At 34.5% G+C, this 72,089-nt stretch overlaps 1 protein-coding gene and 2 long non-coding RNA genes across 4 annotated transcripts; 1 reads left to right on the top strand and 2 right to left on the bottom strand.

The window, feature by feature from the left end:
- Positions 1-36,573: 36,573 nt before the first annotated feature.
- LOC107903987 (glutathione S-transferase TCHQD) lies at positions 36,574-39,352 on the top strand. Its single transcript, XM_016830229.2, has 3 exons — positions 36,574-36,816; positions 37,810-38,114; positions 38,533-39,352. Exons 2-3 carry the CDS (start codon positions 37,906-37,908, stop codon positions 39,119-39,121), a joined length of 798 nt encoding a protein of 265 aa, XP_016685718.1. The 5' UTR covers positions 36,574-36,816; positions 37,810-37,905; the 3' UTR covers positions 39,122-39,352.
- Positions 39,353-55,561: 16,209 nt separating this feature from the next.
- Positions 55,562-56,623, bottom strand: LOC107903986 (uncharacterized). Of its 2 annotated transcripts, XR_005911234.1 has the most exons (3): positions 56,544-56,623; positions 55,998-56,052; positions 55,562-55,885 (listed from the first exon to the last, which is right to left on the bottom strand). It is a non-coding gene; the product is annotated as an uncharacterized lncRNA (long non-coding RNA). The 2 variants fall into 2 exon arrangements; XR_005911233.1 differs by having other exon boundaries at positions 55,562-56,052.
- Positions 56,624-56,691: 68 nt separating this feature from the next.
- Positions 56,692-57,448, bottom strand: LOC121215383 (uncharacterized). The gene is made up of 3 exons (XR_005911235.1): positions 57,341-57,448; positions 57,039-57,271; positions 56,692-56,757 (listed from the first exon to the last, which is right to left on the bottom strand). It is a non-coding gene; the product is annotated as an uncharacterized lncRNA (long non-coding RNA).
- Positions 57,449-72,089: the final 14,641 nt, after the last annotated feature.

Below are 72,089 nucleotides of genomic sequence, written 5' to 3'. Positions count from 1 at the left end.
TTTAGTAACAGTGACTCAAATAGACAACTCTGAAGGAACATATAAGTAAATAGTGAAAACATATATGAACAATTAACTAGCATGGGTTACATTAAAAATGGATCACGTGGCCAAGACCAATTTGGGCCGAGTGGGCCATATGGGCGTATGAGCCCATTTTTCTGAAAAGTTCAATAAGGTTGCACGAGTCACCCAAGTCGACTGTGGACCTACGTAGGGTCGGTAAGCTTTACTTAGACCCCGATATGTGTGATCTATCTGTTTGATTTCTATACCGAGTATGATTTATGATATTTGAATGTATGTATTATTCATTGCATAATGGCATGACATATTTTTTATGTTGCATTACATCGAGGTGGGTTGATTATATTTGGAGGAAGTGTCTGAAAGGCTATTAAGCCTGTTATCTGGCAGCTCAACTGCAACCTTTAGATTATGTGTCGCATTTCGGTACAGCATGGTGTGTAGAGATGGGTGGGTTGATTTAATCCCCACATGGTTTGTAGGGTTGGACGGAGATGGTGTGTAGAGGCTGGTGGGTAGGATTTTGATTTACTGTATCTGTATTCTGTATCTAATACGAGCCAAGGCCCTAATGTATTTCTGAGACTGTATTTGAATGGGCTAAGGCCCAAACTGATTCTGTGATGGGCACGAGCCCTAGACTGTATCTAACTGAGACTATTTTCCATTAATGCCTATAGTTTATTACTTATTTGGGACTTTATACTATTTTTATGGATTTTTTTAATACTGCAACTCCACAAAATACGATTTTTTTTCTAAAAACTAACTTTTTTTCGTAAATAGGAACTATTTTCCCTAAATTAATTGGTTACAAAAGCTTCCACTAAGAGACAAATTTTAAACCAAATCAACTAGTTTTTTTCGAATTAAATAAAACCTTACTATAACGGTTTTTAAACTCGCCAATCTTGTCTTCAAATCCCTTTCCATGTGACATCACCAGATTTGGCCATAACGTCTAAGCTGGGTTTGGGGTGTTACATTTACTGGTATCAGAGCCAAGTTGCAAAACTTGACTTTGGATTTGGGTTTTAAAACTTGGTTTTAAAGAGATGATTTTTAAATGGTTTGAAATATTTTTGACTGAGTATATGGTACACCGAGTCTCCTGCACCGATTCTGTAAGTGTTCTAAAAACTCTGATAAGTTTTTAAAAATATGAGTAGCATATTCTGAAACTACTATAGGTAGTACACTGTACTGAGAACACTGTAGATAATGTATACTGAAAACAGTAGCGAAACTAAAAATTGTAGTAAAACTACGATTCATGATAACAAAGTCTAAACTTCGGATACTATTTTGCATAAAATATCTACTAATAGATATCAAAACTGTAACTGATTCGTAAAACTATTAACACAAATAAGCTACGAATTCTACGATGAGTGCATGAGGTATTCGCGGACGGGGTACTAAAGGTCGAGGTAGAGGCCGTAGAGGGGCTCGAATTGAGTCATCATCGTTAGGTAGCATGTTGAATCTGGATACGAGAGAGACGCCAGTTTCACCTGCTATAGAGACTGGCTCTCATGATCATATGGTCGGGGACGACGCCTTGTCCCAAGCTATGCTGAGGATATTAGAGAGGGTCGTTGGGCCCAACACTAGATCTGGAGGCCGAGGGTCTGTTACGAAATGACTTCAGTCCAAGGGGGCTGAGCTATTCAGAGATGTCAATAGAGTCGCCCCTAGCATGTCTGAGTATTGGATGGAGGCCACGAAAAGAATCATGGACGATCTGGACTTTACCCCTAAACAAAAATTGAAAGGGGTTGTTTCCTTGCTTCATGATGAAGCATACCAATCGTGGCTGACCGTTAAGAAGGGCAATCAGCTCGAACGACTAACTTGGGATTTCTATAAGTCTGCTTTTCAAAGTAAATATGTGGGGGCAAGCTACATTGACGCTAGAAAACATGAGTTTCTGAATCTCAGTCAAGGGGATCATTCTGTGGCCGAGTATGAGGCCGAGTTTCTGAGATTGAGCCGCTACGTGCGAGGCATGGTGGGGACTAAATATGAGCGTTGTGTCCGCTTCGAGGACTGAGGATGAGCATGGCGAGTACCTTAGGATTGTTCTTCAGATTTTGAAGGAAAATCAACTCTATTCTAAGTTCAGCAAGTACGAGTTCTGGTTACGTGAAGTAACATTTTTGGGTTATGAACTGTCTGCTGAGGGGATTCGAGTTTATCCCCAAAAAATTAAGGTTGTATTGGACTAGAAGTAGCCCAAGAATGTGTTTGAGATTCGCAGCTTTTTGGGGCTGGCAGGTTATTACCGACGGTTTGTGGAAGGATTTTCACTTATCGCAGCACCCTTGACTAAGCTATTACGTAAAGGTGTACCATTTGACTGGACTAATGCACAACAAGTGAGCTTTGAGAAGCTTAAGACTGTACTGATTGAGGCTCCTGTTTTAGTACAACCTAAACCTAAACAGGAGTTCACGATTCATAGTGATGCATCACATGTCAGTTTAGGATGTGTGTTGATACAGGATGGTAAGGTGGTTGCATATGCGTCTCGTCAGCTTAAGACACACGAGGTGAACTATCTGATGCACAATTTGGAGTTGGCTGCCGTAGTCTTTGCATTGAAAATCTGGAGGCATTATCTTTATAGTGAGAAGTGTATTATCTACACTAATCATAAGAGCCTCAAGTATCTCCTCACTCGGAAGGAGTTAAACCTTAGGCAGCGTAGATGGGTTAAGATGCTTAAGGATTATGATTGTTCCATTGAGTATCATCCTGGCAAGGCCAATGTGGTGGTCGATGCGTTGAGCCGTAGAACTATGACCGATCTGAGAGCGACGTTCATTCGACTTAGCCTATTCGCCGATGGATGTTTGTTGGCAGAACTTCAGGACAAACCGACATGGATTGAACAGATTCGAGGTAAATAGTTAAGGGATAAGTCTATCAGGTTACGTTTTCGTCAGGTTGATAATGGTGGCACTATTGATTTTAGGATAAACAGTGATGGGGTACTTTGTTTTCGCGTTCGAATTTGTGTACCGAATGATGAGGATTTAAGGCAGTCGATTCTGAGAAGGTGCATAGTAGTCTCTATATTATGCATCCCGACGGAAACAAGATGTACCGAGATTTTCAGGAATTGTACTCGTGGCCAGGGTTAAAACATGAGGTTTCCAACTTCGTTGCTCGTTGTTTGACTTATCAGCAGGTTAAGGCTAAGCATCAGTTACCTTCTGGTTTGCTACAGCCGGTTAAGATACCGTTATGGAAATAAGAGCGAGTAAAAATGGCACTGTAGGGTCGTAAATGTCGCACTCCTTTATGTTGGACTGAGTCGGGCGAGCGACGTGTTCTAGGTCCTGAGTTGGTCTTTGAGACAGAGGATAAGGTTAGATTGATTAGGGATCGTTTGAAAGCGGGTTCTGATCAGCAGAAATTTTATACGGATTTGAAGAGGCGTGAGATCGAGTATTCTGTGGGGGACATAGTTTTTCTCAGGGTCTTACCATGGAAAAAGGTTTTGAGGTTCGGTCGCAAGGGCAAGCTGTTTCTGAAATGTGTAGGACCTGTCGCCTATCAGTTGGAGTTATCTCCAGAGTTGGACCGCATTCATGATATTTTTCACTTCTTGATGTTGAGGCACTACCGCTCTAATCCCACACATGCTGTTTCTGTTGAGGAGATTGAGGTTAGACCAGACTTGACCTTCGAGGAGGAGCCAGTTCTGATTCTGGAGCGTGATGTAAAGGCCATCGAAAAAAGTCTATTCCCGTAGTGAAGGTTCAATGGCGTAATCATAGCACTGAGGAGGCCACATGGGAGCCTGAGGATGCGATGTATCAACAATATCCTCATCTGTTCTGATCAAGTAAAATTTTGAGGACAAAATTTTCTTTAGGGGGTAGAGTTGTAACGCACCAAAATTTTTATTTTTGTTATTGTGAAAATATGACACAAATATCTATCATCTTTAGTGGTTATGTGTTCTGGGAGTGTTTGGGAGGTCCCAAGTTCGATCCTTCGCTTGGGAAAATTTTGGAATTTTGGATTAGGCCTTACTCTGATTTAGTAGGCTTTTATTTGATTGTTGGGTAAATTACATCAGAATGGGTCCGCTGGTCTGGTGGTTAAATGGTGTGTTATTATGGTGGAGATCTTGTCTTCGAATCCCTATGTATGCAAGGGTATTATTTTTTTACTCAGATTTCGGGATAGAGATGTGTAATAGGAAGATTCTGAGTAGTGGATGTGTAGTAGGAATTAGGGGAGAAGATTAAGGGATTTTGGGGGTTATCAGGATTTCTTTTTATTTTTTTCCCATAACTGAATTTTGACTCTCTTTTCCAAAAAAAATTATGCCTTTTATTCTTCTCCCTCTCCTCTTGCCGAAATTTTTTGAGTTTTTTCATCTTTCTCTTCTTTTTCTTTTTCTTGATTTTTCCCTAATCCATATATTTTCCTTCGTTTTTGCACGCGGTTAGTGCTCGCTTAGTTTCGGTAAGTGTTTCTCTTCATTTCTGTCATGAATCTCTTAACAATTGAAGTGGTAATGTTTTTTCTCCGTGATTCGGGCATAGGGAGAGGCTCAAACTGGTGAATTCAGTGTTCTCGTATATACAATAGTTAAACGAAGGGTTATCGTTGGTGGTAAGTTGGGTTTCTATTCGTTCTTGGCTTTCAATTCATTGGAAACACATTAAATTGATGTTGATTATCTTGATTATAGGCTTTGGAGTACTCGAGACTGTTTTAGCATTAAACAAAACCAGGTGTGTACCCGAAATGCAGAAAATGGTATTCAACACAAAGCTAAAATTGCTTGCTGTTTGGACAGCAGCAATAGGATAAATTTTAAAAATCACCATAAATTGTGGAAATAAAATTATAGGATGAACATAATATGGAATTAAACCTTATTGAGTCTAGTTTCTCATAGAAGAAACAGTGTAAGTAATGGAGTTGTAAATCGTGAGATATAATAAGTTTTGTGAGACAAGGTCAGAATGAATTCGGGTTCCCCTGTTCTGACTTTGGAAAATCATCAAAAATTTGAGAAAAATAATTAGGGGTTAAAATTTACATGTTTAAATTATTAATGAGTCTATTTTTAATAGAAACAAATGGAAACATCATCCAAATTTTTCACTAAGAGATAATTAATTTTTAGGAAAGAATGGATGAAGCTGTCAGACAGCAGAATATGGGTAAGTTTGACAATTTTACTATACTTATTGGCTGAACTAAAAATTCTGAAAATTTTATGTAGAAAGATATATGAGTCTAGTTTCAAAAACATCAAGCGGATCTTAATTCAGGATTCTGTAGCTCAAGATATAAATAATTTAGTAACAGTGATTCAAGTATATAGCTTTGAAGGAACATATAAGTAAATAGTGAAAACATATATGAATAATTAACTAGCACGGGTTACATTAAAAATGGATCACGTGACCAAGGCCAATTTGGGTCGAGTGGGGCACATGGGTGTGTGAGCCCATTGTTTTGAAAAGTTTTGTAAGGTTGCACTGGTCGCCCAAGTCGACTGTGGACCTACTGTAGGGTCGGTAAGCTTTACTTAGATCCATATATGTGTGATCTGTCTGTCTGATTTCTATACCAAGCATGACTTATGATATCTGAATGTTTATACTATTAATTTCATAATGGCATGACATATTTTGTATATTGCATTACATCGGGGTGGGTTGATTATATTTGGAGGAAGTGTCTTGAAGGCTATTAAGTCTGTTATCTAGCAGCTCAGCTGCAACCTTCTAATTATGTGCCGCATTTCGATACAGCATGGTGTGTAGGGATGGGTGGGTTCATTTAATTCCCACATGGTGTGTAGGGTTGGACGGAGATGGTGTGTAGAGGCTGGTGGGTAGGATTCTGATTTACTGTATCTGCATTCTGTATCTGATATGGGCAAAGGCCCTAATGTATTTCTGAGACTATATTTGAATGGGCTAAGGCCCAAATTGATTCTGTGATGGGCATGGGCCCCAAACTATATCTAACTGAATTCTATTGATTATCTGTATGCATGTTTTCTGTGGGGATTACACACTGAGTTTGCGAAAACTCACATTTTCTCTATTTAATCTGTACAGGTCATCCTGAGACTTGATGGGTTGGTGCAGCGAAGGACTCGACGGTGGCCACACGTAAATTTTAGACTGTTTTCTATTAATGCCTAGAATTTATTACTTATTTGGGACTTTATACTATTTTTTATGGATTTTTTTAAAACTACAACTACAAAAAAACACGGGTTTTTTCTAAAAACTAAGGTTTTTCATAAATAGAAATGATTTTCCCTAAATTAATTGGTTACAAAAGCTTCCGCTAAAAGTCAAGTTTTAAAGCAAATCAACTAGTTTTTTTAATTAAATAAAAGCTAACTTACTGTAACGGTTTTTAAACTCGACAATCTTGTCTTCAAATCCCTTTCCATGTAACATCGCTAGAATCAACCATAACGTCTAGGCCGGGTTTGGGGTGTTACATAACCGCTCATTCTTTTTCCTTCTTAGCCATTAGCCTAAATCCTGAAGAATCTCCCAATTATCCTTCCCTTCTCGCAAAAACCCTAGCCAATTATCGCCACGAGCCTTTTGCCAGAGCAACCATATCACTGTTGCTTTCATATCATTGTCGCACCCTATTGCTATTGCAAACCGTGCACCACCGCAAACCCATCGTTGTCGTAAGCCTATTATCGTCGTAAAATCCCTTGCTTCATTCGTTGTTGAAATTTTGCCTATTTTTCGGGAAAAATCACCTTGTCTCACAAAACAACTAGATCTTCCAAGACCTCTGTCGAAAATCCAATTGTGATCCAAGATGAGAAAGAAAAATAATGGTTTGATTCCATCTTCAAAAATCAACCCATGATGCTAAAAAAAGGTTTCAACTTGGAGAGCAATAATAAGATGGTTGTGTCTTGGCCAATACAAAAGATAATTGATGCCCTTAATTGAAACTAACTTTGTGACGCACGATCATTGCCCGAAGAGAATTTAGTTCAAGAGTTCTATACCAATTTAATTATGCCAGATGCTACTAAAGTTCTTGTCTGCAAAAATAAGGTACCCCTAAATTCTAAGTCCATTAATGATTTGTTTAACCTACCTGATATTGAAGAAGATGAGTACTTTGCCATGATAACAAATATAAATTGGGATTTTCTTCAACAAGTGCATAATGTTGTGGCAAATCTGGAATTCCAATGGAGTATAAGAAATTATGGTAATTATTCTTGCCAAAGGGAATATCTAAAACTAGTGGCTAAGGTATGGTTCTACGTTGTTCGATATAATTTCATGCCTATCTCACATAGTTCCACCATCTCGATGGAGTGAATAATTTTGTTATATGCAATCATGATAGAAAGATCTATCAATGTTGGGAAGATTATTCTTAAGGAGATCTGCGGCTGTGCTAGAAAGAAGACAAGAAGTGCTTACTTTCCATCATTGATAACTTCACTTTGCTTAAGGGCCAAGTTAAAACAAAACCATACCTGAAGGGCCTGTATGTTCAAGGTTGCATCACATCCCATGATCTTGAAAGGTTAGTGGAGAATGTCCATGAACTGAACCCAACTGAACTGAGTGAACTAACTGAACCAGATTTTGATGAGTCATCGAACAAGCTAACTCAGTTACTGAGATAGAATAAGCAGAAACAGAGGAAGAACCGAACAATCCAGAACCTATAAAGGAACCGAAAGTATCTGAACCAATAAAGGAGTCGAATGCTGATAAGCTAGTTGAACCAAGCGTTGATCCTATGTTCACCATTCCTATGCCCAATTCTTCAAATACTATGAAGAAATCAGAATTCTCAATTCTGATGGATATGATTAAATTTATGCATAACTAACAAAAGGCTTATTAGAAATATGCGAAGATTAAAGATGATTCTGTAAGAAATAATTTCAAAAATATCTCTAACAGTTTTGTTCTTGAGTTCCCAGATTATATCTTCGAGTCATAGAAGGAAGAGGATGAGGATGAAAGTGAGGATGAAGTGTCAAAGGAGGAAGATGAGGAGGATAAGTCAAATAAATAAAAGGGGAGAATTTCTTGTCTTTAGTATTTATTTTTATTTCCTAGTTAGAATTTTGCTTTTGCATAATAAATGTCAAGCATGAATAAAATTAGTTGTATGCCTCTTCGTTAGGAAAAGCAAAGTGATGTGGTCATGGGAATGAACATTTCTAAGATTGGATTTTTGAGAAGGACTTGGTACTTAAGAAATCTTTATGACTCACCTCTCTTTTGTTACAACCCTACCTGGTGTTCAGTTTTCATTCATTACTTTGTTTTTGCAATGAGGACATTGATTCTTTTTAAAAGGGGTAAGAAAATATTTTGCATGAATTTTTAAAATTTTCAAGTATGTGTCAATCTTTTTACTTAAATATGCTGAAATAAATAAATGTTCAGAGAGAATTTTTGTTTATAAGTTTGTTAAATGCAAGCATGATTTTTGATTTTATCTAAGTTATTCTTGTGTTATCTTGAATAATGGAATGCTTATATGTTTTTTAGTCTCATGTAGTATTTGCCATCAAAATTTGATTTCTTTAGAAATAGACATGTATGAAGGTTTAAGTCTTTAGAATTGGCTTAGTAACTTTCTTGAGGTGAAATCCTAAGAGGTATAAGAATCTAAACATGATATAGGCACATTTTCTTTGGATAGTTTGGGCCTTTCCAACCTTATTAAATTAACCCTTGAAACTTTACTTTTAAGCTTAATGGCCTATTTATTGCAAATTACCTACATTATAAGCCACATTACAATCTTTTTAATTTTATCCTATTTTGTGCACCTATCTTAACTAAATTTTTCTAGGTGATCAAAGTTTAAGGAAAAATACAAAAGATGTACATGCTCTTCACATGATTCAAGAAAAATGAAAGAAAGAACAAAGGTAAGTTGGTTCAAAAGAATAAAAAAGCAAAGAAAAGTTTGCTCAAAGTTTGAAAAATAAAGGTTGAGCATGAGTTCGAAATAAGTTTGGGTGTGTTCCAAAGAACCATTTATATGAAGGTTGTGACACAAAATGATCTAAGACAAATTTAGGGTTAAGATGATTGAACATAAAAATTCACTTCTCTTTATCCCTACCTTTAGCCTAGCCCCATTACAACCTAATAAAAGACCTATTGATTTGATGATTATACCAACTACAGTAGTGGAGAGGAATTGCTAAGATCAACATATGAAGACTATTAATTAAACCTTATGATTGTTATGTTTAGTTGATAAGGAAAACATATTGATGGGTGAATATTATATATGATTTTTAAATGCATGTATACTATAACTCATGTTAACATTATGTTGTACTTAGTATAAAGTTTGGAAATAATATTTGCATTCGACCTACTTATCAATAAAAAGCATTTTTTAGCATGATTTTGTTTATGCATGACTATGTGCTAAGATTGATGCTACTTTATCATTTTGCAAAATTGCCTAAGCAAAAGTTGTGTTGCGCATGAACATTACTCGGGATGAGCAATGGTTTTAAGTTTGAGGGTGTGTAAACTCAAAATTATATAGGATTTTTCTGTATATTTTTACCACCTTTAACTCAGTAAATATGTTAATCTTGAGTAATTGTTATTGAATTAAGTGAATTTTACGTAAATATTAATATTTGACATGAATTTATAAAGTATGTGAAATTATACTTTATTAAATGATTTTTGTGCGAATTTATATTACTTCATTTTAATTATTAATATGTGAATTTTCACTATGCAGTAGGACCATGAAAGATGAGATTAATATAAATATTACATGGACATGTACATACCCACTCTATTTGGATGACAAGACCATGTAAAACTGGGTCATAAGGATGTTAATTTTACCAAGTAAAAGTATGGTACATGATAAACAAGTTTGATTATTTATTGTACTATGAAACTGTCTAACAAGGAGGAATTAAATGTAACACCCCAAACCCAGCCTAGGCAATATAATCATATCTGGTGTGTCACATTGAAGTGTCTCTCGATAAATTGACTTGTTAAAAAAACTCGTTTCTTATTTTAGGAAAACCTCTTATTAATATCTAACGGAGCACTTAATCATATGTTTGTCTTATTAACTGCTTTTTGTTATATTAAGTTGTTTAAAAACGCGAAAGCATTTTGAAAACTCTAACGTTTAAAGCTTGTGTCTTTGAAAAACAATAATTATTTGAAAAACTGTTTTTAATTAACTAGCAGTGTAAAATACGAAAGTAAAAACCCAATTAAAATTTAAAACCAAATTAAAGGCCTTATTACAAAAACAAAACCCAACTTTTTAATTAAAATAAAACTAAAAGTTAAAGTGAACAGTAGTGATTATGTGGCCACCTCCGAGACCCTCGCAGCACCAAACTGCCTATGGTTGAGGATTACCTGCACAGTTAGAAGAGAGGGTGAGTTTACGAAAACTCAGTGTGTAATCCTCTACCAAACAGTCAGCATGCAACATGCAGAATCAATCTGGGCCTGAGCCCTATACAGTAGCAGTGTATAGGCATAAGCCCTATACAGTAACAGTGTGGGCCTTAGCCTAAAATAGTAACCAATACAAATGCAGTAATACAACCCATCCCAATCCAGCCAACACACCACTCCGTACCCCCAACACTCCATGTGGGGATTAATCGACCCACCCAGCCAACACACCAATATTGCAGCAAAGCTGCCAGTAATAGTAACGCAGCAAAGCTACCAGTAACAGTAACATAGTAGAGCTGCCAGTATCAGTATCACAGCAAAGCTGCCATAACAGTATTTGTGGCAAAGCCACCAGTACAGTACACTTCCCCTATATCAGAATTCCAACCCTATGCAGTATGTCATACTCAGTAACAGTCATATAAATATCATAAAGCAAAACGGCCATACCTAGCACAATGCCTTAACAGTCATTTCATCTCCTAGGGGCATAACAGTCATTTTACCCCATAGGGGTATTTCAGTCATTTTCCTCTTTTGGGGTATTTTGATAATTTTACCCTTCGAGGGTATTTCGGTCATTTTACCCTTCGAGGGTATTTCGGTAATTTTATGGCCCAAGCCCATGGAAATGCCCATGGAGGCCTCTACCATCCAACGCCCAGTCTCGTGGACTCAATTTTCTTGCACGAGCGATCGCACGCTCATGTGGCCTCAGTTGTCGTGTTTTCAGCTTTTCGGCTTTTGCCAATTTGCAGTAGAGAGGGTGTGATTACACACCTGATTGTCAAGGCGCACCTAAATCCATGAACACCTAAAATCTGCATTCAAACACATTTCGCATTAGACATTAAACAGGAAAGGCTAATCTCCTTCTAAACATTCTTGATCAAAACCAATCTATTACTTGCCTCAACTAACAAAAGAATGGCTTAGCCACTCGCAAACGATGCCGACCGATTCAATCTTGCTGACAGATATCTGCAATACTACCACACATTAATCAGTATTGCTTATTCATGTGGTTGAAATCCACAAATAATCAAATACAGAACCAAGAACATTCGGCCTTCATATAAGAATACTAGCCTACCTACCTTGATCTAGGGATGAGAGGATGATTTCAACGACTTTACAATGCTTACACCGCACCACTCCTCAAGGAAAAACCTTAATACCACAACAGGCAGCACATCGAGAGAAAATCATTAATAATCGAAAATCAAAGTATTACAGGGGAGGCTATTCGATTTTAGGAAAAGAGAGAGAAGAGAATAGTAGCACTTACCGGTAGTCGATAATACTTGTAACACAAAAAAAGTACAAAAAGAAAAGTGCAGAGAAGATTTGGCACAAAAAGAGAAGAAAGGGAAAGGGATCTGGTAGATAAGATACCAAAGAACTATTCAGCCACTCCAACAAAAGAATAATAAAGAAAGTAGTAGAAGGCGGATGAACAAACCCGAGAGGTCCCAAGATCCTTTGCGAAAAATGGCACAGAGAAAACAAAATGGGAGAAAGAAAAGCCAAACAAAGCCAAAACTGACCGAAATTTCAACAGCGAATGAGAGAATTCTCTTCAATACAGAAACTTTAGCAGCCAAAAGACCAATTCGGCACTATTAACCCCCTAGCTGAATTTCTTAGAGTGCCAGAGTCCAAATTCGGTACAACTCTTCCACTTATCAACTCCTCGATTTTCTCCTCAAATCTATCCCCTTATCACTCCACCGATTTCTCCACAACTCCCTCTATGACCAATTCAAACTTCCTTCGACAGTATTTCACTCCAACTTTGCCACTCACACAGCTCAAGCAGCAATATAAATACCCCTTTGTGCAACCCAGGACTTGAACCTCAGACCTCACAATACACAACACACCACCTTGCCGCTAGACCACAAGCTCTTTGTGACATAAAACCAACACTGATATTTATAAAGCCTAAAAGCCAGCGTCCAGATTCACTTAAGAGCAAAAATTAAAAATTCTGCTAAAGCCAAGACTTGAACCTAGGCTCCTCAAACACTCCCAAACACACCCAAATCACTTAGCCATTAAAGCAAACAAGCAATTTGTGTCAAAACATACAAAAATTAAATACTAGAATTTTGGGGCATTACATTAAAGCCCAATTTTGGTACAAGTAAATGGCTACCCAAAAAAATCTTTGGGATATTTTGTTGAAGGTCTCTACAGTTCGAAAGTTGTCAAAAATTAGCACACAAGTTCACCCTTTGAAACCGTCTACCTGATGGCTATTAATAGCAAAGTTCTGAATTCAAAATGAAACAACCAAGTCATGAGAGAAGAAGAAGGAATTTCAAATTCTATTTTTAGTAAATTTCACCCTTACCTTCACCTATAAATACCACACACCTTTCACCTTTCAAAGCATCCCATAATTCATTCATCTACTTGCATTCTCTCATTTCCTCTCTGTTCCATTTTCCCTACGCCTAGCCTTCCCATTTTCCTTTCCATTCTTTAGCAAACAAAAGCTTTGTCAAGACACTACCTGGGCTAGCCATATTAAGAAACCTTAGCAAAAGAGCAATGAGCAGAATGAAGGAACACATTAGTCAGAAAGATCTAAAAGGTTGCTAAACTGAATTAGAGTTTACTCTTTCCTTCTTGTTATTTAGTTTAATTATTTTTTCCATGCGTTTATTGTTCTTGACATCAATAATTTTAGCGTAATTCTATTTTCTAGGATGATTATGTTAACTCAATAATATTTACTTGATTAATGTTTAACATGTTTGTCCCTCAGTCGATCATATTTTCAATTAAAATCAAAATGTATTTCATCCATACGTGATTGGATGCATTCAGATTAGCTGAGCAATCCTAACCATACAACGGCTAGTAGACACATATTTGAAAAGTGTAATGCTCAATTTAGATCATTAAACCCGATTAAATTAGAGGTTCATAATATCTTTAGTTAGCTCTATTATCTTGCATAGTGTTTAGGTTTATGTGATTAAACTATTTCAAAAGTAAATGTCCTTGTCACCTCGCATAAATGCTAAGAAACCCTTAGTTTAATGTGATCAGTAAAATGCATATTTCACTAAGTAAAAGATCTGAGAGGACTTAATTTGGTTTCTAAACTCATGAAAGATCGAGTTGGCATGGAACGTTTTCCGAACACTGTTAAACATGATGAAAATGAATTGAGTTGATTAATATAATTATCCTAGCCTATTTTATATTGATTGTTTATGTTGCTAAAGCCATTCATTCATACATTTAGATTATTTGCATTTAGATTTAATTACTTAGGGATCATCTTGCATATACATAATTTAATTTAATCATCCACCACTCAAAATATTGTGTTTTTACCACCAAATTGTTAACTTATAATTTTACAAATAATCGATTAACATACACAGTTCCTGTGGAGACGATAACTCATTTTTCTTACTTATTACTTGAACAACTATGTACACTTGCACAAAATACCGTTACAAACACCAAGGGTTGGTGTCACGAAACTGCCCAGTTTTCTAAACTACTAGAATATTCGAAGTGTCATGTCACAACACCGGGATTTGATTTCACTAAACCACCTTAAATTCCTCAATATTCATCTTTTTGGCATGCCTGACCCCCTAGTCTTCTCTGACTTGTAATAACATCTTGTATAGCTTCCCTTTTTAGCCTCTGAATGTCTAATCGTAGTCTACAAACAGTACAAGAAAAATGACCACAGTAGCTTATAGTACAACTGTACAAATTATACAACTCGACTTCGGATATTCTCAAATGAACTTTAAGAATGACTCATTCATTCATCTAGATCCCAACTCCAGCTATTATTCAAGTCCTCTGATTTGTCCTACACTTCAATTAGTTCTCTACATTCTTGTTTTTGCTTTTCGTGTGTTTTCTCGATGTTGCCCCCAAAATAGTGCTTCAACTTCTACCTGTTAACAATGAATGTTTTCTCAATGTTACACCTTTTTTAGTTATCACTTCTACTGCTCCATGAGGGTACACATATAAATTATAACTCGTGACTATTTTTTTAAAATTTTTAAGGATTTTCCAAAGTCAGAACAGGGGATTCCAGAAACCACTTTGACCTTGCCTAACTAAAATTCAAATATCTCAGAATATAAAATTTCTTTACCCACACCGTTATTTTTCTATGAAAATAGACTCGATAATATTTAATTATATATATCATTCACTCTCTAATTCATTTTATAGTATCCTTGGTGATTTTTCAAAGTCACGTCACTGCTGCTATCCCAAAACTGTTTCATTGCAAATTTTTACTCTTTCATAATTTCTAGGTATAAACTATCACCTAGGCATTGATAATACCAAACATATTCTTACTTAGCCATTTTAATAGCTAAACATTATCACATATTTACACATCATCCTTTAGCAATATCATAAGGACATACATTCAAAATGACTAAGTCCCTATACATGCCATAGCTCAAACATTGATCATCATAAAATACCGAGTTGTTGTTGTTGATAGTGTGAGCGCTCTGCGACGTCTTTAAGATCCCCGAATTAGCTTTGCAATTCTATAAAAGAAGGAAAATAAAAGAAGTAAGCATAAAGCTTAGTAAGTTTACAAGCAAATAAATAACAACATTTAACACAAGTAAATATATCAAGTGTCATGATCTCTAATTTCCTCTTTACTTAATCTCTTACTCATTCACTTACTTGTTTACTTAGATAACTCATGATTATAACTTACTCTTCTCTTGTTGAAATGTTGGTTCTCAATTGATAACATAATATGTTCTTAACTCTTATAACTCACCTGAATTTGCTATTTATGCTTTTACCTGAACTTTCATGGAACATAATTTGTTTACTAGCCCGTTGAGCCACATTGGAATAATAAGGATACTTGGGTCTCTTTTCTGATAATAACATGCTAAAGCCATGTCCCAGACATGGTCTTACATGGGATGTTTTCTGTACTGCCAATGCCATATACCAGATATGGTCTTACATGGGAGTTTTCATATCGGTGCCCATTCCATATCCCAGATATGGTCTTACGGGGGACCTCTCATCTCGGTTTCAATGCCATGTCCCACACATAGTCTTACATGGGACCTCTTATCTCGGTGCCAACGCCATGTCCCAAACATGGTCTTACATGGGACCTCTTTTCTCGGTGCCAACACCATGTCCTAGACATGGTCTTACATGGGACCTCTTTACCCAAATGTCATGACATTTGTATTACTATACATTCCTTATGTTTCAACGGGATTTTTTAACATTGATTCTTTGTCATCTCATACTTGAGTCAACATTAAATAAATTCATGAAATAAATATATAATTGCTGGAAAATAACAACATTAATAATTATTATTAAAATATTGCATTTATTTACCGTAAACTTACCTCGATACAAAATATGGCCAAATCTATCAACTTAGTCTTCAACCTTTTTCTTTCCTCGGTCTAACTCCGAATTTCATTCTTCTTGATCTATAATAGCAAATTTATCTTATTTAATACTCACATTCATCAAAACAATCCTTGACTTGAACTTTGGAAAAATTGCGATTTTGCCCCTAAACTTTTGCATAATTATAGTTTTTCCCCAAAGCTCAGAAATTAAACTTCATCCTTTATTCTTATGTTTTATGACATGCTGAACATTTTTCCCTTCCATGGCAACATCAAATTCCCACTCTAACACTTACTTATGAACATTAGGTATTTTTGTCGATTATGTCAATATACTCGTTTTCACTTAAAATCAACTAGCAAAAGTTGTTTAACATAATTCCTAGCTTCATACTCTACCACAAAACATCAAAATAAACATATTTCACCTATGGATATTTTTCCAAATATGAACCCTAGGTTAAATTATTGCTAAAATAAGCTAAATTAAGCTACCGAGATTCTAAAAACGTAAAGAACATTAAAAACGGGGCTTGAAATCACTTACTATGGAGCTTGGAAGCTTGAAAACCCTAACTATGGCTTCCCCCTTACTAATTTCGGCCAAATGAAGAAGATGACCACAATTTGCCATCTTTTTCCCTTTTAATTCATTTTAATTACCAAATTACCAAAATGCCCCTAACTTAAAATTTTCCTATTTCACTCATATCATGTCCATTTTTGTCCATAACTTAACCAATGGTCTAATTATCATATAAAGACCTCCAATTTAAAATTTCATAACAATTGGACACCTCTAACATGTAGAACTCAACTTTTGCACTTTTTACAATTTAGTCCTTTTGACTAAATTGAGTGCCCAAACGTCGAAATTTTTGAACGAAATTTTCACAAAATCATTCTGTGAAATTGTAGGCCATAAAAATATAGTAAAAATAAATTTTTCCTCATCAGATTTGTGGTCCCAAAACCACTGTTTCGACTAGGCCCAAAATCGGGATGTTACACTCCTGATCTGATTTGATTATGTTTTTCTTATAGATAAAAGATGTCGTTCAAATCCAAACAAGTTATTCCAAATAAATTTGAAAGTAAATTTTTGGCCTCGAAGCATGAGCCTGCTCAAAGTATACCCGGCTTTGAGGGGAAAAGAAGTGAGGCTCGTGGTGCCTTCTTTCGTATGATGATTGAATGGTTCAATGACTTTATGCAAGCCAATCATGTGGCTCAGCAACCTCCACCCCCACATGTACGTCACCTAATACCCCCTTACCTCTCAAGGTTTGAATCAGGTAAAAGTTCATAGGCCTCCTATCGATAAAATTCATAAATGTGAAGCCGAGGAATTCCATAGTACAATAGACGACAACCCTACCATTGTTGAATACTGGTTAGAAAACACACAAAGGGTATTGGATGAATTTTTGTGCTCTTTTGAAAACTGTTTAAGGTGCGTTGTTTCGTTACTAAAACAAGAGGCATATCAGTGGTGGTTAACATTGAAGGTAGTAGTACCGAGAAACCGATTGAACTAGGAATTCTTCCAGGTTGAGTTATGAAAGAAATACAACAGTCAGCGTATTTAGACAAGAAAAAGAAAGAATTTCTTGAGTTAAACCAGATTCATAGGATAGTGGTTGAATATGAGAGGGAATTCATTCGGCTTAGTAAATACACTCGTGAAATAGTTCCAACAAAGTTTGACATGTATGAGTGGTTTGAAAGAATTTTTCATGTTATCCGAAAGAGGTAAAAAAATAGAAGATATCTACAAAGAAAAGAAAAAGGTTGATTCAGAATTTTGGGATATCGATAAACGAAAATTAACTAAATCTTTTACCTCTCCCCATCGAAAAAAATGAAGGATACTAGCAATCGTTTTACAATCTCGTCTGGGTTTTCAGGAAGAGATCGAATGAATAAAAATAATCTGAGACCTCAAGCAACTTCTGTAGTCATTTTCGATAGTGTATGAAATGATAACAAGCCTGAATGTAAACATTGCAATAGAAATCACTTTAGAGAGTGCCAATTGAAAGATGGATCTTGTTTCAGGTGTGGTTCTTTGATCATTTCCTCAGAGATTTCCTAGAAAGACCTGGTCAAGATAGAGCTCAAAATGTGAGATCGAAGGTTACTCCTTCAAGAAGAAGATGGCCAAGAAACTATAGTAATTTTGGAGCCAGTAGAGGTGGCACAAAAGACACAACATTACGATCTGAAGCTCGGACCCCTACTAGGGCTTAGGCTATTCATACACGTGAGGAAGCTTCAGCTCTCGATGTTATTGCTGCTACATTTTCTCTTTTTGATATTATTGTTTATGCATTGATTGACCTGGGGTCAACTCATTCGTACATATACACTGCATTAGTAACAGATAAGAAAATACTAATAGAGTCAACTGTTATGTAGTCAAAGTAACTAATCCACTAGGTCAATTTGCTTTAGTTGATAAGATTTGTAACAATTGTCCACTAAGAATTCAAGATTATGAATTTTTGGCTGATTTAATGCTATTTCCCTTTAATGATTTCGATGTTATTCTCGACATGAATTGGTTGACTTTTTATAATGTTGTCATTAACTATTGAAAACAAATTGTACTGAATTGTCAAAAAGGTGTTTTGGTTAATGTTTAAACCGATAGAATTGATTGTGCTGCAAACATTATTGCTACTTTGGTCGCTCAGAAATTTGTCAGAAAAGTATATGAAGCATTTTTGGCTTATATCCTTGGTATCAGAGTTTGAGAATAAAAAATTGCGTCAGTTTTGACTATTCGTGAATTTGTTGATGTTTTCCTAGAAAAATTTCCAAGGTTACCACCAATCAGGGAGGTTGAATTTTCTATTGAATTGGCACCAAGAACTTCTCTGATATTGATTACTTCCTATAGAATGGCACCAATAGAATTAAAAGCACTACTATTGGAATTGGTAGAATGGGGATTTATTCGACCCAGCATATCACCTTAGGGTGCCTCAGTTTTATTTGTGAAAAATAAAGATGTAGCTCTAATATTGTGTTTCGACTACTGGCAATTGAATAAAGTCACAATAAAGAATGAATATTCGTTACCCGTATTGATGATTTGTTCGATCAATTGAAAAGGGTGATAGTGTTTTTGAAATAGTATTTTTGAAAATTAACCTTTGTTCGGGATATTATCAGCTTAGAGTTAAAGAGTTTGACATACCGAAAATTACTTTCTGGACTAGGTACGGACACTATGAATTTTTGGTTATGTCATTTTGGTTAACCAATGCTCTAGCTGCTTTTATGGATCTAATGAACATAATATTTTAGTCGTATTTAGATAAATTCGTTGTTGCTTTTATTGATGATATATTTATTTATTTGAGGAATGAGACTGAGCATGCCCAGCATTTGAACATTGTGATGCAAATATTACGCGAGAAATAGTTGTATGCAAAATTCATTAAATTTGAGTTTTGGCTTCGAGAAGTTGGGTTTTTGGGACATGTAGTATGTACAGATGGTATACAAGTTGATCCTAGCAAGATTTCCACAATTTTGAGTTGGAAACATCTGAAAAATTTTACTAAGGTTAGAAGTTTCTTAGGCCTGGCTAGTTATTATAGATGTTTTGTTAAAGGCTTCTCAATGATCGCATTATCGATAAGGAAACTACTACAAAAAGATGTCAAGTTTGTTTGGACCAAGAAGTGTCAACAGAGCTTCGAGCAGTTGAAAGTGATGTTAATAGAAGCTCTCATATTAACTTAACTAGAATCTAGAAAAGAATATGTGGTTTACAATGATGCTTCACTCTGCGATATAGGTTGTGTCTTGATGCAGGAAGGCAAAGTTGTGGCTTACGCTTCTCAACAGTTGAAACCGAACGAGAAAAATTATTTGACATGTGACTTAGAATTAGTAGCTATTGTATTCGCTCTAAAATTTTGGCAACATTATCTGTACGGGGAAAAGTGTCATATCTTCACTAACCACAAAATTTTAAATTATTTTATGTCCCAAAAAGAGCTAAATTGGAGACAGTGTAGATGGCTTGAATTGCTCAAATATTATGATTTAATCATTGACTATCACCTGGGGAAAGCTAATATAGTTGCGAGTGCCTTGAGTTGAAAATCCTTATTTTCTTTAAAAGCCATTAATACTCGTTCGACATTTGAGAGTGATGGTTCGATTTTGCTCGAATCAAAAGCTAAACCGATGTTTTTGCAACAAATTCGTGAAACATAGAAAAATGATGTCGAGATGAATGCTAAATGGGAATAGGTTGGAAAAGTACAGGTGGCCTACCATCAAATTTAGTAGTTAGTTCGGGTCAATTCCGAACTTACGGAGCTATTTTTCTAGGAAATTTATGATTTTATATTATGTTTTAATTATTTCAGTCTTATGATTAAATATTAATAAAATAAGTGTTATTTTAACACATATAAGTGTTGTGACCCAATAGGCCGACATGACCCTTAAGTAGTACTAGTATGTTTAATTAAGTGTGTATGATGAAGGTATAAAGGCCCAATTGACATGGAAGCAAGGGATGAGCGATGCATAAGCTTCCCAATACGTCAAAGCACAAAACGAACGAAATAAGGTAGATTTTACAAGTCGTGTCACAACATTGACTTGGTGTGGCACAACACAGGTCGACGTGTAGCCCAAGAATATTGAGGCTATTTTCGTCTATGAAATCAACTTTATACGAAGACATAGGATGTCCGAAAGACCTAATTCGGGCTGCCAACACTTTTATAAATAAGGTATTAGGGGTTTGATGTAACTAAGTCGTCCTAGACGCCTTCAAAAACCCTAGTAGTTTAGGAGTAGGATTAGATTATTTTTCTTTCAGCTTTTCATAACTTTTTTATTTTCCTCTTGGAATCATTTTTTATCCAAGAGTTTATTTATTTAATTAAGGTATCTCAATTTACTTGTTCTTGCATTTGATTTATTTCTTTTATCCAATCAGGGGATTTGCTACTTTGTTCTCCATTTGATATTCAATCTAGGATTATTCAAATATATTTTCTCTTTCGAATCAATCATGTTCTTCACATGATTATTCAATTGGTGTCAAGATTGTATCACATCTGATTTCCTTTGAAACCCAAAAATTAAGAACCTTTAGGGGTTAAATTAAAAGAGACCATAAGCTGGCAGCCTCTACTGGAAAATTTGAAAAGGTAGTAACTGGAATTGGACAGGGTTAGGAATAAATTTTTGTTCGATTAAGTTAGAACCAGCCAGTCTTTTAGTGGGTGACATAATGGTTTTAAATGGATGGCTCCTGAACGATTGATAATCATGAGATGAGCGATTTAAATAGTAGAAAGCTGACTTTTGGGAGAGGAGTCATCTCAAATTTGCTTCATTTTTTCCCCTATTTCATCTTCTCCGTTAACCCAAAGGAGAGATAATTGTGGAAGCTCTACATGGAGCGATGATCAAAGGGTTGAGTTGGAAAAATAGAGGATCCAGTGAACTGGTAAGGTATTAAGACCTTCGGTGTTTGTAAGTTTAAGAAATAAAGTTTCCAGAATCATTTTAAAGATTCTGCATGTTTCTGGAAAACTAAGTTTAAAATAGGATTTTTGAGTTTAAATCATGACTTTGGGTTGTCATCCTTAGCTGCCAAGAGAATGGAAGCTTTGACACTTGGAAAACCTAAGCAAATAATTCAAAGAAGCATAGGTGACTTTCTGCACTCCACCCAAAAATACTAAGTATGTTGATAGTTCACATAAGTTTATCAATCTGCCATTCTAGTTCAATATGCATGAATTAGCTATGATTCCATGGTATTGAATCCATGAAATGCATGTAAGGGAAACTTTGTCAGGTTTAGGCAAAATTAGAAATGAAAAATGGGATGATTCTGTTAGATACCGCCATACAGTGTTAATGTGTTCAAGCATCAAGGTATAGGATGAAGAATGTAGGAAAGAAAGGGATACAATAGGAAAAGTGAATAAAATGTCATGGCTAGGCCATGGGACTGATCGAGGCTATACGTCAAGATGATTAAGGTCATAGCTGAAAGATGTCATGGCATTGTGATATAAATGAGTACGACCATGGTTGAAAGACACTATGGCCTCATGGTAAATAAGACTAAGATCATAGCTGAAAGATGCTATGGCATCCTAGTAGTCTGTCGAGATGGTAAACACGGTTAAACTATGTAAGATCGTAGCTAAAAGATGTTGTGGAACCATAGATAGTCCGATGGGACACTAAACACGGGATAGTTTGACGGGACACTAAACATAGGATGGTCCGCTGAGAAGGTAAACATGTGGTTATATCGTGTAAGACCATAATTAAAAGACGTAATAGCATCATAGATAGTCCACCTAGATGAAAAACACGAGGATCCTAAAATAAAGGACCATAATTAGACTATATCAACTAATAGAGTCCACCAAGACATTAAACATGGGAGGGAAATACTGTGTAAGACCATGGATCGACTATGGCAGCATAGAGATTTTCTTGGGACGATAAATGGGTTAAAAATCGAAACAAAAATCATGGGACAACCCGCTTTAAGGAAAATGGAAGTATGGGCATGTATTAGATAGCCATTGACTTGAAGGAATCCTCCAATAAAAGGGGAAATATAAAAAGGGAAAGGACTGCTAGTATAGCAGTTGTAAAAGCCAGTAAAGCATTTGGGTGGTAATCCAGCAAAGATAGTCACGGAAGTTCACGCACTAGTGGTGCCTAGTGAAAAGATAAACAAAAGTTGGTATAATCGAGGATCGTAGATACAAATCCACCAATAACTACCACTATAGGATGGTACACTTAAGGGTATGCTAATTCTATTAAGCGGATTACAAAGAAGTAATCTAACCACGCTTAAGGGCATGGGACTTTGTTAGCCATACCAAAGGATGGGAGGTGAGCAAGTCACTCGGAATTAATATAAAGAAAGAGTTTGCCATGAACTAAACTGATTGAGGATACTCGCTTAAGGGCGATCATGTACTGTTTGTTTAAAATTCCTTAGAGTCCAGAGTTAGGACAGTAAACATTGTATTAATTTTAGACTCTGTTGTAAGTTTATATTAAATAGGTAATATAGTTTGACTCTAAAATAGTAGGATATTGGTACGAACAATAACTTGGTATGGGTGTTACAATATGAATGACATGAGTTATCACACATGGCTTCCCTTAAAACCCAAAATTTTGAAACCTTTAGTGGTTAAATTGGAAGAGATCGTAAGTTGCCAGTCTCTACTGAAAGATCAACAAAATACGGTAACTGAAATTTGACAGGGTTAAAAACCAAGTCTGGCTCGATTCAATTAGAACCAGCTAATCCCTTAGTGGGAGTCACAATTATTAATGATGGGTGGATTTTACACGTTGAAGATCATTCGAAAAGGGAAATAAATAGCTAAGAGATGACTTCTAGGAGAGTATTCATCTCAGTTTCATTTTCTTCTCTTTGTTCATCTTTTTCGTTGCTCCAAAGATAGGATTATTACAGGAAGCTCACCATGGAGTAGTGATCATGAGCTTGAGTGGGGGGCAAAAAAAAGAATCCAGTAAGCTGGTAAGAATCTAAGTTCTTCAGTGTCAGTAAGATTTAGAAAACATGTCAAGGGTTTTCAGAACCATTTTGGGTTTCTGCATGTTTCTTGAAAAACTAAGCTAAACTGGGAATATTGAGTTTAACCCATGAATTGGTTTTCATGCTTATTTGCAAGGAGAATGGAAGCTTCAGTATTTAGAAGGGCTAAAAGGATGAGGCAAAGAAGCATCAGGTGAGTTTTTACACTTCACCCTGTAATGCTAAGTATGTTGAAAGTCCGCATAGGTCTATGAGTATCCGCCATTTTAGTTCAATAGGCAAGTCCATGATATTTCATTTATAAAATGCATGTATTGCATATGAAATTATGAAAGGGGATCTTCACCGAGATTACACGAAGTTAGGATGGGGAAATGGGTGATTCTATTAGATACCGCCATACGGTGTTGCTAAATGCACCCTTGACTTGCGAAGCTCTGGGCCTTGAAGAGGGAACACTGTGGTGTTTGAGCATCAAGGTTATGAACAGTGAAATGGAGGAATGGAAGGAATGCAATGAGAAGAGTAAATAAGAAAGGCCATGGCTAGGCCATGGGTCCAATCGGAGGTTATACGCCAAAAATGAGTAAGACCATAGCTGAAAGATGTTATGGAATCATGATGAAAATGAGTAAGACCATACTGAAAGATATTATGGCATCATGATGAAAATATGTAATACCATAGTTGAAAGACATTATGGCATCATATGAAAGTGGCCAGAATGGTAATTAGGACTAAAACCATCGCTGAAAGACGCTATGGCATCCTTTGATAGTTTGTCAGGACAGTAAACACGAGTTTATATTGTGTAAGACCATATCTTAAACATGGCACAATAAACACATAATATTTCAATGGGACATTAAACACAGGATAGTCTGACATGACATTAAACACGAGATAATCAATCAAGACACTAAACACGATATAATACGCCGAGATAGTAAACACGGGTGGTCAATTAGAATTACAATAGTGGAAACTTGTGCAAACAAGAAAAATAGGTTAGAAGGAAAATGGAAGTATGGGCATGCATTAGTTAGCCATCATATAGAAGGAGTCTGCCAATAAAAATGAATTATAAAGTGGGTAAAGACTGCTAGAATTTTAGTTGTTAAAGCCAATAGAGCATATGGACTGTATCCCAGCATGAATAGTCATGGAAGTTGACGCACTAGCAGTGTCTGAAGTATGCGCGAATGAGAAATGGTTTAACCAAGGATTGTAGATAAGGATTCACCATTAAGGAATGCCGAGAGTGCTCAAAGAAACCCTATAGGGTAGCGACTTGTCATGTATACATTGATTAGTCTATAAGGAAAAGAGGGCTGAGCTAGAACCCACTAAAAAAGAAGGATATGTTGAATGACAGAAATGTCTATCAATACTATTCCTATTTAAGGGGAAAACAATTGAGGAAGTATCATCCAAATGGCTAATTAGGTGGGGATGCTAAATGAAAGAGAAACCGTGAACCCAGAAGGCCACTTAATGATAGTTGGCTGAGTAATGAAGGCCAAATCGGTCCACAGCAGAAAAATATATCACAGTTATAAAGATGGTATCTTGAATAAGGTGGAATTCAAAGAAGTAATCCAACCGCTATTAGTTGCAAGTGAGACTTAATCTGCCAGAGTGGTGGGAAATCTTATAGGTATCCCAAAGGATGGGATGACAATAAACCTATCGGGACTAGGGTAATAGTAAGAGTCCTCCATGGACTATTCAAATTTGGAATGATTACTAAAGGAAAGATACGAAATAGAAGTTAGAAGGGTAGACCATCGGACTACTTTATAAGGATATGGTGAAAAGAAAGTTTCCATACTAAGAACAATAGAAAGAAAGAATATAAGTAAAAGTAAGGATAGAGTCCTCAGAGATGGCAAAACATTCAAGGGAACTGGCTAGGTTGATCGATGGCTATTAGTATGGCTGAAAGGTAATCACTCAACGAATCTATCCACCAACGAATAGGATTAGGATCAACATAAAGTCCACCACGATGGGATTAAGAGAAAATATCCAAAACGAGCAGGGAGTTTATTGTACCTAGTATTAATATTTAAATGCCAACAAGATGCGAGAAGGGTCACGATACAAAGAAGTCACCTAGGAACCTGAAGAATCTATGAAATTGCAATACTGGAACCTTTTCTCTGGTAAGATTTTTAGGGACGAAAATTCCTTTAGGGGGAGAGTTGTAACAACCCATTTTCAATGGAATCGAAAACAGTGGTTTCAGAATCCTGTTTTCTGAAGATCGAATTAGTAATTCTTAATTATTAATATCTACGAGTCTATTATAGCGTTATATTAAATTTTGGTCTGATGTTTTGGATGAGTAAATGCTTAATTAGAGTACAAGGACTAATTCGTAAAAGATTTGTAAAATTTAATCACTATAAATTTCATTAGTTAAAAGGTTTAATTAGGAATTTTAAAAGGGTTATTATGGCAATAAAGCCATTTTGCATTTTAATGGATGATGAAAGCTCGTTTAAATCGTATTTTCGTAACACCTGTACCTGACTCGATCGCTGGTCCAGTGATCGAATGCTACACTAACCCAAATGACATAACACAATTTATGTTTCTGGTTTAATTACATACTTAAACAACTTCTATTTTAAAAAATATAACTAAAATTTCAATTCGTATTAAACTAATAATAAAACTTTAAGACTTTGATCCCATCAGTCGTTTACAAATTTTTAGATAGAGACTTGCTAACATATATAGAAAACTTAAATCCTGAGGCGGAGCCTCTATGGGTGCCCCTCTATACACATGCACAACTACCGCGTTTTACCTAGCTCCTAGTGAAGGCTGGCTTGGTCCCTTTCGATTTCCAAATCTTTAACTAACATGTATTCAAGCAAAAATTTTATAAGTTCAAGGGTCCTTAGTGAGATCCCCATATAGAATTTAAGGAAAATGTGAGACACCCAGCTCAGAATTAATCTCTCTGATAATTGCATTCATTATTTCTGACGAAAAATGCTTGGTGACAACCCAAGTAATTGCTACATCTGCAACCTTTACCAGATTTCAATGTCCTCACTACCTTAGAGTACTAAAGCTAACTAAACAACACCATAATCATTACTCTGTCAGTCTATTCCTTAAGAAGGATTCTTAGGACATGCAGTTCCTACCTTTGGTAGACCAAAAAGACCTCTGCCATTATTTATGGCTATGTCTAACCTTCTCTTTCCACTATCCTCTAACAAACAATACAGGCCTTTCAACCTTGAGCATGCATTTTCTCCCATGAAGACACTGATCAGCCTATTAAACCCTTTGGCTAACCTTTTTCTAGCTTACAATATATTACTGCGTCCTACTGTAGACTAATTCGTGCCTGTTTAAACCATGTAAGATCTGTAGCTTCCCTGGGGAACTAGTATTTGTGTGTATTATGTATACCTCTATATCTAAGGGGCCTCTTCCTCTTTTTCATCCTAATTAGGGTGAGACATTTCCCTGGCCCCTTTCATCATCATCTTTGACGAATTCTTTCAGTATCCCGATGCTTTACGTTCCTCAGACCTTTCGAGCTCATTCTTTCATCCTGATTTATCACTCCAGTCACATCGCAAACTCTACTTTCACCCTTGACATCCTTCAGGACCCACAGACTTTCCAATTATGATCCTCATGTTTTATGTCCTAGCAGATTTCCCTATGTTTATTATCCTGGCGGACTACCCCGTGTTTCGGTGAACTACCTTGTTTTTACTGTCCCAATGCACTACCTCGAGTTTATTGTCCTGATAGGCTATCTCGCGTTTACTATACCGATAGCCTACCCCGTGTTTACTATCTCAGCGGACTACCCAGTTACCATAGCTGAGCTATGATCTTACACGTTAGACCTCTTTTCAGGTGTCGCCCCATAAGATCTAACTAGCGTCATGGTGTCACCCTATAGAGCATGTTGACCACTATTATGGTGTCGCCCTGAAGGACCATTTGATATCATTTTCTTTCGCATTTTACCTTGATGCTTGAACATCAAAGTGTCCCCTCTACAAGGCCCGGAGCATCATAACGCCAATGGTTTCACAATGGCCAAACAAATCATGAGATTCGGGTATTACTGGTCCACCATGGAAAGAGATTGCATCAATTATGCCAAGAAGTGTCATAAATGCCAGATCTATGCAGACAAAATACACGCACCTCCTTCACCTCTTCATGCTATGACCTCTCCATGGTCATTCTTTATGTGGGGTATGGATGTTATTGGGCCAATATCACCGAAGGCTTCTAATGGGTATCGCTTTATCTTCGTGGTTATTGATTACTTCACCAAATGGGTTGAAGCAGCTTCATATGCAAATGACACGAAGTCGGCAGTTAGCAAATTCTTGAAAAAGGAGATCATCTGTCAATATGGAATGCCTGAGGGAATAATATCTGACAATGTATTGAATTTGAACAATAGCACAATAGCGAAGGTTTGCGACCAATTTAAGATCAGACATCATAACTCGTCACCGTATCGCCCAAAAATGAATGGTGCAGTGGAGGCGGCCAATAAAAATATTAAGAAAATTGTGGGGAAGATGACTGAAACTTACAAGGATTGGCATGAGAAGTTATCACTTGCTCTCCTTGCCTATCGAACATCTGTTAGGACTTCTACTGGGGCAATACCGTATTCTTTAGTTTACGGGATGGAGACAGTATTACCTATTGAAGTTGAGATCCCTTCTCTACGGGTGTTATCTGAACTACAACTAAATGAAGCCGAATGGGTCCAATCGTGATATGATCAGTTGAACCTAATAGAAGAAAAGAGGTTAAGAGCTATTCGCCACGGCCAAATGTACCAGAAACGAATGATGCGGGCTTATAACAAAAAAGGTTCTTCCCAGAGAATTTCATAAAGGGGACTTGGTGCTAAAAAAGATCCTTCCTCTACAAAAGGATTTTAGAGGGAAATGGATGTCAAATTGGAAAGGTTTTACGTTGTAAAGAAGGCCTTTTCCAGAGGAGCTTTGATTTTGAGTGAGATGGATGGTAAAAATCTGCCAAATCTTGTAAACTCAGATTCGGTCAACAAATACTTCACCTAAAAAAAAGAGATGGAGAGGTTGAGGTGAAAACCCGCAAAGGGCGCCTTGAGACCAAAGGGATTTGAGTTGAAAACCCAAAAAGGGCGACTCAAATATTAATCAAAATAAGGCATGAGGTGATCGGAGTCATTCAAATGTTGATCAAAATGGGGCATGCGGTGAGCCTGATACACCTGAATCAGCAAGAAAGGGTACGCGACATCTTGGGGCATCGACAGAGTACTATAGATCTCCTAAACACGTCAAACTTAGAATTATTTTCAGAAAGTTTGTACAGAGAAGTTTAAGCTACGATATTTGGGGCACCTAGTCTTCATACTATTGCTTGTTCTTGAAATACTTCATTCTTTATAAATATATGAGTTAATTCTTCTTTTAGTCTCAATATATTTGATAATGTATTCATTTCGAGCTATGCTCTCAAATTAATACTATTTTATTCTTTGTTTTGTTATTTTTGCTAACGTGTTGCATTAGAATAATGATTAATGGACTAATAAAACTTTCACAAGGGAAGTTTTGCATATTACTCTAGAAGTTTCTAAATAATACAGTAACCTGAAACAGGACTATTGTTTAGAAAACACCAAGTTTAAAGGTTGAAATATCTAAAATGGAAAGGCCTAAATCAAGACTATCCCTTCAAATTTTATTGTCAAAACATTTGTTTAACAAGATGACGAGATGCTGTGTTGGTGATAAAGCTTTAATGAACAAACAAACAATGATCACGGGGCGATAAGAGGTTGTCTTGGAGAAGAAAGTTCTACAATTGTGTAGAAACATTTGGTATGACACCTTGAGAATGGTGTAAAGCCAAAGAGACTCACACTTTCTATCCTTGAATTGCAGTAGGAGAGGATTGAGAAAGAGTCAGATCTTATACTCCTAAATTACAGTGAGAAGAAGATAATTCAAGTTTTATGTCCCAAAGGTTACAGTGGATTGAACCTTGAGGATTACAATGGATTGAACCTTGAAGATTACAGTGGGGGCAATCCGATTAAGTAAGATATGGGTGCTACCAGGCAAATAAGATAACGTTTTGACGTGTTGGTAATGAGGCCTTAATGAACAACAGGCAATAACAACTCAAACATTAAGATATCATGACATTTTTACATTCATGCATGCACATTTGGTTAGGAGATGTTGATTCATTTCGATCATAACATCCTAATCACTAGACATAAATAGGCCATGTAATAAATTTTACAGGTCATGTTCCTCAGAGAACAGATCGGTGAAATCACAAAGCTTTATCTCCCTGAGCAGCAGTGGAGTAGGTTGAAAAATAGCAAATCTTGTCTTCATGTAATAACAGCGAAGTAGATCGAAGACCCCAATCCTATCTCCCTAAAGTTGCAGTGGAGTGGATTAAAACTACAGATCTTATCTCTCTGAAGTTGCAGTAGAGCAGATCGCAACCAGTCTTATCTCCCTAAATTTGCAGTGGAGTAGACACAAGAAACCAATCCTATCTCCCTGAAGTTGCAGTGGAGCGTATCAAAATAATGGATCTCATCTCTCTGAAGTTGCAGTAGAGTAGATCACATCAGACTTATCTTTAAAGTTGCAGCAGAACAAGTTGAAGCTACAAGTCTTATCTCCCTGAAGTTGCAGTGGAGCAGACCAAGTATAACAAATTTTTTTCTTTGAGAAACTACAAGTTACAAATCCTATCTCCCCGACGTTGCAGTGGAATGGATCGAAGCAATTCCTATACCTCTGAAGATGTAGCAGGATGGAATGAGACTACTTGAAAAGAAGAGCACCAAGACCCAGCACGACCGGGCAAAATTGGTCATTTTAAAGTCTTTGCTCCGTTCCCGTTACACGACAACGAGCAAAGAGGGGCAGCTGTAATACCCAATTTTCCCGGCCCAATAAATAAAAACAAAATTTATTAAAGTCCATTTACATTGCCCCATAGCTTAAAGACCAAATAAAATAACAGTCAAAAACAACCCAAATTACCAGCCCAATCTGGCCCGCTAGCCTAAATACCCAATGACCCAAATTAGCCCAAAACACAAAACAACACATGGAAACCCTAAAGGATCCGGGCACAGCATCCAAGCTCTCCGCACGTGACGAGCCTCCGTACACATGCGCTTTCACCTCCGTACATGCCACGTCCCCAGCCCCACACGCCGTACCTGCAAATGGGAAGAAAATGCAGCAAAGAAAACGGAAAAATTGTATTCTTTTATTTATTTTTTTCTCGGCTTATAAAACGAGGGCAAAAACCTTTTGTAATGGTTACAAAACACAAAAAAAAACACACACACACGCATATTGTATATAAAAAATATTCAGAGAAATCGAAAGGAAAAAGAGTTCAAAAGGTGATTTCTCTTTATTTTTTCGGTGATATTTCCTGTTTCCTTTTCCATATTCGACTTCATTTTTTATTCTTGTGAGAAGAAAGTAAAAAAGAAGAGAAGAGAGACTTACCTTTAAGGTGGGAGCGCCGAATCCTAGTCCACTCTGCCGTAATCAGAGTTTGAACGGGATAAAAAGGGGTCTGAGGCGACGCGACTTTTGAATAGCAAGAGATTAGGTTTTTTTTGGGATTTTTTCTTTTTGTTTAGGGTAGTTGATGTTAGTTTTAGTACTAGCTTAAGGGGAATCTTGAAACGTCACCGTTAGGGCCTGATTCAATGGCTCTGAAACGGTACCGTTTTAGGCCGCGACCCGATGACCCGACCCAGACGCGGCTAGATCCGCGTGTTCTGGCATAGGGAGGGATATTTGCGCGACCAGTCCATCCCTTTTCTGGTATTTTTGAATCGGTGGTCTTCTTTCTTTCCGATTTAGCCCCGTATTCTACTTTTGTTTCATTTCAACCCAGCTTGCAACACTGCGTTTTGGGGAAGCGGGATATTTCCCAATCGGACCCCCATGTAATACGCGTGTTGCAGCATGGTCCCCCACTTTTCTTTAATCTCAGTTGTTCCCTGTTAATTCGATTTTGTTTGTGATTTAATCTTTCTTGTTATTTAATTTTTTTATTAGGAAATTTATTGTTATTTTTATTATCATTCTTATTCTTATTATTGTATTATTATTATTTTTTATATATTTGTTTTTTCTATATATAATTAACTTTATATTTTTATAGAAAGTTAATTTCTAATAATAATACTTTATATTTTTATATATATATAGGTATATAATATGGATTTTTCTTAGTATACGTACGTATATATAATAATATATTATTATTTTCAAATGATATTTTCTTATGTATGAAACCTTATTCCTTTTAAATTTGTTATTTTATTCTATTTATTTAACTTTTATACATTATTATTAGGTATATACTATTATTTCTACTAAGTTTTATTTATATAAATTAGGATGTAGATATTAATTTCAAGTTATTCACTTTTATTTTACTTCATTTTTTATTTCTTTGTGATTTTAAAATCTTTCATTAAAATTTATTTAAACCTTTTATTTAAATTTTTTTATTCCCTTACTAAATTGTATCAAATATTTGTATTATTCATCGTTATTACTGTCTTTTTTTGTTTTTAATTGATTATGAATTATGGGTTGCTTAATTTTTAATATGGATGTTTGCATGATATGATTAAAGTCAATGTTTGTATTTGCCTATTATTTGTTTAATTGCTTCTAGTTTAAGTTTAAATTGTTATTTATCTTTTACATTGTGTGTATCGTTATTTAATCATGTTCCTTTTTGTAAGAGTCGAATTTTATTAAAGCTTCATAATCGTTTTATTTCATAATCCTTAAAAAGGCTTGGTGTTCATAGGTTCTCGAGAGAATTGTGCCCTAACTTACTGGGCTTCGATTCTTCTCAATGAATTTAGATAATCAAACGTCCATTCTATTAAAACCATACAATTATTAAATAAAGTTCTTAAGATTCCAAAATGTTTGATCCTAACTTACTGGATACGATATTTTGTTATCTCGATTTCGAAATAAAGGCAATGTTTGATGTTTAAAAATTTCGAGAAATTGAACCCTAACTTACTGGATTCGAATTTCTCGATTGACTTAAATAATCAAATATCCTTCTTAAAACACATGATTTTCTTAAAAATGAAACAAATCTAATTTCAAAGATTGAATTGTTGCACCCTAATTCACTGAGTGTGGCAATTTATTTCTGCGAAATGAGTACATCTTGCTATTCAATTTGGTTTATTCAAATTTAAAATTTAAAAGGATCGTATTTTTAAAATATTTTCAAAATTTCCACTCTAAGACATAAAACAATCAATTCGGTACCAATTTTGGGCGTTACGAGGGTGCTAACCCTTCCTCGTACGTAACCGACTCCCGAACTTACATTCTCGTATTTCGCAGACCAAATTTGTTTTTTTTATGGTAAACCGGTCATACATTAACAAAAGATCGGTGGCGACTCCTATTTTATTTTTAAAATTAATCCCCATTTTTTAAATAAAAAATGGTTTCGACAGTTATGTTGCTTGGCATCCATCTCTTTTAATGGCTCCATAATGATCTTTGAGTGAATGAAACCAACCAGGCTGAAGAGCCACTCTTGATCCATTTTAACAGCCACCATAATAAGCTTTAAGTAAATGAAACCGATTAGACTTGAAAAGTCATTCTTGGTCCTATGAATAGTCACCTACAAGATAAATAATTAAACATTAAACATTGACAACTTTTTATATTCTTATTCAGCTGAAATATTTTAACTTAAAACACACATATTTATGATAGAAATCAGCATAATATAAACACACACGCATGTATTTAAGAACATATAACTCCAACCTATGCTTAAACATAATTAACATATAAAACACTTAAACATAATGCATGACTTAATTAAGTGTAAACTTATTAAACTGGCATTTAACTTAATTAATGACACACTAAACTCTTATGACACAAACTCATAATTAACATATGAGACACATAAATAAAATGCATGACATACTAAAATGCAAGACATATAATGCCAAACTTAATTAAAGATGTAAACTTATGAAACTGAACTCAAACTCATTGGAGGTTTTATCCAACTCTTGGATAAGCATTTGACTTGGTCTTGGCCCAATCAGCACATGATTAATTTGGACTTGTTCCAACGTCCACACATAGGCCCTTTAAACTCTTCTTTGACCCATTTGGTTCGACCCTCCATAGTTGACCCAATTGATAAACACAAAGGATCAGTCTTTGCTTCGGTCATCTCAAGAATGCAACTTGTTTCTTCTTATCAAGAATCACATCATAAAAGAATATTAACTAAATTCAAAAAGTGTGAAAAATACAGAAATTACAGCATATCTTAGCCTCCACTTTAAATTTTTTATATACAATAATAAATTTTTGGGTAAACTACTCATGTTAGTCGCTCTAAAATTATTTCATTCATATTTTAGTTAATTTAAATTTTTTTATCAAATATAACACTGTCATTAATAAGTATTCTTGTTTTGGCATTGTTTCGGTAAAACCCAAATAAAAAGCTGACTAGGATACCACATATTAAAAATAAACTTGAAAAAAAAACAAGTTTACATGTATTAAAAATAAAAAAGGGCAGCACGATGACATTTCAAGTAAAGAAAAAAAAACATAAAGAAATTGGTAAAACATAGAGATAACTTTTGGGAAAATTTTGGGAGTATTTCAAAAGTTTAGGGTTTGAATTCGGGTTTAGGGTCTAATTTTAGGTCTGATTTGAGATTCTAAAACACTCAAATTTTCTCCAAATTTTCCAAAAGTTATCCCAAATTTCACCTTTGTTTTATTTTTTTCAGCTTTTATTTTTATTATGTGTAAATTGTTATGAATATCTTATTAAGTGGATGTCCATCAAGATCAGTTTTGATGTACTTTAAATTCTAAATAGAGACTTTATGTTTTTTATGCCTATAAATAGAGACTTTAGAGAAGCTTTATAAATATTCCGATTGATCAATAAAATACGCTCTTTCTTTGCTCTCCCATTCTTTTTGTTCTTTATTCTCTATTTGTTATTTTATATCATGTGGAATATGAGAAAGTATGTGATGTTTTCATGAGTGGGAGTAAATAAGCGCCGTACTCTCTTCCTCTTAACCGAAATTTTGTCTCATTAAGTTTTTCTGGTAAGGTTTTTAATAAGGCAGCATATTATATATATGTGTATTTTTTTTCTTTCACTAAATTTTTTTCCCACAGGGTTTTTATCTTAGTAAGGTTTTAACAAGACACATTATCTACCAATAGATATCCAATGGGGAGTGTTATGAATATCTTATTAAGTGGATGTCCATCAAGATTAAGATAAGTTTTGATGTACTTTAAATTCTAATAGTGATTAGAAATAGATCTCTACTTCATTTATACTTTTATGCCTATAAATAGAAACTCTGGAGAAGCTTTGTAAATATTCCGATTGATCAATAAAATACGCTCTCTCTTTAGTCTCCCATTTTCTTTATTCTTTATTCTTTATCTTTTATTCTATAACATAAACTTATTTTTTTCAACTTTTATTTTTAATACATGGCTTCTTATAAAGTCAATTTTTCATTTGGGTTTTAACAAAATAATGAACAAAATAAGAATACTTACTAACCACAATACTTTATATTTGATAAAAATAATTAAGTGATGAAATGGAAATAAAATAATTTTGGAATAATTACTTGACTAGTTTGTTACATTTTTTTCTTTGAATTACAATTTCTAGTAAGCGTTAAACAGCGTGGCTTTGTATTTTCTTAACTGTCAAGTTCGAAGGACAGCCTCTAACAGATCAGTTTCCACTTTTTATCATCCTTAGCCTACGCGCTGCCTTGGGAAAATGAACCTCACTTGCTCCCTTTTAGCAAATTACTCCTTTTTTGCTTTCTATACTTTTAAATGTATTTTTGGTCATTTCATTATAAAAGTATAAAATTAAAATATTTATATTATTTATTTATTATTTTAAGTATTTGATTGAGTTGGTATCACCCATCAATTAGGCTCTAATTAAATTGAAAATGTACTAAAATTTTCTTATATTGTCGTGATGGTGTTTTTATTTTTTTAATATTTTTTATATAAAATTAATAAAAATTTAGATATAAATAGATTCGAACTTTACATCATACCATCATAGTATTTAAACATATAATTTTACTATTTTAGTCAAATTTTATTTTATTTTTATATAAATTTTTAATAAATATATTATATTATGATACGGGTGAAAATCATAATTATATAACAAAATATTAGAAAAGAATTAATACAAATAACAAATGAGGATTTGATTAAATAATAAACTATAAATATTGAAAACTATAAAAAACTATATTGAAATCCTATTATACAATAATAGTTTTCTATTTTAATATAAAAATATAAAATGATAAAAAAATTAAATAATACAATAATCATTACTTAACAGAGCTTGTGAAACCAATTCGTGTTTAATTATTTATATTATATTTAATATTGAAAATATTTCTGAAAGGAAAATCTAATAAAATTCAAACGGATTTGACATATCAAATTAACTATTTTGTGCATTAATTACAAATGAAATAGCAAAGAATTTATACTCCAATCCAGTTAGATTTTGGGACAATTCCTATTTTGCACTTACAAAAGAAATTACATGTATTAGATTTAGGAGTGTTCAAATTAACTAATCGAATCGATCTAATTTGGTTAATCAATTATCAGTTAATTTTGCTTGAAATTAGTTAATTAACAAAATTAACTGAAATATTTGTTGTTTTCAAAACTTATGTGGTGTTCGGTTGTTAACCGAAATATTTGTTATTTTTAATGTCTTATTTATTATTTTTACCTCATTTAAAACTTTTTAAACTTTTAAATAAAAGAAAATGAGCATTAGTAATGTATCTATACTTATTTAAACAAAAATATATAAATATATAAATTTTAATTAATTCAAATAATCAACTGAATTAATTGAAATATTTTAATTCAATTAATATATTTAGAAAATATTAATTGATTAATTAAAACCATCGTTTCAACACCCATAATTTGAGGGGCAGTGTAACAGGGTTCCTATCTTTTTGCTTTGCACCTTCCAATTGGAAACTCGTTATTCTTATATAATGCACAATAAAAGAGAAAAAAACAACTTTTTAAGTAAAAGCGCACTTTCTATGAATTATTCATCTTTCGATCCTTTTCAATTTCTATAAATATACAGTATATAATAATAAACCCACATCAACCCAAAAAAAAAACACTGTAGGACCCTTGTTGAAGCTTCCACTCTCATCTCGGTAAGTTTTTTTTCTGGGAAAACTGTTCTGGTTTGTTAAGTTGAACCCATTAAATTTCATGGTTTTTTTTTTTTAAATTCTGATTTACTTCTACTGGTATCAACATCTTAGCAGTTAGGTTTCCTTGGTTATGTTCTGTTTGATTTTTTGGTTGTTTTAAAAGCTTACAGACTTATACTTCAATTTAATTTGTAACTTCCATGATGATGTATTTTCCCTTCCTGAACTGTAATTTTCGTTAACTACAGTTTTGCTTTCCCGCACTTGGCTTTGAACAATTTGTGGACTTTATTTAATTGTCTGCATGAATTGAATTGAATTTTTGTTGTTGGCTTTTATGAAACATTATGGTCTTCTTGTTGGTTTATTTCTTTAATAGGTTTTTAGAGTTTTTTTTTTTTTTTGTTTAAAGTTTGCCCTCCAATGCATATGATTTCTCTTTTTGGATTGAGGATTCTGCAATTTTGAGGTGAATTGATGTTATAAGGTTTTGGAAAATCATTACATAAGTGTTAAGGTTGTCTCTTTAGGTCTTAAGTTTTATATAAGCTTGCTTTAGTTCCAAAGAAAATTCATTTACATACATGATTTTGAATCTGAAATCTAGTTATAATTGCCCTGTACTTCATAGGAATCATGACAGTGGCTCACTGTTCTGTTAAAGAATTCCGGGAATAAACTTAGCATTTTTTAAGGTTAACCAACATGACTTAACCTTAATGTTCTAATTGAGGATCATACTGTTGTTGTTGTTGTTGTTGTTGTTCTTGTTGTTGTTGTTGTTGTTGTTGTTGTTGTTGTTCTTTTTCAGTCTAATTAACACATATATGCAGAGTGGCCCTTCCATTGCTGCTTTTCTTTTCTGTTCATGGATTCCACTGTTGGTCTTATCGAATCATTAATGCTTTAAATTGTTGTGATTTTCTCAGGTTCTTTTCTATTAAATTTGATGAAATTGCTGATCAGACATTCTTGTTACTGTTTGATTTGCAGACCTAATCAATTCTTGTTCTTGATTGTGGTGTGATAAAGAGTTTCAAAGTTGGTGAAAACAGTGTTTTAATGTTTCAAAACATTGTTAATTGAATCATGCAATTATATCATCATCCATGCTCATTGAACAGCCAAAAGGTGAGGCTTGCTTTGGAAGAGAAAGGCGTTGATTACACCTCATTTCATGTCAATCCTATTCTTGGCAAGAACATGGGCTCTTCCTTCTTCAGGATGAATACGAGTGCCAAACTCCCAGTTTTCAAGAACGGTTCTCATATCATTTTCGACACTATTGAAACTATCCTGTATGTTCTCTATCTTTCATTCACAATCGAAATTTGCATTGCAACAACCACTAGAATTGTCTTATGGTACTTGGTAATGGGTTCTTGAAGAGGACCAAAGGTGTTCTATATTACTCTGATTCTTCATTTTTTTGTAAAATATTTGTGTCCAAAACTTGTGTCCCTATTGGACATATATCTGAATCTGACACTCACCCCGAATCAAGGTAATGTAGGTCATGTCTCTTACTAATTGCTTTTAAACCTTAAAAGTAATTGGAAAGTACAGCATATCTGCTCCTTTAAGATTTCTATGATGAAAAGGTGTCCCATTTTTCATATGTAAAAGAAGTATTCTGATCGAATATGTTTCAAAAATCAGTCAGTCCACCATTGTTACTTAAAGGGAAGATTCTAAAGTTAGCAAAGATAATTGCAGGTACATTGAAAAAATTGCTGTGGTCTCAGTTGGTAATGATTCCTTTAGCAACCAAGAAGTAATTGAATGGATGCAAAAGATACAACAATGGAACCCCAAGTACTTCACCCTATTACACATTCCTGACAAGCACCGCCTCTACGTTTCTAAATTCATAAGGAAAGTGGTGATTGCTCGGATGGCCGAATCACCAGACCTTGCTAGTGCTTACCACAGCAAGCTTAGAGAAGCATACGAGACCGAGGAGAAGCTGAAGAATGCTGATCTTGTTAAAAGGAGCACAGAAAGCTTGGTCCAATTGCTTGATGAAGTTGAAAGAAAGCTGAATGACACAACATATATTGTAGGGGATGAGTTCACGATGGCGGATGCGACATTCGTACCCGTGCTGGCTCGATTGGTGCTTCTGGGTTTGGAAGATGAGTATATAAGTTGCAGGCCAAACATAGCAGACTACTGGGGTTTGGTGCAACAAAGGCCTACCTATAAAAAAGTTATAGGAAAATATTTTAATGGCTGGAGGAAGAAGAAAACATTAATAAAAACTTGGGGCTCACTTCATATCAGAAATTTGCTGAAGAGATACTAAGGATTTGTGGGTTACAGGTGTACTGTAAATTGATAATACGTAAAATGAGTTGGAAAAGGAAATTGCAACTGTATGTAACTTTTGCTTCTTGTTATGCTTTTCACCAGGGTCTTTTTTTTTTTTTTTCAATTGGTAAATTTGGTAAAATAAGAGATGTTGATATAAATGTGGAGTTGAAGGATTTAATGTATTATGATTGATTCCAAGGTTGATATGGTTGTTTCTCATGCATTCAGACTTGTCCCTTTCTGCTATCTGAAGAAGTTACCCAAATCATAGGAGGAATGTCTGGTTCTTTTACAGAAAAGCAGACTCCCAAAAGCATAGTTTTCAGGAAAGGGAATAGAAATAATCAAACAGCAATGTCCTCTACCTCACATATGTTGCAAGCTGTAGTCTTGTCATATCTTCAGACAACTCTTATTATTTTTCAAGTTTCATTCATATACAACCTTAAGAAAGTAACCATGGAACCTACTCATTTATTCTCCAAACAAAACATAATATTCAGATAGAATCATACTTTAAAAGTTTCTATTTTGGCTTCAATTAGATGTATATCCCAGTAATTATCTCAAACTGACTTATTCTTTTATATATTCAAGATATGATTGTTTATACAATGGAAGAATTAAGAAAAGTTATCATATTGATCATCAAAGCTAGCATGTAACACTATGCATGTTAAGAATGCTTTTTTTGGGGAAACGCAGATTAATTTCCATTCTCTAATTAAAGCTCCTTAGACTAGATTCTCTATTTATTTAATCAAACATGGCCTTATTTAAAAAGACATATGGAATAATAATTTTTTTACAATAAAAAAAATCCTTTTAAGAATATGTTTAAAAAAAAAAGAATTCATTCATTCAAAAAGCTAGCAATTGTAATTGCTTTGTTTGGTTTAAATAATTGTTATCATTGTATTTGCAAAAAATCATAACTATTTTTTTAAAATAAAATATTAATATCATATATTAGAATTAAATAAAAATAATTTTTGAAGTTTAAATTTTTTAGGTTATAGTAGGACCATGTGTTTAAATAAAACAAAATTACCAAGAAATTTGAAAAATCATCTCTTTAGGTGCAATTTGGAAAAAAGAATTAAGCTATTGAAATCCCTCTTGAAATTCCACACAAATAATTTTATTCAAACAAGTAAATTTATTTTTAGAATTTTGAAAACCTTGATACAAATGAAACTCCTCTAAGCTCATCATCTAAACACACCCTAAAAGAGATTTAGATCTTTCTTTGACGAGCCTAAAGTTTGAAACTCCTTTTGATGAGCTTGAGCGATTTTCTCATCCATAACCTATAATTCAGTCCCAAAATCATAGTCGTAACAATACAATTTGAAGCTTGGGTTTAAATATGATTGTTGTTGATCTGGGATGTATTTTGTCATGTAAATTGTACCACCCCATACTCGGCCTAGACGTTATGGTCGGATCATGGAGACTACATCATGCAAGCAAAGGAAACAAATGTTTTGTTTTGATGAAAACCCATTCCATCGGAAAGAAAATTCAAATAGAATAACTCTTTGAAAATCATAGTAATTTTCCAAAATCACAGCTTAATTGTATTACTAAAATCAAAGCCAATTTACATGAAACATTTACGTCCTAAAACATTTTAGAGAATTCCAATTAGTCTTGCAACGAAAAACCTTATAGCATGTCGTTTATAAAACCACGATTCATTTTTAGTTATCATACGTTAAACATCCTTAAACCATAAAAGCTTTTGCGTAATAAATACCAAAATAGTACTAACGAACTAAACAAAAATTAAAATGTCAAAAAACAAACAAAAAAAAGTAAAAACCCAATAATGTCCAAAATGTCCAAAATGTTCATAATAAACAAATAAAAAGTCCATAGTGCTTAAACCAAAATTAGGAAACCCGAGCTCCAGAGCCGCCGTCCATTCCTAAGTCGGAGGATTACCTGAAATGAAGCAAACAAATCGTGAGCTTTAAGCCCAATGTGTGATTTGACCCATAATCTCAATACAAGCATAAATTATATTATGTCTTATCATATCAAATTTTATACAGATCATATATTATCATATCTTAACGAATCATTTCATATCGAATAATAACATAGTATATCTTATCATAATCATATCATGTCCTATCCCCATCCGCTACACATCATCTTCGTCTAGCCAATCACACCATACAGAACTACAAGAGTCCATCCATCTAATCACACCAATATGTGGCAATGTGCCACTCATATATTTGCAGTTGAGCTGTCATACATAGATTTGCAGTCTAGCCACCATAATTGCAGAATAAACTATCATATAGCACTTCCTCCATCATATCATAACCCACTCCCAAACACATACATATCATAGTCATAAATCATACATAAATATATCATATATCACATGGCATGCATACTCGTATATTCTCATACAGATCATAACATAGCTCATGGTATAGTTTAACATATCTTACTTAACATACCTCCTAAGCTTATCCATATATTATAACGTATTAAAACTTACGCTTTTTCGGCCCCCTACGATACCTACGGACCCAAATTTCGAGTCCCTCATACGATCCCAAATCAAGCCCAAAAATTGGCCAAAATGGCCCACACAACCCAAAAAGCTAGCCCATGTGGGCCATACGGGCTGCGAAAACACACACGACCATGTGGTGTACACGATTTACCACATGACCGTGTGGCATTGGGCAGTTTCAAAAACATCCCCTATTTTACGATTTTATCAAGTTTCATTTTAGTTTTTGGGTCATTTTCACACACTTGATGCTAATTCTAATTCACCACTCAATCAAGCACTTCAAATCCTACAAACGACGCCAAAACACAATGATTACACTTCGATTTAATCACACAAAATCCAATTAAATCCACACTTAAAGGAAAACATTCCCAAATTTCATATACGAATGCTTACCACGAGAATAACAGCAGCCCAACCAATTAGAAAACTTAATTCGCCAAAGGTTCATCTAATGCCTCACATTCCTCTCCTAGAACGAAAGGTTGCATCATCAATAGAGAAAAACCCTAAATCAAAACCCCAAAGTCTTTTATAATAATTCAATAAAGAACACTTACACAAATTTGTTCAATAGACTAATGGCACGACAAAACACAGAACAATAGCAATAATAGAATGCAAAAATAAAATCGCAAGAACAAGAGAAGAAAAATAAAAAACGACACAAGAAGGAGAATAAAAGAAGAAAATAATATGAAAGAAGTTAGGGAAAACAACAACAGCAATGAGCATAATTTTTGGGAAATTTTTTAGATAAAACTTTAAAATAATATCTAAAATCAAATAAAACCTACCCACACCCCACAACTACCCACTAAATCAGATATCATCCCTAAAGAAACTCCCTTAGACTTTCAATCCCATCCAACTTCCTCCATCTAGCCCACACCACCAAGAATTAGTAAAAATAATTACGTTTTGCTTGCATAGTAACTTAAACATAGGACCAAAGAGTGAAATAATAAACACCTTGCCATCGAACCAACAAGCTCATTCTTATCAATGAATTAACAAAATTAAAAAAGATAAACCCAATGACTCAAATTAGGCATAACACAAAAATAAATCAGCAAAATCTCAAACATGGGAATTGAACTTAGGACCTTAAGTAGACATTCAAGGCACTTAACCAACACACCAAATCAAAATTATTTGTCAAACTTATGCAATTAAAATCCAACAAATTTGGGGGTGTTACATAAATTATAAGCATTTTGGTCATATGATGTGCGCTTGAAATCATGGTATATGTATTGATGTAAATCCTATTTGGTAACTTGATTGGTTGTGGTTTGTGATGGTAGATGCATATTTTGATATCTAGGCGCATTTAAATGGTTGTTTTAGTATGTTAGGTTAATAGGCAAACTTGAAATGCTTTGTGCTTAAAGAATGACTAAATTGGTTATAGTAAGATATGATTTTAGGATTAGTTAAATGAGTATTTGATGGTTTGGTTTATGATTGAATTTTGGTATTTGTTATATTAAATTTGAAAGATGTTTGAATGAATTTTACTTGTGGTACATCTTTTGATTGGATGGTTGTTGTATATATTTAGAATTGTGGTACCAATGAGAGCACATTGGTTAGACACATAGGTTAATTGTGAATTGGTATATTTTAACATGTTTAGGCACATTTTGAATAGGTTTGAATTTTGGTTATTGCATAGCTTGGAGCCTAAGCATTTGAATATGAAATGGCTTGATTTTGAAGGTAGTTTTAGCCATACACGGCCTGTGACACGGGCTACCACATGGCTGTGTGTCCCACAATTGTATGACACGACCATGTGGTTGCTTGATTTTAGGTGCAAAATTTTTTACACGGTCACAGTTGGTTACATGGGCTAGCGACCCTATATTCGAATTGTACACAGTCTGAGAACAAGGGCGTGTGGAGTAGCCACACGGGTTGGTCTCTGTCACACGGTCTAGCCACACAGCCGTGTAACCCCTTAGACGGCTACACGTGTGTGCATTAAAACATTGAATTTATGAAACTATTTTTAAAGTCTGGTTTTACTGCAAGTGTACAATGTCAGTTGTAATATTTATAGTGTTACAATGAAACACCAAAGTATTCTAAGGATCGAACCCATAGGAGTCAGCGATTTAATGATTTCTATTAAAAAAATACATGCAAGAAAGGAGTCTAGCTAGCTACTCACTAATTACTATAGTAACACAAAGCATAAACAAAGATTTTTAACACTAATTTCTAAATTAACTATCCTAAAGACTAAATTGTAAATAACACAAAACTAAGAAATTATCCAATGAATAACTAATGGTGGTTGGTTGATTTTGACGTGGTACACTGATCCTCAAACAAGGAACTTAAATCACTTCAATTATTAAGTGGCTCCATTTTATCTCTTGATCTCAATTTTATCTACTTAAACAAATTAGGTTCAATTTATCTCTCAATCTCGCTGATTAATCCGGGACTAATGAACGGGTGAGCGATAAGATTACCTCTCGGTCTCACTTTATCTTGATATTCCCTTAGGGGTGTCACTGTCCAAGTTTTTAGTTATATTTGATTTAGTCCAATTTATTATAATTTAATTCTTTGTCCAAAAATCAGCTTACCCATATCTCCATCAACCAACCCCCTTGGTTTTAGTTACCCATTACCATATTAAAGCTAACAAACATGAAAGAAACAAATATGGAAGCCATTAACATAAACTTGAACAAAAAAGATGAAATCTTTTATTTTTAACTTGATAAACTTAAATGAAAAGCAACTAATACAAAGATAAAAAAAACAAGAACACTAAAGATGAGAGCTTTAATAGATGAAAAGAAAGAAAACTCAAATAACATTAACTCAAAGATTAAAGCGTGATTATAACTAAGTTTAAAGTTTTAACATGTAAATTAAACTAAGCTACAACAAAAACTAACTTAACTAACAACTATGAAACTAAATAAAACAAAAAAAACATAAACTAAAACCCTAAAACTATATAGAAGAAAACCACCCTACTCCTAAGCTAAAAGATGAAAGAAAACCCTAAAACTAGAGAGCTTTCTAACCTAAAACTATTGCCTCCTTACAGCCAAAAATGGATTTACATAGCTTATTACAACCCAATTTTTAGTGACCAAAATGCCCTTAGAGGTTGTATTTTGATTGGTCTTGGTGTTAGACAAAAACTACCCCCTACAATCATTTTTCTCCACATCAAACAGTGATATCGCGATACCCAAGCTTAGGTATCCTCATTCCACGAATTGTGTTGAGTGTGGACTCGAGCAACACAAATCAAATCATATAAACGAAAAAGTTTTAATTACTTTCAGTAAGAAAGTAATTTCTTTCTATAAACATCAGTAATGATCGTAATTTCCAGAAAATAGAATTTATTTTAAGTAAATAAATTTCCAGTACTTTCTGGCAGAATAAAGATAACTCAATAATATATGAAGTGTGTTTTTAGGTCAATCGATGCTCTTTATTTATAGAGGCAAAGAATCAAGGCTGAACAAGTCCTTAATAAAGATTATTATTTAAATACAAAACACACTCTCACTCTAACTAGAGTAGGATATGGAGGCACATCCTCTTTATTTCTATTAGGGTTGTCGCCCCTCATACTATATATGAGGGCAAATTGGGTCTCGTATGTATTGGGTCCAATTATATGTGCTTCTTGTACTTTTAACCCAACACTTTATAATTTAATCCAACATAATATTTATTTTCTATTTCCTAAAATAAATAGTATTTATCCAATTAATTAGATTAACTTCTCTATTAAATAATTTTCTTAACTCAATTCTAATTCTGTTAGAGTCATAACAACTTTATCGTAAATGAATCTATGAGGAAATATATTTAATTTTCTTATTCAATAGATTCATAATAACTATTTTATTTTATTTTATTTTATTTTCCAACTTCAATTATTTAATTACAATTAATTAAAGATTAATTAGAAAAACTTAAATTAATTCTCAATTTATTTTTGTACTTAGCAAGAAAATGTATTCATTGCAAATGTGATACATTTATCTTATTTCATCGTTTCTATTATTTTATATTCATTTGGTTCTACATGCAATTCATTTTTGATTTAAACGAGCTAGCGGAGGGATCGATTGGACATATATAATTAGGGCTCAAATAATTTATAATTAAGTTTTGGATTTTCACCTATTAATTAAAAATTTATTTAGTCACAAAGTCATTCCACAACAATATGGTGACTAAGCTCTCTCTTATGATATACCATTGCAAAAGCTACTTAATAAGTGCTCGTCTAATGATCTTATCATAAGTGTGTTACCCTCATAGGATATCATTAATCTCATTAGGATAAATTCATTCTCCCAATATAATCTTATTTTATCTCACGCTAACCATTACATCTTCATTTATGAAAAGTCAATCACTATCAAATAGTAATCAAGTCACTTATCACAATGACAAATGACTCATGACCATGTTTATTTTTCATCTATCATGTAATACAGATGAGAGGATATCATTTACCCTTTAGTTGGGTTATGAATTCTACTATTGTGAAATGATGATACATGCTGCAGAAAGTCGTATAGCCAACGTACTAGCTTTCAGTTCCTTATCTATTTTAACTTAGGTTTTCACTTACATTGAAAGATACAAGTCACACATACATAGTCCATTATCCACTCAGGATTAAGGTATGCCACATTATGAATGTCACAAGTGAATAAACCCATAAATGGATCTAGGACCTATTCTACTTAGGTTTTGTCCGATGTATTGTTAGTCCAATTAGTCATATTTATGTCTCTATTTTCTGGGAGTCACTAACTGTGTTACTCAAAACAAAACATCTCCCTAATTAAACTTAATAGACAAAATATTAGTCTTTCAATCGGTTTGCTCGTTTTCGATTAGAATAAGGACATGTTTAGATTATTTATTAATACATGTTGTCTTTTCGTATTACGATCCAACCACATAATATCACTTAGTATTAGTTAAATGTTAGATAACCAATAAGTCAATATTTGCTTCCATTTTGCTTTCCATGCAAAACTCGTTGAGGACAATATACAAATAATATTTTTTTAATTGATGGATATTTTATTAAACCAATTTTTAAAAAATAAAAGTATACATTGACGAAAATACTACACTAAGGGCATTAGATCCCAACAATCTCTCATTTGCCCTAGTGAAGTAGATAAATCATATTTTGCACTCACATGTTTTCTACATGTTTCTCAAAACTCCTTGCTACCAGAGTCTTGGTAAATGGGTCCACAAGGTTGTGCTCTAATACGAAGTTGAATACATCCACTATTTTGTTTGTTGTTGTCTCCCTTATGATGTGTGTAACGCCTCAAAAATTTTGATATGACATGTGATATAATTCCATGCTCGAATACTGAGAAAATTATGAAAATTTTATGGAATGACTCAAATAAGAAAATGTTATGGAAGGAATTTGATATTGGAGATGAGAATATGTGAAAATAATTGGAAAAGTGAAAATGTGACGAAAAGGACTAAATTGTAAATTTTGAAAAGTATGAAGACTAATGTGCAAAATTATCCAAAAATGGAAAATATTAATTATTATGGATTGTTTGACATAATATATATTAGAAGGTGATTTCTTTGTGATGAAAATCACTTTTGGGACTAAATTGAAAATTTTAAATAGTATAATGACTAAACTTTAATTTTCCCATTTTTATTAGGAAAAGAGCTAAAGTGTAATTTTCATTACTCATAGAGTTATAATAAATATAGGGGATGATTATGAACTTGATTTGGTCTAAATATCAATTTTTGAGAAGAAATCGCTAAAAAGGGTAAAATGAGGGCAAAATGATAGTTTGTAACACCCTAAACCCGGCCTAGACGTTACGGTTGGATCTGGCGTGTCACATTGGAGTGTCTTTCGGAAGATTGGTCTCGTTGATAAAAATTTGTTTCTAAGTTTAAAAATTAACTCCTTTATTATTAATTAAAAAAACGTTTGTCTTGTTATCAAGTTAGTCTAAATCGCGAAAGCTTTTTGAATTCTATTGTTTAAAAACCTGTGTCTTTGAAAACAATAATTATTTTAAAACTCATATTTTCCTAACTAGCAGTTAAAATTGGTAAGCAAATGCCCAATTAAAAATTTAAACAAACTTAAAGGCCTTATTACAAAAACAAAACCCAACATTTAAATTAAATTAAATTAAAAGCAAGTGTAAACAACAGCAGATGTGTGGCCACCTCCAAGTCCCTCGCAGTACCGAATCGCCTAAGGCTAAGGATTACCTGTACAGTTAAAAGAGAGGGTGAGTTTACGAAACTCAATGTGCAATCCCCTACCAAACAGTCAGCCTACAACATGTAGTAACAGTCTGGGCTGAGCCCTATGCAGTGATAGTACAGTGTGGGCCTTAGCCCGATACAGTAACAGTGTGGGCCTTAGCCCAATACAGTAACAGTGTGGTAATGCAACCCATTCCAATCCAGCCAATACACTATTCCATACCACCATCACACCATGTGGGGATAAAATCGACCCACCCAGCCAACACACCAATATTGCAGCAAAGCTGCCAGTAAAAGTATCGCAGTGAAGCTGCCAGTAATAGTATATGTGGCAAAGCCACCAGTACAGTATACTTCCCCCATATCCATATCCCAACCCCATGCAGTATGTCATGACAAAATTCATACGTGAATGCAGAGCATCATATAAATCATAAACATATATATCATAGAGCAAATCGGTCGTACATACATAAAGCCATACAGACATTTTGACTTCTAGGGGTATAACAGTCATTTTACCCTATGAGGGTATTTTGGTTATTTTATCCTTTAGGGGATTTCGGTCATTTTATCTTTTGAGGTATTTCGATCATTTTGCCCTTTGGGATTATTTCGGTTATTTTACCCTTCGAAGGTATTTCGGTCATTTTATTGACCCCACGAAAGGTCCGTAGTCGCCTCGAGCAACTTAGGTAACTTAAATGGGCAAAACAGTGTAAATGGGTTTGAGGCCTATTACTCGAGCCAAGTGGGCCCACACGTTCATGCAGCCCGCTCAACCCAGAATCCACCACGGCTATGGGAACTTTATAGCCCAGTATAATATTCGCCACAGTTCGTGGATTTCGTTCGTGTGGGGCCCACGAGCCCATTGGGCCCACACGGCCCATTTTGGCCCAACGTGGCCCATTACGGCCTAATCCCATGAAAATGCTCATGGAGGCCTCTACAGTCCAACACCATGCTTCGTAGGCTCGGTTTACCACACGAGCGTTCGCACGCTCATATGGCCTCAAATGCCGTCTTTTTCGACTTTTAGGGCTTTTGCAGATTTGCAGTTGAGGGGGTGTGATCACACACCTGTTTACAAGAAGAGCGCAAGTCTCCACGCACACCAACCTAGATTTAATCAAGACACAAGTCAGTCCTTTAAAGCAGGACACCTTCTTAATGACACTTAAACCACACACCATCCTTACCTTGATTGATAGATGGTGACTTAACTCCTCTAAGACCCCCAACCAAAAATGGTCACCCACATATCGATTACCCGCACCACAACACAAATCTTCATAAACTAAATTAGGCCATAATAGTGGCCAAAAGGGGTATTCGGCTTAAAGAAAAAGAATGGAAAAGAACCGATTAAAACAAAAAGTGAGGAGTATCATAACTTTACCGATAATCTGTAATACTTGCAGCACTGAAACAGTAAAAGTAGCGAAAAGAAGATCAGTGCAGAGAGTGATCTAATAAAGGGATGACAATCGGCTAAACCTAAAGGGATATAGTTCTCAGTCAAAAGGAAAAGAAAATAATAAAATGTAAAAATCAAAATAGAAAGAAAGAGAAGAACATTCAATCAAAGAAAAAGAGGAGGAGGGGAAAGAGATTCGGCCAAGAGAGAGATGGAAAAGGAAAAGAGAAAGGAGGATTCAGCAGCAAAATGAGAGGGGAGAAGGGAGGAATATTCGGCAAGTAGAGAGAAAAGGGAAAGAGAAAATGAAATAGAAAAGTGAACAAACCTGAGAAGAAACTTGCCAAAATTCAACACCAAAAACCGATAGCTGCAAAACGAAACTGAACAAAACCAAGACAAGCAGAAAAAACAACACAAAACACCGATTACCCAAAATGCCTAAGACCAAATTCTGCACAACCTAACCCCAGCCAAATTTCCCAAGCTAAAAACTCCCCAAACAACACGACTCTTCTCTCAACCCACTCCTAAATTTTCTCCTCAAATCCCTTCCCTTATCTCTCCTTGAATCTCTCCCCCCCACTACTCCTCAACTCCCCCAACAACTCTATTCAAAATCCCCACAACTGTGTTTCAGTCCAACACCACTACCTACACAGCTCAAGCAGCAAAATAATTACTCCCTTGCACAACCCAGGACTTGAACCTTAAACCTCAAGAATACTTCACACGCCACCTACCACTGGACCAATAGGCTCTTTGTATCATAAAACAAGTACTAATATTTATAATGCCTATATACTAGCATCCAGATTCATTTAAGGGAAAAACTAAAAATTCTGCAAAAGCCAAGACTTAAACCTAGGCTTCTCAAACACTCCCATACATACCCAAATCACTTAGCCATTAAAGCAAACAAGCAATTTTTATCAAATCATGCAAAAATTAAAGACTTAGATTTTTGGGGCGTTACATAGTTTTACTGCAAAAGGATAATTTGGTCAATTCTTGAGACTTTTGTGATAGAAAAAATATTTAAATACGATTTTTGATATCTAGAATTGTTATAAAGAAATCGTTGAAACCTCTTAATAAGGAAATAAGCTTCAAATTGATATAAATTGGACTTAAAAAGTGAGCATGGGCCTTAGGCTCATTTGTGGATATTTTAAATGGTTGAACACCCATCAACCATTCATTTTTTTCTCCCACTACCACTCGGCCATAGAAGTGTGGAGAAATTTCTCCATTTCTCTCTATTTTCTTCATTTTCTTTCAAACTCTACACACTTTTCTTCGAACTTTTCACCAATTTTCATTGTTTCCTTGTAAAATCTACTTACCAAAACCTTTGTTGAGTTATCCATCTATCATCTCCATCATCATGAAGCAGGGGTTTAAAATCTAGTGATAAAAATTGTAAGAGCGAGGAAAGACATGAACAAGGTAAGAAATTATGGGTTCTCATCACACACACATATATAGAAGTGAGCGTTCAATCGAATCGAACGAAAAATTTCGAGTTAATCGAGTTGACGAATCATATTTTATCATCCTAACTCGATTTAAAATTTTCTTGAATCGAGTTGAGTGAGATGGAATTTGAATCGAATCGAATCAAATCAAATATATTTATTTGAGTTAAATTTAAAAAGTATTTTAGGTCCTTATAATCATTGTCACCCACCATAATCAAATTTGTTATTAACTTTAATCCCCTTATAATTATTTATTAATCTTTTATATACGGGTTAACTTCTTTGCTTGCTTAGTTGCTTCAATTATCTTCTTATTCTTGTCACAATGTATTTTGAAATTAAAATATATATTAAATGTAAAAAATGTGATTTTTTAATAAAATTTATTTTAAATATAAAATGTGAAATTGGTACCAACATAAAATTTTAACACGAATATTTTATGGCATCATCAATAATTTAATTTTAGCAAAAATTTATAAAGATTCAATATGATAAAATAATTTAATAATATAAATAGTTCAAAATGTGAAATTTAATTTAATAATATAAATAGTATATATAAATAATATTATTATTATTTAGGTTTAGGATTTTTTTTGGATGATTTTAATTTTTTATTTGGGGGTAAATTGTGAGAAGTAAAAGTTTAGGGGAAAACTAAAAAGTTTTGGAAGTTGAAAGAGTAACATTTTGGGTAGGGAAATAAATGGGAGTAAAATTTTGGGAGGGAAATATTAAAAAAAGAAAAAGGAAATGGGTTTGGGGTAGAAGAGGTGGGATGGGAGGAGAGCAAAAGTTATGGGGAAAATGTGGGAGGGAGTAAAAGTTTTGAGAGGAAAGTGAAGAAGTTTAGGAGTTTAGGGTTTTAATGTAAATTATTATAGTTTGATATTCAAATTATTTGAGTTATTCGAATTCGAAAACCAAACTCGATTCGAACTCGAAATTCAAAAAAAAATCGAGTTGACTCAAATAACTCGATTCGTTTAACTCAAAATTTGAAATTTTTTTCGATTTTTTTTAGTCGAATCGAGTTTTGCTCACCCCTGCACATATGTATAATTTTACCTTTTTATCAACTTATGAGGTTGGCAAGCCAAAGTAATGGCTATCTAATGTTTATGTTCTTAATGAAAAAAAATTTATTCACAACTGATAAAAAAGAAGCAAAGAAATTTAGCAATGAGAAGAGAGAGTTAATGGATGGAGTTAGAAAAGAAGTTCCTCTATCATTTTTGGTGATTTTGTATGGTAAGATATTTGAAAAATCCCTAAAAATATTTATCTTAAATTGATATTTTTAATTGATTTATTGTTATTAAATTGAATAAGTTATAATATATTAAGGTTGAATATGTATGTAATATGGTTTTGGACTTGTATGAAAAAGTTTGACTATATTGGAATTCAACAAGAATTGATTTAATGGCCTTATAATAAATATATTGTTGAATATGAATATTTATAAGTTGTTAAAACGTGTTTTCAGACCTATTTGTAAAAGTTTTTTATATCAAAAATTGCTAAATTTGTTAATCATATGAGAACTACGTGGTAATTTGATTTTCGGATGAAGTCTCCTTATGGAGAAGTATAGGAAATTTTTCAAGATTATAATGTTGTGACTTTACTGCTATTACTGAAATAATTGTTTTTTATGATCTAGCGGCTAGTGCCACATATTTTGTTTTTCAATTGTGACTTGATCTGGTTAATGAGACAATGAGATTCTGATAATACTGTAAAAAGGCCTTAGTAGCTTAGTTAAATAGTTAGCATATGATTGGCATGCCAATAGGGGACTTATGTTACTAGTACTATAGTATTTCTGTTATTAGTACTTCAGTACATTTGGTACTAGCACTTTGGTGCGATTTTGATATGGTCTTCGGATACCCACGCCTCAGTGTTTCTGTTATTGTGGCTTTAGCCAACTAGTCTCTAGTATCCCCTCTTTATTTACCTAGGCTTACTATGGGCTGAACTCAAACCGTTCCGATCATTGTATAAATGACTTCTTGAACTTGAAAAATACTATCATTTACACATTACCTTTTGGAAACTAAATGGTTTTTCTGATTTTTGAATTGTTGAATAGATGTTATGAGCATTGTTTTTTTTCAAATGTTTTACAAGCTATTGTACAAAGTTCAAACCACAATTATAAAGGTAAGTATATAAGATATTTTTGTATTATCTTACTAAGCTTTATGATTAACACAACATTATATTTGTGGGTAAGTTTTCCAGATTTGAAGCTCTGAGTGTCACACCCTGATTATGCAAACCGGATCGATTTGAGAGACTACGCCAGTAGAGACCTCCTAAGTTGCAAAACTTAGAACGGGTGAGGGTGATAACTTAGTGGTGGAGAGCTACGAAGAACTTTGCCAATTTTGCGAAGTACCAGTCCTAGCGGTAGGAAGGCTATAGAAGGGCAAAGACCTTATTAGGCAGACTCTCCCACTAATAAGATCGCCACCCATGTTTGAGTATCGGTGGCTTGTACGATATGTTTAAGTCACTTGGAATCCTAGTGGAGACAACATGCCAATAATTAGGACACTTGTAGAGCATCGTAGGATGAGATTAATCAGTAAAAGCGTGCAAGAACAAGTAATTATTAGAGATAATCCTGAGTGGGATTTGGACGTGAGTTAGCTATAAATAGGATAACATGGTAATGTAGAGAAGATTTCTGATTCATCTTCTCCACCAAACTTTGTTATCATCAAAGAAACTAGGAGAGTTCTTCGTTGCTAGCAAGGGTATTAACTGTAAAAGTTAGAAGATCTTCAGTGCTAGTTGTCTGCTGGTAAATTCTTAAACCTTCCTTTAAGTTTTACTAGATAGATAGCGAGGTTAACTTAAGAAGAAGATTGGTAAGATTTCCTTAACTATTGGGTAGAAAAGAAACTCCTAACCAGAAATTATTTGCATGTGTATAGATTTTTGTTGTATCTTGAGTTTTTTTTTTATTTTCGATGATTAAAAAAGTTGTTTCATTGTTTAGATAAAGAAACGGGAGAAGGTCCCAGTGTTAAAGGAAAAGAACCGGTAGAGTAGATAAAGCTCTAAGTAGAGTATTCTGGTGAGTTCCTCTGTACTTTATGTCTGGTATCTGTGTTAAATTATTTACTTCTAAACTCTGTACAGCCAAGTGAGTGGCTTAGTCATTTGTTTCTAATGTTCATGTCTAAAAGGTCTCATTCAAAAAGTTAATGCATGCATGGCTAATTATGACTAAACAGGCCTAGAAAACCTGGTATATATATACAATATGAGTACTCATTCCTTGGTGCACAAGCTTCATATCCAGATGGGTGTAAGGAGGTAACGGAGGGATATTGTATATAATGATAAAGAAGATATAGGATAATACAATTTGCCTCCGATATGACACTTGTTGCAAATCGTGATTGGTGAAAACCCGAGCTTGCGAGAGAACACTTAGATGTCCACAGAAGGGTAGGAGTTATGAGGATATGGAGGTGATGTGGTTGCATAGCTCAAATGAGCAGATTTGAAGATACATGAAATATTTTGTTCTTTAGGAACTAAGGATCAGAAGCTAGCACAAGGAAGAGAGTACGTAGAAAAAAGGGTGCATGTGATATTACATGTTGCATTAGCTCATGAGCAGTAACCCTATCCATTATAATGGGTAAACCACACAAGTGGGGTATTCACGGAGTAGATGTGCCCATGATTGTCTTATATGAGTGTAGAACACAACCTTGTTCGCCAATCGGCTGAGTTGAATTGCGGTATCATCCGCCAGTTGCTTTAATTTCAATTAGAAAAATAAGGCTCCGTTTGTTTGCAAGTAAAATATTTTCTAGAAAATAATTTACTTTTCTGGTGTTTGGATGAATCTGTGTAAAATATTTTCTGTAATTTGGCAGATTTCCTACAAATATTTTCCGGAAAAGTTGTTTTTATATATATTAATAAATTTATATTTTAAATTGTTTTTACATATATTGCAATGATTTATTTAAATAAATAAAATTAAATATATAATAATACTCAATTATTAAGCTAGAATATTAACCGTCATAAATTGAAAACAATCAAAGTCTATCCACACTTTTTCAGATAAACGTCAAACACATACTTTAAGAAGAAAAAGAGAAGCCCCTATAACATAGGTTTTCCTTGTATACATAATGGAAGTTTATTAACTTAATATTGATGACCACAAAAATTTTATTGTTCATCAATTTAATTTAATAGAGAAATTATTTTTTCTCAGACAAATGTATAATTTGAAGACATTGAAACTAGGAGCTCAAGTCAAAGCTCAAAGCCTTGTATGAATATACAACCAGTGACAAGGAACCAATTAATATCCTAAGAAAGTTGTTCTATATTGGTACAGGCTTCAACTTCATGTCATGTTTATCTGTCATGTATCATGCTGCTTGTTTTGGATTAGTTTTGAATTTTTTCCATACATATATTTTCCCATATCCAAAACATATATTTCCTTTTAGTAGAGATAACTTTCACATAGAAAGATGAGTATAAACTCTTGTAAAAAATAACACCTCTTTAAAATAAGCAAAAAGGTTTCATTCTTTTTTCCAAAACAAGTTATGTGAGTGGCAAAAAATTACCAATTTAAATTAGCTTATTGCTAACCGATATGCTAAACATGGTGAAAAGATAATACTCCTACCAAACATAGTATAAGAACACATGAAAAGCTAAGAATAAATTATTTAACACATCAGATAAGCAGTCTACATGTTTTGCATCCTTTATACTAGATCAAGCTAGGAGAACATTAAATCAACTGGTAGTTTATAGACTTGTTGTGCCTGTTCTTCTACAGGCACATTATCATTATTATTTTTTATAAAGAAGAAAATGTTGCACTAAAAGGTAAAAGGCACCATAGGGATGCCAACCCATTACAAGACTGCAGTGAAAGGTACATCAGTTATTGCTTAAACAAAAGAACCAAATTCAAAGTTAAATAAGCCATGGTAGTATGTTTTACATATAACAATCAATTTCATTGTCAACACTCTACACAAAAAAACAAAGCAGAAAGTATCTCATCAGTTGAAGCACCAAACTTTATAGAATTTCTAAAAAATAAGAACAGAAGCCAATTCTTTGAAAGAGTAAAATGGTATACCATCATATGCATCCCGAACCATTTGATAGCTGACATATCCAGAAAAAAGAGTGAGCTGCCATAATAATTAGCAGCATGTCAAGTTGTACACAAACTGATCTTTGTAGCATATAAAGAATTCCTAAGCAGCTTTTCACAGAATAAATCCATATTAATTTTGAAAACTCAAGCGTCAGTCCATGAAATCCTACTATGTCATAACAAAAGGATAACTGTATAACCTAGAAGAATGCAATGCAAAGCTTCAAATAAAGAAGTGACTTTGGTCCTTATATATGCTACAGAAATAGCAAAATCCAACTTCTTATTAGCTTAGTGCTTTTATCACAGGTTGTGAGAGGAATGCAGTAATACTAGCCAAGTTCAAACCCCATTTACCACATCTAAACTTACTTTAAGGCAAACAAAGAGCAGTAGTTTACTTCATTGGAAGTTTCATTATAAATCAATTAAATTGAAGAAAATTAATATATTATGTGCATTAGTGCAATACACTATCATAAACACACAGATGAGTGAATTTATAAAGGAAAAGAAACCATTTACCACTGCATCAAAAGTGGAGTCAAAATCATCTATGGCGAAACAGATGTCTGGATAGGCAGCTGTTGTCTCTACTTCCTAGATCCAAATTAGTAAGAATGTCATGAAATTGAAGAAAAGCTCAATATCACCAAGATTGCTAAAATGATAAGCTTGCCTGTTTTGAGTCCAAATGAAAATTTACTCGACTGGGAGATGCATAAACAGTCTTCACAATCTGCAGGACAGCAGTACTAAAGGATTAGATTGTGCAGAATGCAAACGTTGCATGAAAATTTTGAAATCTTTGCAAGAGACAGTATTTGATTTATCCTAAGAATAATTCAATTTCCTGGATTCAAATCGCAAAAAGTTTTAGCAATCTATGGCTTATAACAAAGATGAACTCAACAATTGGCACAGCATGTAGAATCAAACACTTCTCAGAAAAAAATTAGTCAGATTTCCTCCAAGATGACAGATTTTACTTCAAAAGTTAAAAAGAGCTTTATGCCATACCTTAAGCCAAGACCCAGCGAAAAATTCATGATAGATTTGCCTGAGAAAGAGAGGAAACAAAACAGAATATGCTGAGAAGAGAATTGGCTCAACTGGATATCAAATTGAAGCACTTAGAACTCAGCACAATGACTGGAGGGCAACTCAAAATGAATAAAGCTTTCTCCCACTTGAAGGATTGCTCTTGCCTACTCTGGCTCTAGACCTTTACCTAATATGCGACGGACTTTTACCTGGAAGAGAAGATGAAGAATGGAAGAAGGAAAAGGAATGAAGAACAGAAGAAGGAGAAGGAGCCTTACCTGGATGAAGGAGGAACCGGAAAATGTCTTACAAAAATGAAAAATATTTACCCGTGCCTTGAAAAATATTTTCCAAATGTAAAATGTTTTCCTAAAACCCATTCATTTTACTCGTGTCTTGAAAAATATTTTCCAAATGTAAATTGTTTTCAGTTAAACAAACATGGAAAATTAGGAAAACATTTTTCGAAAAATATTTTCCTGCAAACAAACGGACCTTATATATAGAAATTACATATATTATTCATTATTATGTAATAATCATTCTTGATTTTAATTATTGATGAATACAGATAAATGAATAAAATATATTTTAATAAAATGAAAGTAATAAAGACGTGAAGAACTATTATATAATTAGGTTATGGCATATTTATAATGTGAGTGAAAATTTATTAAGAAATATATTTGTTGAAACAAGTTACCAACAAGAAGATATTAGTTCAAAATCAAATAATGAAAATGAGTTGAATAGAAATAACTGACCTGTAACGGCACTAACACCTAGCCAGTCCGTATTACCATACATGATATGGTATAAACCGTCACGCAACACCACAAAACAAGGGACAACCCATTATATAAACCTAGGTGCATGAGGGAGCAAGGATCCTTCTCCTTGCCCATCATCTCTATCATTATTACCTTCTTCTCCTCCCTTCTCTTTCTTTCTCCTCTAGACAACATCTTCTCCCACTCTCCTACCACTAGCTCTCTACCTCACCTAGGTGAACCAATATCTTCTTGTTGGTAACCTGTTTCAACAAATATACTTCTTAATAAATTTTCACTCACATTATAAACTTGCTATAATCTAATTATACGATAGTTATTAACGACTTATTACTTTCATTTTATTAAAATATATTTTATTCACTTATTTGTGATCATGAAATGTTGAATGATAATTAACATTAAGAATGATTATCACATAATAATGAATAATATATGTAATTTCTATATATTATTTTTCTAATGGAAATCAAATCATGAAAATGAGTTTACGAGACCTCTAGAGAGAAAAAAATTAGAATATTGTCTATCAAATTATATTTATTTTATAATTTAAGTGTTATAGTAATAATTTTTTAATAAGTTTACGAGACTTCAAAATGAGTTTTAAATGTGTAATTTCCACATAAATATGTTATTTCTGAATTACTAGTATAGATTTATGTAAATGAGGATCGAGAGGTAAAGGATTTAATACCTTTTAAGTTTGAATTTTATAAATAACAAAAATAACATTTAAAATTTTTTATTCTTTTTTATGGATTCAACTTTTGATACAATTGGACTCATTGTTATTATAAGACTCAATACCAAGATTTCAAACGAATATATATTACTAGATTATGGCTTGTCCATGACATGGGTAAAAAAATTATGCACCAAATGTATAAAAAAATTATTTATAAACCAAATATGGCTTTGATTGAAGTGGTAAAGTTGAGATAATGAGCATTAAGTTATGTTAAGTTTTCTTTTTATTCATTTTATGATATGTTAAGTTTAAATCCTATGAGTCTACCTTTGTGGCACGTTCTTCGTCTGCCTTTGTGGCACGTTTCTTTTGGTTTTCTGTTGTATTTGTGATCTGATTGGATCTCTGAATGGGAAGTGGTGGCAGTGATCATTCGTCAATAAAGCAAGTTTTGGCGGATCTGTTGTTGGATGGAGGAGAGGATAAGGGTTGGTGTGTGGTAGTAGGCAGGGAGGGGAATATGGCTGAAGATGAGTTCTGTATGGTGGGCAGTTTTCTAACTACTAGTGTCATTCAATTTCAAGCGATGAATTCCACTCTTACAAATCTTTGGCACCCACATGGAGGAATGACGATATTTTACTTAAGTGAGAAATAGTTTCTATTTAAGTTTTATTATGAGATCGATTTTGAAAGATTCATTGAGGGGAGTCCTTAGACTTTTAATAGGCATCTATTGGTGTTTCATAAACTAAGTGCGGGGGATGATCCGATGATGGTTCTCCTGGTTCATGTGGATTTCTGGGTTCTGATCCATGATTTGCCCTCTAGTTTAATTTTGGAGGTTATAGGTAGATAGTTTGGGAACTTTATTAGGTTTTTTTTAGAATATGATATGAAATTGATGGGAAACGATTTTTGGGACTATATGAGGATTAGGTTTTGTATTGACATTAGGGAACCTTTGAAAAGACGTAAGAAGATTATTTTATCCTCCCATAGTAGTGTTTATGCTCACTTTCACTATGAAAGATTATTTGTTTTCTATTTTCTATGTAGGCTATTGGGCCATTTGGAAAGTTTTTCCCGGTTCGTATAGTTCATGAACGAAGGGAGTTGCCACTGGAGTGGGATTTATCCATTAAGGCAACATGATGGCAAGCAATGATTGGAAAGAACTGTTGGCTTAGAGAGGAAGGTGAAGTTTCCAAATAGATGCAGTACAATGGCTTTCTAATAACGGTTCGAGTGGGGGTCAAGATGATATTTAGAGCGTCTTTCAAAATAGTGCCCTAATGAATAATGTGGGTATTACTTTGGGATTGAATCTTGGGGGCTGAAAGCTATACCATCCTGTGGGAAAGGAGAACACCAATCCGAATGTGAGCTTGACTAAAGAGGATTCTCTCTTAGTAATTCAAAAAGGGAACAAGAGGTCCCGTAATTTTATGGTCAATCATGTTTCTGACAGTATGGATTCAGATAGTACTATTGCTGAACGTTCTATTGTTCACTCTTTTGGAATATTGGCTGGCTCCGTGGGACAAAAACCAGGAGCCATGAAGATTTTAAGTTGGAATGTCCGAGGGCTATGGAACCCTCAAGCAGTGCATCACCTTCGACATATGTTGAAGGATTTATGCCCTAGTGTGGTTTTTCTCATAGAGGCAAAGCTACCACAATATCGAATGGATAAGGTGCGTAGAACTCTTGGTTTTCAGTGTGGGATTGAGGTAAGTAGTAAAGGCTCAAACGGTGGTTTGGCTCTTTGTTGGAAGGAGGATTGCACGGTTCAATTACGGAGTTATTCTTCAAATTATATTGATGTTTTGATGGTGGAAGATGCTACTGGTCATCACTGGCGGTTCACCGATTTCTATGGGTCACCGGTTGAGAGTCGTCATTTTCAATCTTGGGAGCTTCTGCATTAATTATCTGTTGTGGATGATTATCTTTAGGTTATCTTGGGAGATTTTAACGAGATTGCTTTTTTTCCCACTAGAAATAAGGTAGTCGATTACAGTCTGAGCGGAATATGACTGATTTTAGATCAGCGTTTGATGATGTTGATTTAGTTGATTTGGGATATGTTGGACAATGGTATACGTGGGAGAGATGGAAGCTTTCGGCAAATAATGTCTGCGAACGTATTGGCAGAGGGGTTGCGCATTTGGCTTGGAAGGAGTTATTCCCAAATTATAGGCTTACGCATTGTGTTCACTCTATTTCTGATCATTGTCCTTTACTTTTGGAAACGGAGGTCTCTGTAGTATGTCAGGGTCAAAGGAGAAAGTGTTTTCAGTTTGAAGCTTCTTGGTTGTTGGAATATTCATGTGAGGCAAAAATTAAACGTATTTGGGAGAGTTCAGTGGTGTTGTTCTTGATTGTATTTATTGGTTGGGGGAGGGTTTATTGTCTTGGGCCAAACGGATTCGAATTTAATCGAACATTGATGTGAAACGGTTACAAGACCGATTGAGTGTCTTGGTTGGGAAAATGCTTGATGATGATGTGTTGGAGGACATGGTTCTTGCCAAATGAACATTAACTTAGAAATTGATAAAAAAAATAGAGGTATTAGGAGCAGCAATCCCAGGCTGATTGGTTACGGTCAGGTGATCGCAATACAACGTTTTTCCATAAGTTTGCTTCCTATTGATGACATGTTAAGGCGGTGGATTAGATTGAGGATGCTAATGGATGAGTGGTTAGCAGGGCTGCAGAATTTGAAAAAGTGGCTTGCCATTACTTCAGGGATCTATTTACTATTAGAGGTAGAGGAAATACGGATCGATTGTTATCGAGTATTCCAAATTGTATTTCTGTGGATATGAATAGTTATCTATGTTCTACTTTTACAGAGGAAGAGGTTCTTCTCGCTGTTCAAAGTATGGTATGCCTACTTTATTCTATCAATATTTTTGGCATATTATGAGGAATGATGTTAATGCTTATTGTTTACGTGTGCTTAATGATGGTGCCTATTTTGATGATATTAATTGTAACACCCAATTTTAGCCCGGGCTCACATATGGAAACATAATTTTTGAGGATATGCAATCTTAGATATGATATGCAATCTTAGATATGATATGTGCAATCTTGGATATGATATGCAATCTTAGAAGATATGATTTTGTAATCTTAGAGATTTAATTTGTAGATACCCTTTAATCTTAGCCGTTCATGTAATTGATCTGTACCGTTGGATTTGGGGAGACTCAACTATAAATAGAGGCCTCTCACTTCATTGTAAAGGAGGAGGGAAAATCAAAAACAAAGAAAGCTATTATTTTTGCAACACAGAGAGTTCAAATAGAGGGAGATAAAAAAAATTTTAATACAGAAGGTTATTTTTTTTATTTGGTATTCTTCATTCGTAGTTTCGTTTTTTTATTTTTATTTACTTATTCCGCTTAAAAATAGGAAGAAAAGAAAGGAGGAAAGGGATTTTACCTTTTTTTCGGTGAAATCGTCGGATGGTTGCCATCTCCGTCGCGATCGGAGTGTTGGCATAGGCGAACGGCAGCGCAAAATGGGTTAAGAAGAAACCCTAGCAGAGAGCATTTGTTTTTTTTTTGTTTTTTTCCTTTCTACTGCGAATATTTTTTTTAAAAGGGAGAAAACTGATTTAAAACCTAAGGGCAAAACGACACCATTCGGTTTGGCGTGGGTCCGCGCGTCAACCCGACCCGCACGTTGGGTCCGCGCGTTTTCACCCTAAATGGGTAATTTGCGCGATTGCCCCTCGGTGTTTTCACATTTTTCAAAAATGCTGAAATACATATATATTTTTAACACATATTTTAATTTATATATATTTTTTATATTTTTCTTTATTTTCATAAATGCATTATATTTATATAAATTTTATAATTCAAAATTTCACATGTAAATCTTGTGCTTGTTTTTTCTTCCTCATAACTTCAATAAATATATTTTGTACCCTTTTTTCTCTTTATATTTTTTTGTTTATTTCCTTCTTTTGTTTATCAATTTATGTTTTCATTTATATTTTAAAAGCATGTTTTTTTTATTTCGCTCATTTATTTGATGCTTTGCATGTTATTAATTTATTTTTATTTATTTATTTATTTACTTGTTTATATTATTTCTATGCCATTGTAATATTTATTATTGCATTGTATATTTAATGTAGCATCACATCATTTTTTTTTACTCGATTTCAAACTTTTCAAAATTGAGATAATGCTTGTATTTAGGATTTTCAAGGAAATTGAGCCCTAACGTATTGGGTTCTGATTTTCTTCGTTAAATCTAACAATCGAGCATTTCTCTTTAATCAAAAAAATAAGAACTCATTATTGGGAATTCAACACGTTGTGTCCTAACGTATTGGATGTGACGCATTGATTTCTCGAAATGAAGATTTTTTCTAAAAAATAATAAAGGAAATATTCCGAGTTTGAGATTTTAGAGGAATTGTGCCCTAACGTATTGGGTCGCGATTTCTTAAATCTTGAATAAATGGATATTCTTTTAAATTTTTATTACATGAGTATTCTGGCCTAATTCATTTTTGAAGAAATTAGAATGTCGTGCCCTAACGCATTGGGTGTGGCATTTTCTTTCTCGAAATGATGAGGGTCTTAATACGAAACATTTTTAAGTTTTTGCTAAGGATTATATTTTTTCAAATTTTCGACATTAAGACATTAATTAATTAACTAAGTACCAATTTTTGGGCGTTATGAGGGTGCTAATCCTTCCTCATATGTAACCGACTCCCGGACCCATTTTTCTAAAATTCGTAGACCAAAGTCATTTTTAGGTGACCCAACCACACCTTAATAAAAGATTGGTGGCGACTCTCAATTTTCATTTTTTAAAGTCGACAACCTAAAATTTTTTGTTTTCAAAAAATGGTTTCGACAACTTGGCGACTCCACTGGGGACTTTTGAGAGTCGAGCCGCAAGTTAGTTTTTGTCTTATAGTCGAAAAATGAAACTTGTTTTAAAAAGCCTTTTGCATTCATTATTTGTTGTTTAATGTATTTAAGTACTGTTTGCACTGCACATTACATGGGTTGAATGATTTTACCCTTTAAGTGGGAGCGAGAAACTAGTCCTTCGTGAGGTTTTCACCTTCGTGCAGGGTAGTGGACCGTTTCCGGGATACATCCGTACCTACGTCTTCGTGAGATTTTCATCTCCGTGTAGCCATAGGGAAATGTATTCCCCTAAACTGAACTCGGTCCATATGAGCCTATAATGGGTGAGGATTGAAGAATCTGCTGGTTCGGGTACCTTTACTTTAGAACCGAACTGCATATAATGAGCCCTAGGAGCTTACCTTAGGTAGAACTGCACTAAAACCTGGTAGATATCCGAATAGATGTTTTACTATTTCTTGATTATTTTCTATGTTTATATATGTTACTGACCTTTTGTGTTTTATTTTGATTGCATGACATGGCATTTCATTACATCATGAAAAAGAGGTGTTGGTTCACGTTCAGTTGTTAAATAGAGAGCTTGTCATAAGAAAATGGGTTTCTTGATAAAGTGAATGACAATATGGTTGTCCGAATATGGTCCAAGAACACGTGATAAGAGAAGGATGATAATGGAGGACTACACGACTATGGCTCTGTTACCTAAGGATTCAAGATGACAAATATTATTTGAGAGCCGCTGAACTTTCTTAAAGAAAAGCCAACGAGCATCATGAGAATGAGTGAGCAACGAATTGTGGCCCGGATCAAGCAAAAAAATGAGATAGAAGAGACGTTCTTTTGAAAAGTTCGTGAGATTTATCTTAACGCTCGAATGAAGAAGAGGATCGAATGTCTTCGCCTATGAGGGCAAGGCCGTATAAATATTCATTTTATGTAAAGAGATTTGTTTTCTAATAAAGTTCTCTAAATGGAATTGAATCTGAATCAACGTCTCTTTATGCATTCATTTCATGCATTCGCATTACATGATATCATAGCATTAAAGTCCACTAAAAGATTCTAATTAATTTAAATCATTCCTCAGTTAATCTGGAAACCAACCAACCTACCAAACACCACTACGGTACTCGATCGAAAACTAAGGATATGGATCAAAGAATGGAAAGACTAGAACAATCCCAAAAGGAAATGCAGGAGCAGCTTCAAAAGCAAATGAATGAGCAGCAAAAGATGATAGACAAAATGATGGAATCTCAAGGGAGTATAATGGCTCAGTTAACTCAATGGTTGAACAAGGGAACTAATAAAGGAAAAGGCTCTGTGCTCAATGTTGAAGAAGAAGACAATGAGGGACCAGGCTTGACCCCTCAGCATGGGCAGACCCAAGTAGAGGTATATCCACACAAATCCTCTGTCACCATTAAACCTCAGTAGTTTCAGGTCGGTACTGTAACACCAATGAATTTTCAAGCTAGATCAGGCCCTAACCCCGAAGACGACCTTGTTAATCCTGATATCCCTGACTTCGACGAAACAGCTAAAAAGAGAAAATGAATGGTAAATTGCCAAAACAGCTCGAAGAAAAGTATAAATGGCTGGAGGAAAAACTTAGAGCGATGGAAAGTACTAAAGGCTACTATGGAATTGACGCTAAAGAATTGAGCTTGGTTTCGAATTTAGTACTTCCTTATAAATTCAAAATGCCTGAGTTTGAGAAATACAATGGAACTAGTAGCCCCGAAGCTCATGTTACCATGTTTTGTAGGTGGATGACTGGGTATGTTAATAATGACCAACTGCTGATACATTGTTTCCAGCATCCAAGTGGTACAACCAACTGAGTCGTACCAAGATTAATTCATGGAGAGATTTAGCACATGCATTCATAAAGCAGTACAATCATGTAACTGACATGGTACCTGATAGAATCACTCTACAGAACATGGAAAAGAAGCCCAGTGAAAGTTTTAGGTAGTACGCACAGAGGTGGAGAGAAGTTGCTGTCCAAGTCCAGCCATCTCTTCTAGAAAGAGAAATGACAATGTTATTCATAAATACATTGAAAGCTCCGTTCATCACACATATGTTAGGGAGTGCAACAAAAAGCTTTTCTGACATAATCATGAATGGTGAAATGATTGAAAGTGCCATAAGGAGCGGAAAGATTGATGCTGAAGGAAATAACAGAAGGTAAGCCTCAAAAGAAAAGGAAAATGAGGTGAACTGCGTGAATACGTACGGCAAATCGATTTCTAATCAACAGGGTTCATCAAGACAAAAATTAAGTGTGAAGCCAGGTACTGAAAAGCTCCAGTTCACGTCAATTCCAATGTCGTACAAGGAGTTGTATCAAAGCTTATTCAATGCGCATGTTGTTTCTTCTTTACATGTGAGGCCTCCACAGCCCCCGTATCCCAAATGGTATGATACAAGTGCACAATGTGATTATCATGCAGGAATTACGGGGCATTCTATAGAAAATTACATTATCTTTAAAAAACTTGTTGAAAGGCTTATCAGTATGGGCATTGTCAAATTTGGCGATTCATCCAGTGTAGAAAATCCGCTACCCAATCACATTTGACAATGGGGGTAAATGGGATGTATGAAGAAATGTTGAGAGGCGTTCACATCAATGCCATTTTTGAAGACAATTTACAAGGGTTCTTGAAGATATTCGCCCTTATCAACTTAGAAGTGTTCTAAGTAATTGAACTGCGGAAGAGATCTCTATAGTTTTTTAGAGCTTATTTAGAGTAATATTCAGAACAATTTTGTTGTTTTTTGCCTAAAAATGATAAAAATGCCTTTGCGAAATAGGCTCATGTCTGAACGTCATTATTCTAATAAAATACATCTTTGCATTCATTTTTTTGAGCCAATATATTTTATTCTTTTTAAATAATTATTCTATCATTTTGGATTTTCTTCCACATTCATAATTATATTGTACAAATAATCATTTTTAAATTTATACATTCTTTGTATATTCTTTTGTACTTACTATAGGTCCCTGGATATCAATGACATGAGTGACACTGTTACAGACTGAGAATCTCCTTGTAAGCGAGATATGTGTTTAGAGGGACCTCATAACTTTGAAGATGACATAGATTGTAGCCTATTTCCGAACTTGCTAAGGATGGTAGAACAAGTTGAGAAACGGATCTTACCCTACAAAAAAATCATTGGGATACCTGATTTCTCCTTATGTAGGGCATGAAAGTCATTTGGTCGATATCGCCAAAAGAGTCTGACGATCATCGATTCATCTTTAGGATCGTCAATAGGTGGAAGCTGCTTTATATGCCAATGTTACAAAGCCGACAGTTAGAAAATTCTTGAAGAATCATATGGAACGCCAAAAGGATCATATTTGACAGCATAATATCAAAAGATTGCAGTCTATTCACGATTAATGCCATATCGCAAAAAAAAAACTGTCGGGGCAATACCTTTCTCTTGGGCCCATTACGATTTTGCCTATTGAAGATAAGATTCTTTCTCTCTGAGTTTTTGACCTAATTCCGATTAAAGAGGAATGTTCAAAGTTATTCATCATGGTCAAATGTGCCAAAAGCAAATGATGTGAGCTCACAAAAAAGGGTCCGCCCTAGAGAATTCTTTGAGAGGGACCGGTATTGAAGAAGATCCTTCCCATACAAAAAGAACTTCATCCCAAGCTGGGAAGAACCATATGGGGAAGACCTTATTTGGAAAAACGTTGATTTTGATCAGAAGGGATAACAAGGACTTGCCTAATCCTAGGAGTTCAGATTCAAAAAAAAAGGGTCAAAATCAAAATAAAAATGAAAGTGATAAAAAAAGAAAAAGAAAAAGAAAAGAAAAGAAAAAGGAGAGGCCAAGGTGAAAACCCGCAAAGGGCGTCTTGAGACCAAAAGGGATTTGAGTTGAAAACCCGAAAAGGGCGGCTCAAATATTTGATCAGAATGGGGCATGAGGTGATCAGAGTAGTTCAAATTTTGATTAGATTGGGGCATATGATGATCTTGCTATACTTGAATTAACAAGAAAGGGTAGGCAACGTCTTGGAGCATCGACAAAGCACTGTAGATCTCCTAAACACATGTCAAACTCAGAATGGTCTTCAGAAAGTTTGTACAGTGAAGCTCAAGCTGCGATATCTGGGGCACCCAATTTATTTTGTTGTTTTTGGAATACTTCATTCTTTTCCAAAATACACATTTCCAACCAATTTCTTTGTTATCCTTCTTTACTATTTTTGATAATTTATTCCTTTCGAGCTATGGTCAGAACTAACTTTATTCTTATCTATTGTTATGACCTTTTTGCAAGCATGCTGCATTAGAATAATGATTAATGGACTAATAAAACTTTCACAAGGGAGGTTTTGCATATTACTCTAGAAGTTTCTAAATAATACAGGAACCTGAAACATGACTATTGTTTAGAAAGCACCAAGTTTAAAGGTTGGAAATCTGATAAGGAAGAGTCTAAATTAAGACTTTCTCTTTGGATTTTGTTGTCAAAAACATTGATTGAACAACATAACAAGATGTCAATTTGGTGACAAAGCTTAAATGAATAAACAAGTAATGATCACCAGACAATAGGAGGAGGTAATCTCAAAGAAGAGAGCCTTCATTTGCGCATGAGCCTTTGGTACGATACCCTGGCAATGGTGTAAGAGACCAGGAAAATTTAGATCCTGTATCCTTGAATTGTGATAGGAGAGGATTGAAGAAGCCATATACCCTTGGGTTACAGTGGGAGAACGATGGTATGAATTTTTGCGCCCTGATGGATTAAACTTTGAGGGCAACTTGGCTAAATGTTTCTTCAGAAAAGCCAGTCAAGCAAGAAGGCGTTGTAGCACGTCAGTCACAAAGCCTTAATAAACTTCGAGTAATGACAACCTAAATGGGATCATTCTCGGAAAATTAAAATTTTGCATTCATGTAAACACCATTCACACATGTCTAGTTAGGAGCATTTGATGCATTTTGATTATGCCATCCTAATCATTAGGCATAGTTAGATTCATTATACAGGTCATGTTCCCCAAAGAACAGATCAGTGAAAATAGCTGATCTTGCCTTCCTACACCGACAGCGAAGCAGATCGAAGACACCGGCCTTGCCTTCTTGGGTTGCAGTGGAGCAGGTTAAAAATAGCAGATCTTATCTCCCTAAGCAGTAGCGGAGCATATCGTAGATTGCGGATTTTACCTACATGTGGTTACAGTGGAGTACATCGAAGCCAGTAATTCTACTTCCCTGGACAACAGTGGAATAGATTGAAGATTTCAGATCTTATTTCCCTAAGCAGTAGTGGAGCAGATAGAAGATGGCGGATTTTACTTCCCTGTGGTTATAGTGGAGTACATTGAAGCCAGTAATTCTACTTCTCTGGACAACAGTGGAATAGATTGAAGATTTCAGATCTTATCCCCCTAAGCAGTAGTGGAGCAGATCGAAGATGGTGGATTTTACCTCCCTGTGGTTATAGTGGAGTACATTGAAGCCAGTAATTCTACTTCTCTAGGCAACAGTGGAATAGATTGAAGATTTCAGATCTTATCTCCCTAAGCAGTAGTGGAGCAGATCGAAGATGGCGGATTTTACCTCCCTGTGGTTACAGTGGAGTACATTGAAGCCGGTAATTCTACTTCCCTGGGCAACAGTGGAATAGATTGAAGATTTCAAATATTATCTCCCTAAACAGTAGTGGAGTAGATCGAAGATGGTGGATTTTACCTCCCTGTGGTTACAGTGGAGTACATTGAAGCCAATAATCCTATCTCCCTGGTCAGCAGTGGAATAGGTTGAAGATTGTAAGTCTAATCTCCCTGCAGTTGCAGTGGAATAGATTGAAGCACTAACTCCTATACTTCTGAAGATGCAGTAGGAAGGAATGAGGCTACTTGAAGAAGAAGAGATTCATGTTCCAGCAAGACCGGGCAAAATTGGGCATTTTTAAAGTCTTTGCTCCGTTCCTGTTACATAACAACGAGCAAAGAGGGGAAGCTGTAATACCCAATTTTAGCCCAGGCTCACATATGGAAACATAATTTTTGAGGATGTGCAATCTTAGATATGATATGCAATCTTAGTAATGATATATGCAATCTTAGATATGATATGCAATCTTAGATATGATATGTGCAATCTTGGATATGATATGCAATCTTAGAAGATATGATTTTGTAATCTTAGAGATTTAATTTGTAGATACCCTTTAATCTTAGTCGTTCATGTAATTGATCTGTACCGTTGGATTTGGGGAGACTCAACTATAAATAGAGGCCTCTCACTTCATTGTAAAGGAGGAGGGAAAAAAAAAAGAAAGCTATTATTTTTGCAACACAGAGAGTTCAAATAGAGGGAGATAAAAAAATTTTAATACAGAAGGTTATTTTTTTTATTTGGTATTCTTCATTCGTAGTTTCGTTTTTTTTATTTTTATTTACTTATTCCGCTTAAAAATACGAAGAAAAGAAAGGAGGAAAGGGATTTTACCTTTTTTTCAGCGAAATCGTCGGATGGTTGCCATCTCCGTCGCGATCGGAGTGTTGGCATAGGCGAACGGCAGCGCAAAATGGGTTAAGAAGAAACCCTAGCAGAGAGCATTTATTTTTTTTTGTTTTTTTTCCTTTCTACTGCGAATATTTTTTTAAAAGGGAGAAAACTGTTTTAAAACCTAAGGGCAAAACGACACCGTTCGGTTTGGCGTGGGTCCGCGCGTCAACCCGACCCGCACGTTGGGTCCGCGCGTTTTCACCCTAAATGGGTAATTTGCGCGATTGCCCCTCGATGTTTTCACATTTTTCAAAAATGCTCAAATACATATATATTTTTAACACATATTTTAATCTATATATATATATTTTATATTTTTCTTTATTTTCATAAATGCATTATATTTATATAAATTTTATAATTCAAAATTTCACATGTAAATCTTGTGCTTGTTTTTTCTTCCTCATAACTTCAATAAATATATTTTGTACCCTTTTTTCTCTTTATATTTTTTGTTTATTTCCTTCTTTTGTTTATCAATTTATGTTTTCATTTATATTTTAAAAGCATGTTTTTTTTTATTTTGCTCATTTATTTGATGCTTTGCATGTTATTGATTTATTTATTTATTTGTTTATTTATATTATTTTTATGCCATTGTAATATTTATTATTGCATTGTATATTTAATGTAGCATCACATCATTTTTTTACTCGATTTCAAACTTTTCAAAATTGAGATAATGCTTGTATTTAGGATTTTCAAGGAAATTGAACCCTAACGTATTGGGTTCTGATTTTCTTCGTTAAATCTAACAATCGAGCATTTCTCTTTAATCAAAAAAATAAGAACTCATTATTGGGAATTCAACACGTTGTGTCCTAACGTATTGGATGTGACGCATTGATTTCTCGAAATGAAGATTTTTTCTAAAAAATAATAAAGGAAATATTCTGAGTTTGGGATTTTAGAGCAATTGTGCCCTAACGTATTAGGCCGCGATTTCTTAAATCTTGAATAAATGGATATTCTTTTAAATTTTTATTACACGAGTATTCTGGCCTAATTCATTTTTGAAGAAATTAGAATGCCGTGCCCTAACGCATTGGGTGTGGCATTTTCTTTCTCTGAAATGATGAGGGTCTTAATACGTAACGTTTTTAAGTTTTTGCTAAGGATTATATTTTTTCAAATTTTCGACATTAAGACATTAATTAATTAACTAGGTACCAATTTTTGGGCGTTATGAGGGTGCTAATCCTTCCTCATATGTAACCAACTCCCGGACCCATTTTTCTAAAATTCGTAGACCAAAGTCCTTTTTAGGTAACACAATCACACCTTAATAAAAGATTGGTGGCGACTCCCAATTTTCATTTTTTAAAGTCGACAACCTAAAATTTTTTGTTTTCAAAAAATGGTTTCGACATTAATGATATAAATATAGTGCTTATTCCTAAGCAACAAAGTCTACAAAAGATGACCCATTTCGTCCTATCAGCCTTTACAATGTGTTATTTATGATTATATCGAAAATGATTGTTAGTAGATTGCAAAAGGTTATGACTCATTGTATTGATGAGGCACAAAGTGTTTTTTTACCTGGGAGGCTAATAACGGATAATACACTTGTGGCTTTTGAGTTGTTTCATTCCTTCAGGAAGAAGCGTAGAAGGCTTAAAGGTAGTTTTACTTTGAAGTTGGATATGAGCAAAGTTTATGATAGGGTAGAATGACACTTAATTCAAGAGGTTATGCTTAGAATGGGATTTGATACGAGTTGGGTTTGCTTGGTAATGCGGTGCGTTCGTTCGGTCAGGTACTTAGTAGTTGTGAATGGGAAAGCTATAGGGATTATTATGCCTACCCAGGGGTTGAGACAAGACAAGGTGATCCATTGATCCCATTTTTGTTTCTTTTCTATAGTGAGGGCCTTACTTCTCTATTAAAGCCAACATTTACTGATGTTTTTTTGAAGGGGTAAAGGTAAGTCGTTCAAAGCCTCGCGTATCTTATCTATTGTTTGTAGACGATAGCTTGGTTTTGGGGGTGACTTCGATTAAGGAGGCTAGAAATGTGGTGGAAATTTTGAAAGAATATGAGCAGTTTTCGTGCCAACAAGTCAA

This window comes from Gossypium hirsutum, chromosome D03 (assembly GCF_007990345.1).
Source record: "Gossypium hirsutum isolate 1008001.06 chromosome D03, Gossypium_hirsutum_v2.1, whole genome shotgun sequence".
Taxonomy (NCBI): Eukaryota; Viridiplantae; Streptophyta; class Magnoliopsida; order Malvales; family Malvaceae; genus Gossypium; species Gossypium hirsutum.
Note: the sequence above shows the minus strand (reverse complement) of the source record. Positions and strands in the feature narration are given on the sequence as shown.

Coding starts and splice junctions, on each gene's coding strand:
- LOC107903987 (XM_016830229.2), top strand. CDS start 37,906: ATGCAATTATATCATCATCCATGCTCATTGAACAGCCAAAAGGTGAGG. Junction 38,115..38,532: donor GACACTATTGAAACTATCCT/GTATGTTCTCTA, acceptor AGATAATTGCAG/GTACATTGAAAAAATTGCTG.